Below are 72,089 nucleotides of genomic sequence, written 5' to 3' on the forward strand. Positions count from 1 at the left end.
CCAATGTGTGTCCTCTTAGCTTTAGGGTTGAAGGTAGCCAATAATCCAGAGGTAGGGAGTACAACCTGAAACAAACTAGGACTCTGGTAAAGGTCTCCTTCTCTGGGGTAAAATTGTCTATGCATGGTTGCATGTATAAGTTAGTTGATGCAATGAAGTAGGGATCGCCATCAAGTATTTTGAATCTATCTTCCATATTGGAAAAGACCACCATAAAAAATACTTTGGACATTAGATGTAGCTCTATCTCACCTCTTGGTTTCCATTGATGTTTAATCCAATCACACAAGGCTTTTTCTGTAGGCCAAAGGCCCATAAATTTGCATCTAATAGCATATGATCTCATGCAATTCCTAAAGGCCCGTGTCTCAGGATCAATTATTAGCACCATTCGGATTATCGTTGTTTTGTGCTTACATGACATTGTAGATCCTTTTGACTTTAGTTGTTGCTGCTCATCTACTTGATTCCCTGGCGTACCTCTATCATCATCTCTTTTCTGACCAATCCCACCTACTCCCGCTGTACCATAGGCATTCTCTGACGCTCGTTCTATTGGAACCTTGAATTTTGCCTTGAATCCCTTCCCCTTATCCATTACCACATGCTGATAGGAGGGAGCCCTACTCCCTCCTCCTATGAACATGATCTTCGTCAAACCCTAGGTGTACATGAAAAGAAACCCTCAAAATTTGTGTTAGTTTTTTGCTTCTCACAATCAAATGAATTTTTCACTTTATTAATTAGACTCAAATTCTTTACTAAATAATAAATATAAAATTTTAGTCGTAAAAAGCTTATATAAGTTTCTTACTATAAATATGTGGTAATAATTTTGAAAAGTTTTTTTTTTTTTGAGTGAACTTTCAATGTCTATATTATAGCACACCATTTTGATATTTAGAAATGATATACATATTAAATAATCTACATCATGTAAGAGTAATTTCTATTTCTTCTTATCTATTAAATTGTGTGATAAGATATTAGTGAGTGTTTAAATTCAATGTTACCTTACAATGACGTGTGATGGCTTCTAATGGTATGTGATAATTTATATAATGATTAAAGAGATGTTGGTGTCTGAATTTTTTTAATTAACATTTAAGAGCTAAAATTGTTTCTAGTTTTATATAAATAATTACACCCTTATTTACTAATGAAGTGATCTTATTCTATATTTTTCATATAATGAAACCTTGGAATAAGAAAGGTGCATAGAGTGTACATCAACATTCTTAAAACATGTTTTTTACATTTTTTTGTAATAAAAATAAAAATTTGAATAAAAAATATATGGTAAAGAAATGGTAAAAAAAATGATTGATTCTAAAACATTTGCTTTAACCAAATTCAAGTGAATTTATACATTATGATGAGGAAAAAAATTTAACATTATTTGTAATGCTTAATTCTGTTAATGAATTCTTTTCGCACTTTTATAGCACATTTGCTAGAGTGGAGGTATGATACTTGGTCCTCTTATCGTGATGAATATGGTGTTTGAAAATACTTAATTTATTTTCCTTTGTAAATAGGTTTATTTATATTAAATTGATATCGGATTACATAATATCAAAATCCTTTTTATGTGGTTTGTGAGACTGGAAACTAGACCTATGGATAAAGTTAATGTATTTTTTCACAAATGTCTATATACTAACTAGATACATAGAAAACTGTATATTGAGCAAGAATTTATTATGCAAGACATTATGCCATAGTACTGGTAAATTCAAAGTGAAGTAGAAAAACTATAAGTTAACTAACACTGTCAAGAGGACATGGAAATATCAATGTTGCTTGAAATATTTGTAAATGTTGCAAGATTTGGTTCATTGCATAGTTGTTCCTTCACAGAAGCTAGTTCTTCATATTCTTCCACCCCTAGTGACATATTATCGACAACATACTTCTATAAAACAAATTGTGATCACTATTTGTTTGAAAATAATGTTAAAATTTGATAATACCTGGGGGGAAGATTTAGGATACCTATAAAGGCACCCAAGTAAATAATAATAGATAAGTGTATTGTGAACACGATGTAATGTTCTTAAGACATAAATATAATTACTAGAAGGTTCCATCTACTAGAATTCCTTTTTGCTCTAAATTGTTCTCAGGATATAGAGAACACCTTATAAATTAGTGTAACTATTGGAATGAAGCATGATAAAAATAGCATAATTGTATAAAGCATTTCTTGAGAAAGGCGTTCCCTCATTAAGGAATAATATATGGTGTTACCCTATCTCAAGGGTTTTGTCTAATATTCAATATTTTTTGAATGATTTAGTTTATATGTTAAGAGTTTATCTTATGTTTTCAAATCCATTGAGGTACATAAGCATTGGGGAACATAGCACTTTCTTAGGCTAAGGAAAAGGAATAATTTGTTTCTAAATAGGGTCACATATTTGAAATTAATTTATTTAACTTCCTCAATAGAATTTCAAGAAATCAACCACATATTTGAAATACTCTTTGCAAAAATACGTAGGATATAAAATCACATTGTTGAAAATGGAATCGAAGGAACAGATATATCACTAATTTAAAATGAATTATAATAAGTTTTTTATAAAAATGACAACATCATTTAAAAATCATATAACTTTAGATGGAGAAATCAAACTTTAGTCAAACTATAGTCATTATCTACGGAGTGGGTTATCCATTTCATAGTTTTTGTCATAATAGAAAATTAGAAAAATTTCTTCGCAATTATATAGATTTTGATCTAGTTGCCTCATGTAGCCTATTTAAGAAGTAAATGATTTTGCAAACCCTAGTTCTATTTTGATTGGTCAAACAATAACTATTTTATAGGAAAAGAGAATGGAAAAATAATATTTAGAGAATATGCTACGATATAGTGGAAAGCATTAGAGTATTTTAAGATGATGATGTTTTTTGAATGAAGAATGTGAAAAAATAAGTTTTGATAAATGGTTTTATGGTAATGAGATTGATAAAGAAAGTAGAAGGATATATTTTCATGTGGAAAATATATATTACATGTTTTTGGATGTATTAATAAGAGAAGGTGAGTGTCTCTATAAATGTTAGTATCCAAAAAGACTACAAAATTGTAAATAGTAGTTAAGAATATTCAAAACACAAATGTTGATGGTGTAAATGTTCACATTTTTAAATATTTGAAGATTTTCATGGATAAACATGTGTTTATCGTGTTTTTGTGATATAGATATACACGATGTAGTTTTTATTAGTGCATATCTTCTTTTCATATATACATAGTTCATATTGAAATATTTTATTTATGATTTATATTGTATACATTAAAATGTTAATACATGCCTCGTTAATACATGCCCCAATCATATTTGGAAGTAGAAAACATATATCCATTGGATTCTTTCTATATATAAATATTTTTATTAGAAATATTTTTTGAAGTCTTATATATATATATATATATATATATATATATATATATATATATATATATATATATATATATATATATATATATATATATTTTGTTATTAAAATTCATTCTCTTTATATATATAAATTCATATTAAAATATTTTACCATATCTCTATGTGTGACATTGAAATATTTTATTTATGATTTATATTCTACACATTAAAATGTTAATACATGCACATTTATATTTGGAAATAGAAAATATATATTCATAAAATTGGTTCTCTCTTTATATATATATGTATGTCAATTCCATATTAAAAATGAATGAACTACAAATATTCCTAAGAAAACTTATTAGTGAATAAAAAATCTCTCTCTATATATAATCAATGTTCAATAAATAAAATGATATATATATATATATATATATATATATATAGATATATATATATATTCTCTTTTGTTTTAAATAATATATACATAGTTGATATTGAAATATTTTATAATTCACATTCTACACACTAAAATGCTAATACAATTGTATTTAGAAGTAGAAAAAATAAATCCTATATATGTTAGAAATCTAAAGAGAGCGACAGATATTACACAATACAAATAACACGATGATGTTATTGATCACATAAAATAATTACGTATATAAGACTTAGATCACTGACTTCGACAAATTATGACTCGGACATGACACAACTCCAACTCATAACTAAGGAATCAACAAATTCTTGACTGACTGCTCATAACTCATAATGACAACTATACATGACATGGAAGAATTACTTCCAATACCCTCACTTAATGCTTACATGTAACAATATTGAAATCACATATTACAACAATCAATTATCTTTGTCATATTTGTCTGATATGGCCATCATTAGAACTCATATTCACTCTGAAATATCACAGTTTATACTATTTTCTTCACCACACTTTCAAGCATCCCACTTGATCCATTTTTGACATAACCTCTTCAGACCATTGTTGATGTTCCTTGTAGAATTGACGCTTCTCAACCTCTCGGAGCCCAACGGGTTAGTCTCGATACTGAACCATCCTATGGAAGTGACAACATCTATTGAATCCACGACTCTCTGTAGCCTTCACCAGTTACCTAGAATAACATTATGGGTATATAATGTCTTCAACACAAAAATCTACAACTTGAGCTTATATAAAATAACATGTATTTACCCTCTCAGAGCATGACGGGTCACACTAGCTTGACGTTATTAAGAACTACCTATGACTAATGCTCCTGAAGCACAACAGGTCACATTAGTCTATTCAGTAATTGCCTGTTCTTTGTGGTTTTGCATCATTTGACTTTTGCAAAATATAATAACATACTACTAGTTCTAAAAAATAACTCTGCAACCAATAGAATTACAACACCACTAAAACCAAACTAATATATTCTCTCCACACCAAATTACGTCAATACCCATTGACATCCACAAGAAAACAAACACAAGCTTAATAATTCCAACAAACATCCAAGAAAGTGTTTCATATGAAACAATTCCATGAAGATTCATCATCTTGGATGTTTAAAGACAAATATGAAGTGGCTTCCACATCAATACTTTGACCCACAATAAGCCCATAAGAGACATACCTTCAGATGCCTTTACACTGTTCAAATCTATTTTGACCCAAACATAAATCCACACTCATTGAGACAACTCTAGAGCATTTTCCATTGAGAAGCTCCAATCAATCCATCATGTTCTAGAAATTCCATGAGAGGAATGACCCTACAAGAGGCTCTTACCTCTATTAGACACAATGTCTAGTTCTTCCATCTAAATGAATTGTCCATTATTGATATGCCATATCTTATCCATGCGTCATTCATTGCTCATTAAACAATGATTTCAAGATTTGATATCACCACTGTCCATATTTTGATTTGATATCATCCACTATCCAGATTTTCACATTAAAGAAATTGTAGCATGGAAGAAGTGATACGTTAGCAGAATTCATCATGAACTCCTCAAATTCACCCTTATCATCACATGAGCCCACAGTCCTATCATAGATCTGGGTTCCACCTTTAGTAGAATCGAACACCGGATCATACAATGCCATGTCACTCACTGACCTACGAGGCTTAACTCAATTATTCATGGATCCCAAATTTGTGGAATACAAACTCTCTTAAGTATGAAAATATGTTGCATACTCGTAAAAAAAACCAAACCCTCACACACAAAGATCTAAACATAAAGAAAAAATATTTGTAATAGGAAAAAATTCTCACACACCTTTACTAATTTGTATACAAAACAATAACACTCGCTTCCCTCTCACATTTTCCTGGCCTTCCAATAAGGGAATCAAACCAATACCCGCTCCAATACCATGTTAGAAATTTGAAGAGGGTGAGAGATATTACACAATACAAAACACATGATGATTTTATTGATCACATAAAGTCATTACATATATAAGACTTAGATCACTCACTTCAACTCCAACTCATAACTTAGGAATCAACAAATTCTATATTGACTCCATGCAACTCATACTGACAACTACACATGATATGGAAGCATTACTGCCAATAATATATATTTTTTTTTGTTATAAATATATTTTTAAAGTTACATGTCAAGTGCATATTTAAAAATGAATGAATTACAAATCTCCCTGAATAAGCTATTAATGGAATAAAAATTCTCTCTCTCTCTCTCTCTCTCTCTCTCTCTCTCTCTCTCTCTCTTACACACACACACACATTCCAAGGTAAACCTTTTTTTGTTATTAATATTTATTTAAAGTTATATATTAACTCTATATTAAGAATGCAATAAATTACATATATTCCTTATATGTGAAAATATAATATTTTTTTAATTGTTTTTAATTCGTTTTTCTTTATATAAAATTGTATAAAGTTATCTTATTTAATATGGACATTGAACTATATTATTTTCATTATTGCATGCGAGTTATTTTAATTTAAAGTTTTATTATTTTGATTTTACATGTAATATTGCATTCAAAATTGAAAAAATGTTCTCTTGAATTTGTATACATAATTTGTTTCTAAAATTTTTAACTCTTTCCATATATACATAATTGACATTGAAATGTTTTACTTATCATTAATATTCTACACATTAAAATGTTAATACATACTTTAATCATATTTGTAAATAGAAAACATATATCTATAGGAATCACTCTATCTATCTATAATTATTTTTGTTATTAATATTTAAAAATTTTCATATTATTTCTTATATTAAAATGAATTACAAATATCCCTAAAACCCCTTATGAATGCAATAAAAATTATTTCTCTTTATGTATGTATAAATTTCATATATCTTTCATTTTTTTTTTTTTTTTGTGTGTGTGTATATATATATATATATATATATAATATTGAAATATTTTATTTATAATTTATATTTTACATATTAAAATATCAATACATACCCCTCTTATGTTTCAAAGAAGGAAACGCATATCAATAAGATTCTGTGTGTGTTATATATGTCAACTTGATATTAAAAAATCTATTGGTGAAGTAATTATCTCTAATATATAAAATACCTATTAAAAACTAATAAATGCTTTTATATATATATATATATGTCAACTCCATATTAAAAAATTAATAACTTATAAATCTCTCAAAAATAGCTATTGGTGGAATAATAAATTTCCCTAATATATAAAATATATATTCAAATTATATATATATATATATATATATATATATAGAGAGAGAGAGAGAGAGAGAGAGAGAGAGAGAGAGAGAGAGAGAGAGAGATCATAACTTTCTATTAATAAAAATAAAAAGCTACGTCAATACATACACAAGTGCATTAGTTCATTGTGCCTAAATACCTATGGTATTTGTTTGAAGCACTCATTGTAGCCTAGCTACCAAAAAATAACATTTACTCAGATAAACTCCCCCTCTTTACCTTTCTTCCTTTGAACTTTGTGCTAAACCGTAGAATTTGAAGGGCCATTAAATTGCCAATTTTTTGAATTATTACAAACATGTGTTCTCTTTAATCTACATGGAATTATCAAAAACATGTGTTCTCTTTAATGAACATGCTCCTTAGTTGTTGCCAATTTCCTCATGCTAATTCACTTCTAACTAAGTGGCTTTCTCAACATTTTTAGTTATCCTTCTCTTCTCCCTCCACTTGGGAACCTTTTCGATTGTGTTCTTCTTGTTGTTGAATACTTTCATCCATTTTTTCATCTTCGTTATCTAAAGAAGTAATATTTAGAAATTTCCACCCATTTGGCTCTTTTATTTTATGTAGTTGAAATTAAGACATTGTATTTATGATTCATATTTTACATATTGAAATGTTAATACATACCCCAATTATATTTGGAAATAGAAAACATATATCTATAGGATTTTTTTGCTATATAAATATTTTTGTTATAAATATTTTTTTACAGTGGGTAAAAAAAAAGCGAATTACAAATCTCCATGAATAAAATTTCTCTCCTTATATATAAAATTCATATTAAACTGTTTTGACTAATAAAATTTCCGTAAATGAGGTGAAATGTGATAGCTATGGGGAGGGGCATGTTGTGACCACCCCACCTGGAAATAATGCACGACGTGATGACACCACGTCCCCGTGGTATGCTTTCTTGTGTGACACAAGAATTCATCACTCGCAAACAAATGATAGTTTAGGGAGATTTCATGGACAAGGGGCTTGAGACTCACTATCATCCCATCCCGATAATCAAATTAATTATACATTGAATAAGGCCAATGTCGAGGACATTTTCCTAGTCCGGTGCCAAGAGAAACAAGGGTAATACAGTCACCTCAATGTTTGGTACGTAATTCTCACCGTGAACCATTTTGCGTGGCAGTCAAGAAAGCCTCAAAGTCTTGATAGACTTTTAATTTGGCGTAATAGAAACAACAATCAGTCTAATAATAAGTGCATAGTTGGGTATCAGAATCACAGAGAAAGCCATCCAGTTTTTGCTTAATTCTCCCTTAGTCAACACAGTGTTCTTTTGGGGACTGTCCAAGGAAGATTTTTGTTGCCTATAAGCATTAGCTTGTACTTTCTATTAGAAATATTAATCTTAATCACTAGGTTAAACACCCTAACAGCATTTGTACTTGTCAGAAGTATTTTTGCAGGTTGCGTCTTTTTTTGAAGATGGAAGGATTGAAGCCATAACAGAAGTACCACACTAACCATTCCGCAACACATCACAGAAGTTAATTAAGTTAATGAAGTTTAGTAAATACTAGCAAGCATTTACTGCGCGACTATTGCCCATACTCCACAAACACCTATGCGATCACTGTTCACACTCAACAACAATAACGTATTAATTATTTGCTCTTTCATGTATTAATGTAAAATTGTATGTTGAGATAAATATGGATGTAGAACTCATTTTGAAAGGGTGTAGAGAAAGAGAGCGAGATTTTGTGAGGTAGTGAAGAGAAAATCGTGATGGGCGCATGAAAACAACCGTTATTAATTTTTACTGCGTGTTACTCCGCAACCCCTCGTGAAGTGTAAATCACTCTAAACCTTGTTTTTACTTGGCGAATGAGCCGCAATCTCATATGAATGTATTTTCATGAACTAGAATTTAACCTTAAGTTTTATTGTGTTGCTCCAAACTTCACTCTCTTTTACTCTGTGTTTTTGCTGTAACTAAATTATGTGCTTTATTAAGCCTCTGTAAAGTTCCACGAAATCAAGATTCGTGAAACAACTTTCCTTTTCCTCTCCATGTAAAATCCCTTTTTTATAACATGGTATCAACTGGGTTAAACTTTGTAAAAACAATCGTTTTTATTAGCAGTGAAAATTGTTTTGAGGGAAGAATTTTTTGGAACATATTTACGAGCAGGTAGAAAGTTTTTTTTTTTCACTCAGAAAGGGAAACATCAAGCACAAGCTTGAATAATCCTCATATACCTTAGTTTAATGGAAAAAATTATGATTATTGGTCTATTACAATGATTTCTTTTTTCACTAAGAAAGGCCAACATCAAGCACAAGCTTGACTAATCCTCAGATACCTTAGTTTAATGGCAAAAATTATGATTATTGGGCTATTATAATGAAGACCTTGTTTTCATCTCAAGACAGTTGGGATTTGGTGGAGAATGGTTTCCAAGAACCACCAGATGCAACATCATATAATGCCTTGTGTCAAGCAGCAAAAGATTTGTTAAGGGAAAACCGAAAATAGGATGCAAAAGCCCTCTCCTATATTTTCCAAGAAGTTCATGAAAGTATTTTTCCAAGGGTTGCAGTAGCAACAAAGTCCAAGAAAGCATGGGACACCCTCTAGACAGCCTACCAAGGCATGGCAAACGTCAAGACATCAAAGTTGCAAACGTTGAGAAGAGACTTTGAAACACCTTGTATGAAAGAGTCCAAGAATGTAGACTCATTTTTTACACATGTAATTGGGTTGGTTACTCAAATCAGGTCTCATAGTGAGACACTTGAGGAGAGAAGAATAGTTGAGAAAGTTTTGAGAAGTTTTCCAGCTAGGTTTGATGCCATTGTTGTGGTCATAGAAGAGACAAAGGATCTCTCACAGTTATAAGTGGCTAATCTTCATGCATCATTGATTTCTCATGAACATAGACTGAATAGAGCAACAAGCTCCTCATTGGAGCATGCCTTCAAGACACAAGTATCATTTGGTCAAGGTCGAGGCAGAGGAAGATCATATGCTAGAGGAAAAGGAAGAAGCCCACAAAGAGGTGGAAGAGGCAGCAATCAAAATCCAAGTCAAGGCCCAAGCCAAAATCAAGCACAAGGTCAGAGGTATGATAAATCTCAAGTTCAATGTCATTACTGTAAGAAGTATGGTCATTATGAAAATGAATGTAGAAAGAAGCAATATGACATTAGTAACAAACCAAGTGTGAACTTCACAAAATAATGTGAGAACCATGATAGGATGTTTTTGGCTTGTAATGTAGCAGAAGAAAAACAAAGTGATATATGATATCTAGATTCAGGGTGTAGCAACCACATGTCAGGAAACATACAAATGTTTTCCAATCTAGATGAAAGTGTGAAATCTGAAGTGACATTAGGGATTGATAGCAGAGTCTCTGTCATCGACAAAGGAAGAGTTAACATCCTAACAAAGAAGTACATCTCAGATGTTTACTTTATCTCCCATTTTATTTTTCAGATTCTCACGGATCCATTTCCGAATCACTTCTGTTTGTGATATCAAATAGCGATGGATTTTGTTTGTGATATCAAATAGTGATGTGGAGTTCATTATGGATCCTGACAATTCTGCTTCACGTGCTGCACCTGTCCAGAGGTGACCAGCAGCAGACAAAATAATTAAACTCGAAGGGCAACCCCCAATCTCATTTGATCAATACGCCGGCTATGTTACAGCTAATCAAAAGGAAGGACAGGCTCTCTTCTATTGATTAACCTTGGCCAATAGTAAAAAATCTTTGTTGCCTCTGGCACTGTGGCTTAATGGAGGTCTGTACAATTCTCAGATCCATATAATAGTCAATAACCTTTTTGTAAAAATTGTATTAGGGTCAATATATATTGTGTTTTTTAAGATTGCTGATTTTTAAGGTTTTGAAGTTATATTTGTATTTTTCAATTTTTTTATTATCATATATTGAATTAATATATTATTTAGTACAATTTTTATTAAATGATTGATAAATATCTTATCATTAAAATATTTATATGCTAGATGTAAAGTTAAAAATTCTTAATACCAATACAGAAATTCAATGCAATTAGAAAACTGAAAAAAATTAAAAACAAAAATTAAAAATAAAAAATAATAATAATAGTAATAATTAATTAATTAAATCCTACATACAACCAAAAGCATTTTCAAATTAATAAAAAATTGTGTATCTCATATTATACGCAATTATGTTTTGAGTGGGAGAAAATTAAACTCGCGACATTTCAATTATAAAGCTGATTATTGTTTAATGCGTGGGATTGCAGGTCCAAGAGCTTCTTCAATAGCATATGGAGCCTCGCAGGAAATCGGGCCTTTCCGCACACATAAGAAGGGTTCTTCATTGTATTTGAATAAGTAATTTCTTTCACAAATTTCCCATGAGAAAAACAGTATGTCATGTTTCAATGATATCATGGTTAACTCATATCATGGCATCAATTTGAATATCCAATTTTTATGTTGATTAATGAATAATAATTAGTACCGTTGCCTCTCATGATCATGATGTCAGTTGAAAACTTAATTTTTCTGGAATCGCCAAACAGAGAACACAAGGGATTGAACAGAGCACAAGCACAATCACACAAAACACTTGCTCATTCGATTACGAAAGAAGGTTTTTATATACAGTGGAGAAGTTTTTGAAGTCGGTGATGGTGGCTTGTCCAGGAAGCTATCTAGCTCTCGAAACTTCCGTCGAATTCTCCAGAAGAAGCTAGACTCTCCATTTAGTGTAGGTGGTTGGAATTATTAATTTTTTCCAACACTCCCCCTTAATTCCAACCATATGAAAAACATACTATAGCACAATACATAAGACACTGTAAACATACTCTTAATTGTCATGCCTGTTGGTTTAAGTCTCAGCTAGGCTGACAATATAATCTTGATTTTCTAGAACACATAACGTACTTCTACAAAACTCAAATTTTTCCTTCCCAAGAGGCTTAGTGAATATGCTAGCTACATTCTCATTTGTATTACAATATATTAGGGAAATTTCTTTTGATTGGACCTTTTCTCTTACAAAATGATATTGTGTGACAATATGTTTTGACCTTGCATGACATACAGGATTGTTCCCCAGTTTGATGGTGCTTTGATTATCACATCTGATCATTGTAGGTCCTTGTTGACTTTCACCAACATCTTCAAGTATTCTTTTGAGCCATAGAGCTGCATAGGTGGCAGTACATAATGCTTTATACTCTTCTTTAGTTGATGACAAGGAAATTGTTTCCTGTTTCTTACTGCTCCATGATATAGCTCCCAATCCTATATTGAAGACATATCCAGTGGTGGATTTCCTGTCATCTGGATTTCCAGCCCAGTCAGAATCAGAATGACCTATCAATTCAACATTACAAGTATTAGTATATTCAATACCAAAACTAATAGTTCCCTTTAAATATCGAAGGACCCTTTTTGCAGTTATCCAATGGCTTTCATGAGGCTTAGCCATGAATTGACTAAGTATTCTTACTGCATAAGCAATGTCTGGTCTAGTGGTAATGACATAATTCAGACTTCCCACTAATTTTCCATATAATGTTCCATTCACCTCTTTTGTTCCATCATCACTTCTTAATTTGATATTTTGTTCCAATTGAGTACTCACTGCTTTATATCCATTCATATGAAATATTTTTCGTACTTCATTTGTATATTTGCTTTGTGTGATTAAGGTTCCTCCATCATCTCTCCATATTTCAAGACCTAGACAATAGTGCATCTCACCAAGATCCTTCATCTCAAATTCCTGTGATAACTTCATTTTTATATCTGTAATCAATTTATCAGCACTCCCTGTTATTATTAGATCATCAACATATATAGACGACAATACTATATCCCCATTTCTATATGCCTTGACATACAAATTACGATCATTTTTACTTTTTTATAAATCTTTACTGAAAGAAGAATTTGTTGATTTTCTCATACCAATATCTGGGAGCCTATTTTAGTCCATATAAGGCCTTTTTTAACTTGCATTGACCTTGACCCTTCTTTATGAATCCTTCTAGTTGAACAAGATAAATCTCTTCTTTTAAGTCACTATTTAGAAAAGCTGACTTTAAATCTAATTGATGTAGCTTCCAATCATATTTAGTTGCAATGCTATCATTATTTTGATTGTATTCATTTTTGCAACCGAAGCAAAGGTATCTTCATAATCTATACCTTCCTTTTGTGAATAATCTTTTGAAACCAATTTTGCCTTATACTTGTCTATGCTACCATCTGCATTAAATTTTCTATTGTACAACCATTTTGATCCTACAGGGACTTTATTTTCAGGTAATTCTATTAATTCCAAAGTTTCATTTTTCATTATAGAGTGATATTCTTCTTTCATAGCTTCCATCCATTCTTTATTATTTTTAGCTTGTTCATAATTCAAGGACTCAAAAACAGTGATTACTTGAGACATTAAAGCATAATCTTTATACCTGATGGGGGTTTGAATCTATCGTGTTAACCTTCTTAGAGGTTCATTACTTTGTGGAGTATCTTCTCCTTTTCTTCTCTGTGGAGTGCCTTCATCACTTCTTTGTGGACTTTGATTCCTTGATGTGTCCATTGGAATGTCCGTGTGTTTTTGAACTTGAGTTGATTCCACAACTTCTTCTTCTTCCTTAAAGCTTTCATAAGGATACTACCATATATTATGTTCATCTTCTTTTATTTTTTTGTCTATATGCTCATGAAATATAACATCTCTACTTGCAAAGACCTTGTGAGTACTTGGATTATACATTTTATATGCTTTTTCATCACTGCAATATCCAATAAAAATACATTTGATGGCTTTGGCATCTAACTTTCTCCTATCCTCTTTAGGAATATGAGCAAAGGCCTTGCATCCAAATATCCTTAAATAACTAACTTTAGGTTTTAAACCATAAAATGCTTCAAATGGTGTTTTGTGCTCAAGATACTTAGTAGGACTTATATTTTTAAGATATACACCTGTATTAATGGCTTCAACCCAAAAACTATTAGAAAGTCCTTTACTTTTTAACATACTATGAGCACATTCAACGAATGTTATATTCTTTCTCTCAGCTACTCCATTTTGTTGAGGTGTATGTGGTACTGTAAATTGTTGCATAATTCCATTTTGTTTGCAATATTTGATAAAAGCTCTTGAAGTGTACCCACCACCTTTATCTGATCGAAGACTTTTAATGCTCTTTCCTGTTTGCTTTTCAACCATACTCTTGAGTTCTTTAAAGTATTCAAACACGTCACTTTTGTTTCTTATAAAGTACACCGAGGTATATCTCATGCTATCATCAATAAATATAAGAAAGTAATATGCTCCACGAAGTGACTTAGTTTGCATTGGACCACATACATCAGTATGCACTAGTTGAAGTATTTCTTGTTTTTTTCTATTTTCATGTACAAGAAATTCTTCCCTATGTTGTTTTCCTAGTGCACAACCTTCACATTCAAAGTGTTCACCCTTAATAATTGGAAGACCTTCTACCATCAATTTCTTTTGTAGTAACATTAGGTCATTATGATTTAAGTGTCCATACCTTTGATACCAAAGCTCTATAGTTGACATGCCCATTGATGCCAAAGCTTGATGCCCATTCTTCATTACATCCAACTTATATAAGTGTGTAACTCCCATTCCTTTTGCAACAACCTTGTAGTTGTCCACACATCCTTTACCAAACAATGTGATTTCACAAATTCAACTTTTAAATATTGATCTGTGATAGTAGAGACTAAAATTAAGTTCTTCTTTAATCCCGGAACATACACCACATTTTGAATTTGTTTTCCTTGTCCATTAGGCATCATAACACTTATATCACCATATCCTTTAATTTCATGTGATCTACTATCTTCTAAATAGATGTGTCCACCATTATTAATCTCATAATAAGTATCAAACCAATATATTTTGCATGACATATGGATTGATGCACCAGAATCTATAAACCAAACATTATCATTATCAGTTTCTGCTGATAAAGCAGCATTGGACACAAAAAATTTAAGATTGCTAACATCATGGCTAATTGCTTCATCTCTATCAACATAATCTCCTTAATGCCTCCTTTGTTTAAATTGATCAGACCTTCTTTTCATGCAATTCTTAGCAAAATGACCAGGTTTTCTATAGTAATAACACACATCATCTCTACTTGATTTGGCATTTGTTCTTGGTAAAGGTGTACTTTGAAATGATTTTACCTGTGGCTTTTTGCCTTTATTTTTCTCCCATTGTTTTCCTTTGAAGGACGGCTTCCCTTTGGCCATCAATGCCAAATCTGAATTGGGAGATTTCTGTTTAAGGCTTCTTCTGTGCTCTTCTTCCTGCATAAGTATACCTGCCAACTCATCAAAAGTAGGAGCCTTCTCTCTAGCTGAAAGACCAATGATAAATATTTTATATTCATCAAGCATTCCATTTAATGTCACAGTAACCAAGTCTGTACTAGATATTGATTCACTAATGTCACGTAATTTATCCTTTAGATCTTTAATTCTAGAAATAAAATTACTATCACTTTTATTTTATTCCATCTTAATTGGAAGAAGCTTACTCTTTAAATACAATATTCCATTTGTAGTCTTCATCTCATACAAATTTTTTAGAGTGTCCCATGTCTCCTTGGATGTTTTGTACTCTCTAATGTGTGGAATAATGTTGTCCTTAACCGTCATCCCCAAAAGCACCTTTGCTTTCTTTTCTTGTCGCTCCCAATCTTGAATTGCAACATCTGTGGCTTGAGGGGGCACTGGCTTAACTTCAGTTCCAGACACAACCGTCCATGTATTGTTGCCTTCTATCAAACTCTGCAACTTAAACTTCCAATTTGCATAATTTTCACCGTCTAACTTGTTAGAGTGAGATAAATAAGATTTTGCCAATACATTAGCCATGTTACTTATTTTCACTATACCAATCACCAAAAAAAATTACTAATTTTCACAAATATAAACTATCAAACATAAATCATCAAATTTTATCCAATATTATTGGATAATATGGCCGCCCCTTGTTTTTTCTGAACACTCCAAATTCACCACTCCAAAACTTCTATGATTACATTACTCATTTGAAAACTGCATACGGAAAATTCAAAACATAAATCCACTCAGGCACAATCACAACAAACTTAGTTATTACAAACTTGAAGCTCGTGTAGATATATATATATATTTACTTGACCATAACTATTCTTCAAATTTCAACTTGAACACTCAAAAAAATACTGTGATTTTTACCATTAAACTTCTATCTTAGAAAGAAGATGCGAGAGCTGCTTTTTTTCATAAACTTCAGAGTTCATGAAAATGCCATACGAACAAAATTTTTAACTTCATATAAAATATTTGAAAGCACTACTAAAAAATGATCAGGACTAATCCATTCAACAGTGACACTCTCCCATGAGGCACGAGCTACACTCTCGGCAGGGGGCACGAGCTACAATCATAGTCTCAACAAGAGGCTCCTTTGACTAGCTCTTCCGTAAGCAGCTCCTTTTTAGGAATCTTCCACTAGATTCCCTCACAGCGATGCGCTTTAAGCAACTCCTTCCGCAATAATGTGATTTCCCAAAAATCACACACAATTGGCTCTCTGTTTGAAGTCTCCGCCCAGCACCTACTCTCCGTGCAGCAAAACTCTCACAGCCTCACCACTCACACAGCGCTCTCAAACAACTTCAGCAATATTACACTCACACTCTAACCTTGCTCTGATACCAAAACAGAGAACACAACGGATTGAACAAAGCACAATCACAATCACACAGAACACTTTCTCATTTGATTGCCAAAGAAGGTTTTTATATATAGTGGAGAAATTTCTGAAGTTGGTGATGGTGGCTTCTTCAAAACAGAGAACACAACGGATTGAACAGAGCACAAGCACAATCACACAGAACACTTCATCATTTGATTTCCAAAGAAGGTTTTTATATACAGTGAGGAAGTTTCTGGAGTTGGTGATGGTGGCTTCTTCAGGAAGCTATTTAGCTCTCAAAACTTCGGCCCAATTCTCCAGAAAAAGCTAGACTCTGCATTTAATGTAGGTGATTAAAATTATTAATTTTTTTCAACATCACCTGCTGCAGTGGGATTCTCATATACAAATACCTTCTCCAACTTGTTCAATAGTGGGGACAAACGCACTCTGTCCTCCATGGTAGCTGACGATGCACTAGTTTTTCTTATCGACGGGTTCGAGAGATTCCCTCAGTACAAGAACAGAGAATTTTATATATGTGGGGAGAGTTACCCAGGTCACTATATTGAGATTTTGAAATCGTTTAACTTAATTACGTTATATAGTTTTAAATATTCCATAATTTTGGTGGACAGAGCCCAATCAAATGTTTATGTAATTTTTCCGCATTATAAAAAAGCTTATTATAATTCAATTTTGAATAAAAGATAAAATGTGAACAGAATTGAAAAGAAAGAGTTGTAGCTCTCAGGTGTGGCCTGCACCTGGAGACTACACTCACAAAACTTGAGAGATCACTCTCGTCCACTCTATATCTCAATCAATCAAAGATTACATCAATAAATACAATATTAGGAAATAGGAAGTTGCACCCAAACCCCATAATTATAGGAACTAATCCTAAACTAGGGAGAAAGTTACAACAACGTAACTATTTTCTCCATTAATAACAAAATAATATTAATTATTCTCAACTCCCCCCCTTAATGGAGAAAGGGTTCTCCTGAACTCCTAGCATCTTTCTAAACAATTCAAATTTCACTCGTGCAAGAGGCTTTGTAAAAATATCAGCCACATTGTCACAAGTTTTACAATATTCGACGGCAATTTCTTTTGACTGTATTTTTTCTCTAACAAAGTGAAACTGTGTGTCTATGTGTTTGGTGTTTTTATGAAACACTGGATTGTATGCTAATTTGATAGTGCTCTGGTTGTCGCTTTTGATAGAAGTGGGTTGCTTCTATTCTTTTCCTGCATCGTTAAGAAGTCTCCTCAACCAGATTCCTTCACATGTTGCTGCACACAATGCTTGATATTCAGCTTCACATGACGACAAAGCTACAATACTTTGTTTCTTGCTGCTCCATGCAATTACCCCAGAACCTATGTTAAATGCATAACCTGTGATGGACCTCCGATCATCCAGGTTACCTACCCAGTCTGAGTCTGAAAAACCTACTAGAGTAACATCAGATACATTAGTGTATAAAATACCAAAATGAACAGTACCACAAAGATACCTCAACACGCTTTTTGCTGTTGTCCAGTGACTTTCACGCGGTTTTGACATGAATTGGTTTAATACACTAACTGAGTATGCCAAGTCGGGTCTGGTTGTTGTAAGATATATAAGGCTGCCAACCAACTATCTGTACATTGTGGCATCTACCTCTTTAGTGCCATCGTCACTGCTCAATTTCAAATTTTGCTGCAAAGGTGTCGCTGCTGATCTACACCGATCCATCCCAAACTTTTCCAACAGATTTCTCACATACTTCCCTTGAGTAAGGAAAGTTTGCCCAGTATCTCTGAATACTTCTAATCCCAGACAATAGTTAAGGTTTCCGAGATTTTTCATCTCAAAAACTTATGCCATGAGCCTTTTGATTCCTCTAATTAAATCCTCTGCATTTCTTGTTAAAATCATATCATCCACATCTAGAGAAATCAAAATAATCTGCCCCTGATTATTGTACTTGGTATACAAATTTGGGTCATTTAAGCTTCTATGGAAACCATACTCTATAAAGAAAGAATCAACCTTTTCGTACCAAGACCTGAGTGCTTGCTTTAAACCATATAAAGCCTTTTTCAATCTACAAACAAGATGTTCCTGCCCCTGCTTTACATATCCTTCTGGCTGTACTAAGTAAATTTCTTCTTTTAAATCACCATTTAAAAATGCAGATTTAACATCAAGCTGGTGTAATTCCCAATTACATTTAGTAGCTAAAGCAATAAGCATTCTAATTTTATTTAGATTTGCTACAGGTGCAAAAGTATCATCAAAATCTATACCTTCCTGCTGTGAATATCCTTTTGCAACCAACCTAGCTTTTAACTTCTCTATACTTCCGTCTGCATTCATTTTTGGTTTAAACAACCACTTGCATCCTATGGGTGTTTTATTATTAGGCAGCTCAACTAAATCCCAATTATCATTTGTAAGAATTGATTCCATCTCTTCATTCATTGCAGTTCTCCATTCCTCAAATTGACTAGCTTCTTTGTAATTAGAGGGTTCTACAATGTTCAAAACTTTTGACATCAAAGCATAGTTTCTCAACTTCAATGGTAATTGAGTCTTCCTACCTGACCTCCTTGGTAGGGGACTTACCTCAAATTTGTTTTCCTCTGCAATAATTGGGCCTGATTTTTCACCTTCTTGTTGTTCTTCTTCATTCTCTTCTTTCTGCTCCTGTTCCTGCTCTCTTTCATCCTCGCTGCTTTCCTCCAACAGCAATGGAATGTGACAATCATCTCCAAAATCAGCTTTCCTTTCTTGTACCTGTTCATGAAAGACTACATCTCTACTTGCAAATGTCTTACGAGACTTAGGATTGAACAGTTTGTATGCTTTAAACTTTGTGCCATAACCAACAAAGATGCATTTGACTGCCTTAGGGTCTAGTTTCTTTCTATCAGCTTTGGGTACATGTGCAAATGCCTTTGACCCAAAGACTCTTAAGTGATTTACTGCTGGTTTAAATCCATACAAGGCTTCAAAAGGAGCTTTGAAGCCAAGAAACCTAGTAGGACTTCTATTTTTCAAAAATACAGCAGTATTTATTGCTTTTGCCCAAAAAGTATTAGATAGACCCTTACCTTGCAGCATGCTCCTTGCGCACTCTACCAGGGTTCTATTTTTACACTCTGCAACTCTGTTTTGTTGTGGTGTGTGCGGCACTATATACTGCTGAACAATCCCGTGAGATTTGCAGTATTTCATGAATTCTTTTAATTTGTATTCTCCTCCTTGATCAGATCGGAGAATTTTAATACTTTTTCCAAACTGTTTTTCCACCAGGGTTTTGAAATCTATAAAACATTGGAAAGTCTAACTTTTCTTGTTTAAAAAATAAACCCATGAATACCTAGTGCAGTCATCAGTAAACAACAAAAAATAGTATGCTCCCCCTAGCGACCTTGTCTGCATGGGACCACATACATCAGTGTGCACTAGTTCTAAGATTTCTATTTTCCTCCTCCTATCATGCACAGGGAATTGTTCTCTGTGCATCTTTCCTAAGGCACAACCATCACAGTTTAACTGAATATTACGAAAGATGGGGAGACCTTCGACCATACCTTTCTTCTGTAACAACATGAGATCCTGCAGATTCAGATGACCAAACCTCTGATGCCAGAGTTGTTCATCTGTCGACCCTCCTGCAACCATGGCTTGCTTTGATATACTTTCTGCATCCAATCTGTATAGGCTTCCAACTCGCATGCCTATTGCAACAATTTCATTCCTGCAATCCTTTATCACACAGTGAGTCTTGAAGAATTCGACATGCATATCTTGATCAACCATCATGGATACAGATATCAGTTTTTTCTTTATTCCAGGTACATATAAAACATTTGGAAGGTGACTAATCTTTCCATTTGGTAACTTAACTGAAATCACCCCATGACCTTTAATCTGATATCCATTATCATCCCCTAGATATATTTTTGATCCATTTGTAATTTCTTCAAGACTGTCGAAAAATTCTTTATTACCTGTCATGTGAGAGGATGCTCCTGAATCGACATACCAGATGTCATCTTCATTTGATGCAGAAAGGGCACAGTCGACTGTGAACAGTCGAAATTCATGACTGAAGTCTTCTTCTTCAACAAAATATCCTCTATGTTTTGGATTTGCCTGTCTCCTCCTTGTCTCATCACCCTGCCTCTTATGATAACAATCTCTCTGTATATGACCCTTCTTTCCACAATAAAAGCATTTCTTTTCAGAGTGATTTGCAAGCATACCTTTATGACAATGATGTTTGTGTGTTTTTCCTCCTTTCTGGACTGATTGCTGCTGTGTCTGCTTCCCTTTAGATAGTCATCGTTTTTCCACCAGCGTGAGATCGTCACTTTGGGGGTTCAGATTCAGGTTCTGCCGTCGCTCTTCCTCTTGCTGCAAGATCGCAGTGAGATCATCAAACGTGGGTGTTTTCTCCCTTGCCGAGACTCCAGTGATGAAGGTTTGGAAATCATCACGCATCCCATTCATTGTGATTGCAACAAGATCTTCATCAGCCACCGCCACTCCAATGGCCACCAATCTGTCTTTAACATCCTTAATTCGCGCGACAAATGCAGTAGCAGACTCCCTTTTGTCCATCCTCATTGAAAATAGCTTTCTTTTCATAGCCAAAACTCTGTTTGTATTCTGGGTTTCATACAGATTCTTGATTTTTGTCCAAATCTCAGCGAACGTTTTACATTCTCTGATGTGTGCAATGACATTGTCTTTCACAGACATCTTCAATAGGACTTTGGCCTTGTTTTCTCATTTTTCCCAATCTTCCTTCTGTGTGGTTGCAGTCGGCCTCTGTTCATCGCCTGTCACTATAGTGCAAGCGTTCGCACCTTCGAGTAGGGTCTACATCTTAAACTTCCAATTCGTGAAGTTAGACCCGTTGAGTTTACCAGAATCGTTAAGGTAAGATTCCATCGTATTACTCATTGTGAATCTACTTAACAACAACAAAAAACAATACCTGTCAGATCGATCTATCACCTCTGCCACCGATCTGCAGTGTCTGGCACTCCTGCTCTAATGAGCAAATTCGGCATCTCCAACACAGCCGAAACAATGATCTGATCACAATTGATCCGATCCACCTCTCCCGGATTGATCTTCCACTTCGCCGATCCTGCTCTCCCTGCAGATCGCCAAACGAAGTCGAGGTTTCCCGTAGATCTCCTCTGGCGCTTTCCCGATCGGTCTCTCCCGGACGGATCTACAACTCCACCGATCTACACCGTTTGAAGACCGCCAAACGAAGTTCACGCTATTCACAGATCCCCTTGGCGCTACCTTGAGCGAAAAATCCACGCTAATTCAAAACCGCTTAGGGTATTTTAATTGGCGCGACTTTCCCGATAAAATTCCGCGCTAATCGGGCTTTTTGGCGCTCTGGCATAGTTTATTCCTCAAAATCCGCGCTAATTCCTCTTGTGGCGCGACTGTCAGCGCAAAATCTGCGCCAATCCGTGCAAAATCCGCGCCAAAATTTTCGAGTCCGAGCCAGGTGTTCTGCAGTCCACCTGCTCAATCGAACACGGAGCTCTCGTGTACACACAGCCACAAAGGTACTTCAAGCCACACAGGCAAGCTAGCTACTACAGGCACTTCAGCCTCACAGGTGACAAAATATGAGGTTCACTCAATCTAAGCTCTGATACCAAGATAAAATGTGAACAGAATTGAAAAGAAAGAGTTGTAGCTCTCAGGTGTGGCCTGCATCTCGAGACTACACTCACAAAACTTGAGAGATCACTCTCGTCCACTCTATATTACATCAATAAATACAATACTAAGAAATAGGAATTTGCACCCAAACCCCATAATTATAGGAACTAATCCTAAACTAGGGAAAAAGTTACAACAAGGTAACTATTTTCTCCATTAATAACAAAATAATATTAATTATTCTCAACTATAAAACCTATCATAATTCAGTCGTCACCGGAATTTATTTTAATTCTCTAAATTGAGGACTTTCGAATATGATTGAATTTGTTTGTGAACACAGGGCACTATTTCCTCAGCTCACGAAGAAAGTGTACGAATACAACAAAGGGAATTCTAATCCGTTCATAAATCTCAAGGGTTTTATGGTATATATCAGTATTTTAAATTTGTATTGATTATTTTTCTGTAGACTCTACACCCTAGATGGGGTGAAATTTTCTTGATGTAATGCTCAAGCTATATAATACTCTTGTGTCAATCGCGAAAATTATTGTTCAGAGATCGATGTTGTTCAGTCCATCTAATTCTCAGCTTGGTGAGTAACAGATATTTTATGTGTACTTGGCTTAATTCAAAGTTTATTTAAATTGACTTTCTTGTACTGGCCACCAGGTCGGAAATGGGGTGATAGACGATTACTATGACAATATCGGCACTATTCGATACTGGTGGTCTCATGCTTTGACATCGGATGCCACTTATAATGCAATAATTACTTTAAGGATGCCGTTACTGAAATGAGTAACATAGATCTCCATGATATTTATACTCCAGTATGCACGCAACCCGTAGGGAGTGGGAGGTTCGCCAGATCGACAAAATCGGTACAAATCATCTAATTACGCCGTAAGGCGTTTCCCTCTGAGATCAACTCCCCTCTCTGCGTACCTGTCATCTTGTAAGCCACAGGATTATATGTTAGACGATTGCAACCATTTTAGCCGTTGATCGGGGTTGCCCAAACGGTTTGGGCGTTTGATCGAATAGTTTCATCCGGGCAGCAGGGTTTGTACCTCAGATCAAACGCTTGCCCTGGCAGAGCAACGCTTGCCCTCGCTCTGGATTTGGTTTCAGGCTCGCTGTTCTTGGCGGTCTTCTTATTTTTCCTCTGTGTATTTACTCCACTGGAAGATTCGTTAGCTGCATCGGGGGAGACAAGCATTGCTGCTGAGCTGAGGAGTTGAAACATTCACAACCAGACGGTGTTCCTCCAGTAACATGTATTGTCTCCGATGGGCAAGTTTCATTTCCACAGAAAACAGCGAGAAAGCTCGGAGTTCCGAGAGTATCATTCTGGACACACAGTGCTCGTGGCTTCTCTACTTATTTCTTCGCGCCACTTCCAATTGAGAAAGGTTACATTCCTCTCAAAGGTAAAAAATCATTGGAATTTCTTCTATGGTCTTAGCACTGCGCAGTTTTCTGGTACCAATTCCCTATACATTAACTAGCTTACTTGGTCTATATGGTATGGCATTGTACTGTGATGCAGCTGAGATGAGTTTAACAAATGGATACATGGAACAAATAATCCCCCGTATCCCTGGAATGCCCCATTTGCGCATCAAAGATCTGCCCTTTTCTTTGCTACGCGCGAACATGGCGGATTTTGCGAGGAGTCAGGGGCAGGCTGCTCTGGAAGCTGATTTGATATTACTTAATACCTTTGAGGACCTCGACCGTCTTGTAATTGATGAACTCAGGGCTAGACTTCCCCCCTTGTATACGATAGGCCCATTAGGTTTATTTACAGAATCTGGAAATGATACAATATCTGATATCTCTGCAAGCATGTGGACTGCAGAAACAAGCTGTCTAAAATGGTTGGACTCTCAGGAACCCTCTTCAGTTATTTATGTTAGTTTTGGGAGTATAAGTGTCATGGCTCGTGAGGAGCTCTTAGAGATCGCATGGGGTCTGGAGGCGAGCAAGCAACCCTTCCTGTGGGTTATTCGTCCGGATTTCATTGATGGCCAGGCTGATGTGCTGCTTGCTGACTTTCTGGAGAAGGTGAAAGACAGAAGTTTCTTGGTGAAATGGGCTCCTCAGATGAAAGTACTTTCACATCCTTCAGTGGGGGGCTTTCTGACTCATAGTGGATGGAACTCTACGCTGGAGAGCATCTGTGCTGGTGTGTATGATATCGCGGCCCTTAATTGCTGAGCAACCGACTAACAGGAGATTTGTTAGTGAAGTCTGGAAGATTGGAATGGCAATGAATGACGATGTCAAGAGAGAACATGTGGAAGACATGGTAAGGAGATTGATGAATGGGGAGGAAGGGAGGCAGATGAGGAAGAGAATTGGTGAGTTGGGAGATGAGTCAATGAGAGCAGTGTGTCAAGGAGGATCTTCTTACAATAACATGGAGAAATTTGTTGAGGAAATAAACAGGGGATTGACAGAGCCATGATTAATTTATTGTATATGTATGGATTGTGGATAATTTTCTGTTTATCATAATTAGCATGTCACTTCAAATTGGACTCTCAGGAGTCTTGATGGATGGAACTGTACATGGATGAAGGTTGAATAATTGTTTTGTTTTCAGTATCTCATACTCATTTGAAATACAAACTTAAGGTCAGATCATATGTATATCTCTTCCTGGGAGTTTCATATGAAGATTTGCTATCTCTTCCTGGGAGTTTCATATGAAGATTTGCTTGACTGAAATTCTGCAGTTGCAATACGAACTTTGTTTTAAGGTCAGATCATATCTATATGTATTCAGGGAATTTAATATGAAGATGCTTATTGAAGATGAAATTTTGGGGAATACCATGCAGAAGCAGCGAAGATGGAATTTTGAGGAATACCATGCAGCTTCGTCACAGTTTTAAGCATAATTTCTTCTTCATTATACATCTCAGGTGAAATTCCCTGAATACTACATATGATCTTGACCTTTTAAATCTAAAAGGAGAGAAGGAATGTCCGGGCATCTGCCTTTTATGCCGAACCAGTGAATAAACGAATGAGCATCTCTTCATCAAGTATCAGCATTCAAATCAGGTCGATTAGAAAAAAAAAATTGGTAAATTGGTTTTTGGTGGTTTACAGTGGCTTTTTTTTATTTTGATGGTAGATTGTAGGAATATTTTATAATATGATGGAGAGGAACAAGGTTAAATAATTAACTCTGTTTCTGTCATACCAAAATATTTTTAAAATCTACAATCCATTAAATTCAACACAAAAAAGTAATACAGTAAAGAAACAATTTACAGCGATGGCATACAGAGAAGGGGTTAGAGAAGGGGTTAAAAAAGTGGCAGAGATCTCCCCTTCCTAGCAATCTGGGCCATCTGGATCACAAGTAACAGCATTAGCTTCCAGGAAAAATACTGCCCTCCCTTCCAATCTTCGGTGCAAATTCCTCTAGTACTGCAGATTATTACCATCATTATAATCAAATTTGGGATGTATTAGAGGTTGATAAATTGGTTCCCGATGTGACTGTGTCCAAGGATAAATCCTCTATGAGCATTCAACAGGCGGTGAACAGTGCACCGGATAAATCTGAGCGGAGATTCGTGATACATATAAAGGCTGGGGTGTATAAGGAGATTGTTAGGGTTCCTCCCAGTAAAACTAATCTTATGTTTGTGGGTGATGGCATGGGGAAGACTGTGATCACGGGGTCTATGCGTGTGCCATCCCTGCCTGGTGTTCCAAGTACATATGGCTCTGCAACTGTTGGTAATGCTCATCATTGTTCCTCTTCCTCTTCATATTAAGTTGGAATTTATTTCTTTGCCTGAGTTTGGTTTTGTTATTGTGTTTGATCATGGTGTGGTTCCTGGCAGATTTGAGATGCCTTGAATTGAAATTGGAAAATCTGCTCTTCCAACATGTTTTGATCATTACACATGGTTCTTGCGGACCACATCCCTCTGTGATTTTTCGGGTCAACCTTAGTCCATATTCTCTCCTCTCTCACCTTTTGTTACTAATTCACCCCAAGAGACATTAAAAGAGCTGTTAGGATCTTGAGCACCAGCAAAGAAGTAGATGAGTAAGGTCTGCAAGTTGAATTTGCATTGGCTTTCCCTCTTCATGGTCTCAAAATATCATCCACCCCATCTTCCAATTGAAGGATATTTCTGATAGAAATAATTACAGGAATATTATGATTGGGCGTGCCTTTGTCGAACTCTATGTTATGGGCGTGAACGTGTGGCTTTCTCAACATATAGAGAGGAACAAATTCAAAGCTATGGGGCAACCAAGTCTTAGAAGAGATTATGAAACTAGTGACCACATTTTTAGCCTGTGTGCTATTATCAAGGAAGCTGACGTCCCTCATCTAAAGTCCTGTTGCTTTGTGGATTTTCAGAAGGCTTTTGGACTCTGTTCCAAGGGAATTATCGTTCTGGAGACTATGTGAAATTGGCATCTTTGAGTGTCTCATAGTTGCTTTCATGAAATTCCATGGGATATACATTAATGGGTTAGAGCATAACCGAGCGAGTACTTCCACAAGGGAGATGTTTACGTTTTACACCATGTTTTGTTTACCTTATTCTTATTTGCAGAGGATCTGATCCTTTTAGCCTCCTCCCCTAGGGACATTCAGAGATAGCTTGATGCCCCTGCCAATGTGATGGTCATAGAATGATGGTGGTGAACCTTAGTGAAACTGAGGTTGTGATTTAAATATCCAAGAGCACCCTAACAAACTTCCACTTCTTCTTCAAAGGAAGCGAGGTGGAGATTACCATTGCTTATACATCTATGGGATCTGATCCATAGCCCTTAGGTTTAGCTTAAGGCATGTCTTTCAACCCAAACTTAGAAAGGGTTATAGGTCTCTCTCCATGCTTGACCGACAATACTTCCATATGCATTTTCAGGACATCTCTTCTGAGATGCATTTTTTGACACAATTAACAGACCTATAGTACTATGTGGTGTTGAAATCTTGGGGCCTACCTCGTTACCACCTGACTGCGCGCAGGCTGAGACAGTCCAATTCCTCATGCTACAGTGTATGATTTAGCATAAACAAACAGTTCCATAACCCATTGTACAAACAGTTTGGCATTCATCCCTTTTTCCTTGAGAGCATTTTTGGACTTGTCTTCTTTCTTCACGGGAAACTCCTATCTGGCCCTTTGCCTTTTGTAGATTGCCTCCACAGGCCCCTTTGTCTAGCGAATGTGCTGTTTTTTTAAAGGCGTCTTCAGTTCTTCAAAGAGTGCCTCCCTCCTTTTAGCTATTCTCTAGATGCCCTAGTGACATCCTAGCCCCTGAATGGAGATAAACATGGATATCAAAGAGGACGTCTATCTACAGTAAATTCAGGTCACTTGGATTGAATCCCACAACGGTTTCACAATCAAATGACCTTCTACTATGATCACTTATTGTACAAGTATGATCTAGGAAGCAATTCTCTTTGATACATTTGCAGATTTTTATGGGTCTTCTTGCAGAACCCAAAGGGCTTTAAACGCTTGTTCAATTCTGTGGCCAAGGAATCCACTACCATTGCTTCCAATTCCTTCTGCATGGACATAAAGTGTGGCCTTTCTGCCATGTTGCTAAGAACTACTGGATAAAAATGCCAAACCACAACACTGAGGGCCTGCATGCTGGTTAAACTTAAAAGCCTGAGGAAAGGTAGAGATTTGGCTGACAAGACTTCTTTGGAGACAATCAATTGTGAAAATGACCATCCAATTAATGAGAGAGAAATTTTCTACTTGAGTTCAACCCAGATTAATTCCCTTGCAAAGGAATGCTGATCTAGAAAGCATCAACAAAATACAAATGAGAGGAGAAGGAAACAATCAAAATCCAGCAGTGCTTGGAATGCAATCCATCATTTGCAAGGGTAGCAATAATGCTTTTCTTCAGATTGTAGGTTGCTGAAAAGAAGAGAGCAATAACATTTATTTTTGCAGATTCTGCACTTCTTTCATCTTATTAAAGCAGCAAAAAAATTAATTATCGTTTTACATTTTAAGAATAAGATATTTGGAACCCTTTCATATGATAGGTGTAATGTCTTTCAATATGCATTGGGGTTTGTAAGTTAGAGAAATTTCAATGGGCATATGCTAAAATCGGATCTCTGTTTATTCTGATAACTAGATAAATATGTGTATGCTATTTCTAAACAAAGACGGAGTTTAATACTTACAATTACCATGGTTCTTTGGTTTTGAACTCTTATCAAAGGAAAATTCAATCAATCCATATTCCTCGATCCCACTAAATCTTGTTTTAGATGTTGAGGATTGCTAATTTATTTGTTTTCACAATTGCAGCTGTAAATGCTGATGGCTTCTTAGCACGGGATATAACATTCGAAAATGCAGCAGGGCCAGGTAGTCAACAAGCGGTAGCCCTAAGAGTAGATAGCGATCACTCTGGCTTCTACAACTGTGCCTTTCTTGGACAGAATATGGTCCTATGGAGGCCTCCAAAAACAGAGAGATCATCCAATTCCTCTAGTACTGCAGATTGTTACCATCATTATAATCAAATTTGGGATGTATTAGAGGTTGATAAATTGGTTCCCGATGTGACTGTGTCCAAGGATGAATCCTCTATGAGTATTCAACAGGCGGTGAACAGTGCACCTGATAAATCTGAGCGGAGTAGTTGCTTTCATGAAATTCCATGGGATATACATTAATGGATTAGAGCATAACCGAGCGAGTACTTCCACAAGGGAGATGTTTACGTTTTACACCATGTTTTGTTTACCTTATTCTTATTTGCAGAGGATCTGATCCTTTTAGCCTCCTCCCCTAGGGACATTCAGAGATAGCTTGATGCCCCTGCCAATGTGATGGTCATAGAATGATGGTTGTGAACCTTAGTGAAACTGAGGTTGTGATTTAAATATCCAAGAGCACCCTAACAAACTTCCACTTCTTCTTCAAAGGAAGCGAGGTGGAGATTACCATTGCTTATACATCTATGGGATCTGATCCATAGCCCTTAGGTTTAGCTTAAGGCATGTCTTTCAACCCAAACTTAGAAAGGGTTATAGGTCTCTCTCCATGCTTGACCGACAATACTTCCATATGCATTTTCAGGACATCTCTTCTGAGATGCATTTTTTGACACAATTAACAGACCTATAGTACTATATGGTGTTGAAATCTTGGGGCCTACATCGTTACCACCTGACTGCGCGCAAGCTGAGCCAGTCCAATTCCTCATGCTACAGTGTATGATTTAGCATAAACAAACAGTTCCATAACCCATTGTACAAACAGTTTGGCATTCATCCCTTTTTCCTTGAGAGCATTTTTGGACTTGTCTTCTTTCTTCACGGGAAACTCCTATCTGGCCCTTTGCCTTTTGTAGATTGCCTCCACAGGCCCCTTTGTCTAGCGAATGTGCTGTTTTTTTAAAGGCATCTTCAGTTCTTCAAGGAGTGCCTCCCTCCTTTTAGCTATTCTCTAGATGCCCTAGTGACATCCTAGCCCCTGAATGGAGATAAACATGGATATCAAAGAGGACGTCTATCTACAGTAGATTCAGGTCACTTGGATTGAATCCCACAACGGTTTCACAATCAAAAGACCTTCTACTATGATCACTTATTGTACAAGTATGATCTAGGAAGCAATTCTCTTTGATACATTTGCAGATTTTTATGGGTCTTCTTGCAGAACCCAAAGGGCTTTAAACGCTTGTTCAATTCTGTGGCCAAGGAATCCACTACCATTGCTTCCAATTCCTTCTGCATGGACATAAAGTGTGGCCTTTCTGCTATGTTGCTAAGAACTACTGGATAAAAATGCCAAACCACAACACTGAGGGCTTGCATGCTGGTTAAACTTAAAAGCCTGAGGAAAGGTAGAGATTTGGTTGACAAGACTTCTTTGGAGACAATCAATTGTGAAAATGACCATCCAATTAATGAGAGAGAAATTTTCTACTTGAGTTCAACCCAGATTAATTCCTTTGCAAAGGAATGCTGATCTAGAAAGCATCAACAAAATACAAATGAGAGGAGAAGGAAACAATCAAAATCCAGCAGTGCTTGGAATGTAATCCGTCATTTGCAAGGGAAGCAATAATGCTTTTCTTCAGATTGTAGGTTGCTGAAAAGAAGAGAGCAATAACATTTATTTTTGCAGATTCTGCACTTCTTTCATCCTATTAAAGCAGCAAAAAAATTAATTATCGTTTTACATTTTAAGAATAAGATATTTGGAACCCTTTCATATGATAGGTGTAATGTCTTTCAACATGCATTGGGGTTTGTAAGTTTGAGAAATTTCAATGGGCATATGCTAAAATCGGATCTCTGTTTATTCTGATAACTAGATAAATATGTGTATGCTATTTCTAAACAAAGACGGAATTTAATACTTACAATTACCATCGTTCTTTGGTTTTGAACTCTTATCAAAGGAAAATTCAATCAATCCATATTCCTCGATCCCACTAAATCTTGTTTTAGATGTTGAGGATTGCTAATTTATTTGTTTTCACAATTGCAGCTGTAAATGCTGATGGCTTCTTAGCACGGGATATAACATTCGAAAATGCAGCAGGGCCAGGTAGTCAACAAGCGGTAGCCCTAAGAGTAGATAGCGATCACTCTGCCTTCTACAACTGTGCCTTTCTTGGACAGAATATGGTCCTATGGAAGCCTCCAAAAACAGAGAGATCATCCAATTCCTCTAGTACTGCAGATTATTACCATCATTATAATCAAATTTGGGATGTATTAGAGGTTGATAAATTGGTTCCCGATGTGACTGTGTCCAAGGATGAATCCTCTATGAGTATTCAACAGGCGGTGAACAGTGCACCGGATAAATCTGAGCGGAGATTCGTGATACATATAAAGGCTGGGGTGTATAAGGAGATTGTTAGGGTTCCTCCCAGTAAAACTAATCTTATGTTTGTGGGTGATGGCATGGGGAAGACTGTGATCACGGGGTCTATGCGTGTGCCATCCCTCCCTGGTGTTCCAAGTACATATGGCTCTGCAACTGTTGGTAATGCTCATCATTGTTCCTCTTCCTCTTCATATTAAGTTGGAATTTATTTCTTTGCCTGAGTTTGGTTTTGTTATTGTGTTTGATCATGGTGTGGTTCCTGGCAGATTTGAGATGCCTTGAATTGAAATTGGAAAATCTGCTCTTCCAACATGTTTTGATCATTACACATGGTTCTTGCGGACCACATCCCTCTGTGATTTTTCGGGTCAACCTTAGTCCATATTCTCTCCTCTCTCACCTTTTGTCACTAATTCACCCCAAGAGACATTAAAAGAGCTGTTAGGATCTTGAGCACCAGCAAAGAAGTAGATGAGTAAGGTCTGCAAGTTGAATTTGCATTGGCTTTCCCTCTTCATGGTCTCAAAATATCATCCACCATTGCTAATTTATTTGTTTTCACAATTGCAGCTGTAAATGCTGATGGCTTCCTAGCACGGGATATAACATTCGAAAATGCAGCAGGGCCAGGTAGTCAACAAGCGGTAGCCCTAAGAGTAGATAGCGATCACTCTGCCTTCTACAACTGTGCCTTTCTTGGACAGAATATGGTCCTATGGAGGCCTCCAAAAACAGAGAGATCATCCAATTCCTCTAGTACTGCAGATTATTACCATCATTATAATCAAATTTGGGATGTATTAGAGGTTGATAAATTGGTTCCCGATGTGACTGTGTCCAAGGATGAATCCTCTATGAGTATTCAACAGGCGGTGAACAGTGCACCGGATAAATCTGAGCGGAGTAGTTGCTTTCATGAAATTCCATGGGATATACATTAATGGGTTAGAGCATAACCGAGCGAGTACTTCCACAAGGGAGATGTTTACGTTTTACACCATGTTTTGTTTACCTTATTCTTATTTGCAAAGGATCTGATCCTTTTAGCCTCCTCCCCTAGGGACATTCAGAGATAGCTTGATGCCCCTGCCAATGTGATGGTCATAGAATGATGGTGGTGAACCTTAGTGAAACTGAGGTTGTGATTTAAATATCCAAGAGCACCCTAACAAACTTCCACTTCTTCTTCAAAGGAAGCGAGGTGGAGATTACCATTGCTTATACATCTATGGGATCTGATCCATAGCCCTTAGGTTTAGCTTAAGGCATGTCTTTCAACCCAAACTTAGAAAGGGTTATAGGTCTCTCTCCATGCTTGACCGACAATACTTCCATATGCATTTTCAGGACATCTCTTCTGAGATGCATTTTTTGACACAATTAACAGACCTATAGTACTATATGGTGTTGAAATCTTGGGGCCTACCTCGTTACCACCTGACTGCGCGCAGGCTGAGACAGTCCAATTCCTCATGCTACAGTGTATGATTTAGCATAAACAAACAGTTCCATAACCCATTGTACAAACAGTTTGGCATTCATCCCTTTTTCCTTGAGAGCATTTTTGGACTTGTCTTCTTTCTTCACGGGAAACTCCTATCTGGCCCTTTGCCTTTTGTAGATTGCCTCCACAGGCCCCTTTGTCTAGCGAATGTGCTGTTTTTTTAAAGGCGTCTTCAGTTCTTCAAAGAGTGCCTCCCTCCTTTTAGCTATTCTCTAGATGCCCTAGTGACATCCAAGCCCCTGAATGGAGATAAACATGGATATCAAAGAGGACGTCTATCTACAGTAAATTCAGGTCACTTGGATTGAATCTCACAACGGTTTCACAATCAAATGACCTTCTACTATGATCACTTACTGTACAAGTATGATCTAGGAAGCAATTCTCTTTGATACATTTGCAGATTTTTATGGGTCTTCTTGCAGAACCCAAAGGGCTTTAAACGCTTGTTCAATTCTGTGGCCAAGGAATCCACTACCATTGCTTCCAATTCCTTCTGCATGGACATAAAGTGTGGCCTTTCTGCCATGTTGCTAAGAACTACTGGATAAAAATGCCAAACCACAACACTGAGGGCCTGCATGCTGGTTAAACTTAAAAGCCTGAGGAAAGGTAGAGATTTGGCTGACAAGACTTCTTTGGAGACAATCAATTGTGAAAATGACCATCCAATTAATGAGAGAGAAATTTTCTACTTGAGTTCAACCCAGATTAATTCCCTTGCAAAGGAATGCTGATCTAGAAAGCATCAACAAAATACAAATGAGAGGAGAAGGAAACAATCAAAATCCAGCAGTGCTTGGAATGCAATCCGTCATTTGCAAGGGAAGCAATAATGCTTTTCTTCAGATTGTAGGTTGCTGAAAAGAAGAGAGCAATAACATTTATTTTTGCAGATTCTGCACTTCTTTCATCCTATTAAAGCAGCAAAAAAATTAATTATCGTTTTACATTTTAAGAATAAGATATTTGGAACCCTTTCATATGATAGGTGTAATGTCTTTCAACATGCATTGGGGTTTGTATGTTTGAGAAATTTCAATGGGCATATGCTAAAATCGGATCTCTGTTTATTCTGATAACTAGATAAATATGTGTATGCTATTTCTAAACAAAGATGGAATTTAATACTTACAATTACCATGGTTCTTTGGTTTTGAACTCTTATCAAAGGAAAATTCAATCAATCCATATTCCTCGATCCCACTAAATCTTGTTTTAGATGTTGAGGATTGCTAATTTATTTGTTTTCACAATTGCAGCTGTAAATGCTGATGGCTTCTTAGCACGGGATATAACATTCGAAAATGCAGCAGGGCCAGGTAGTCAACAAGCGGTAGCCCTAAGAGTAGATAGCGATCACTCTGCCTTCTACAACTGTGCCTTTCTTGGCCACCAGGATACATTGTACACTCATATTCTTCGTCAGTTCTATAGAAACTGCAGAATAGAAGGCACTGTTGACTTCATATTTGGAGACTCGGCAGCCATCTTTGAAAACTGTCTCATTCTGCTGCGTCCTCGTCAAATAAACTCAGACAAAGGATCATCAGATCCTGTCACTGCACAAGGTCGAACAGATCCAGCCGAGCCCACAGGATTTGTTTTCCATAACTGCACTATCAATGGAACTGAAGAATATATGAGGGCTTACTATGCCAACCCAAAAATTTACAAAGGCTATTTGGGTCGGCCATGGAAGATGTACTCCAGAGCAATCTGCATAAATTCATATTTGGGAGAGGCCATTAGCCCTGAGGGATGGATGTCGTGGATAGAGGACTTTGCTCTTAACACGCTTTACTATGGGGAATACCAGAATTATGAGCCGGGGGCTAAGGCTTCTGGAAGAACGCCATGGTCTAATCAGATACCTGAGAGAAATGTAGGAATGTATACTGTTGGAAACTTTATACAGGGAGACGAATGGCTGCCAGATACAATAAATTAATCCAAAAACAAAGGTTGGTTACTATGCAATCTTCTAATGCGTGATTTTCTTCTACATTGTTGTTGTTCCCTGATGATGGTGAAGAATTCAACGGGAAGCAATGGGACTAAAAATTCTCAGACAATTGCAACCCAAAAATCCATGTGCCACATTGTTTCCTTCTATCACTGTTTCATCTGTCTTTGGAGTATTGCAATTTCAATCTGCTATGAAGGAGCCACTTGCTTTTCATTGGAGGAAAATGTTATTTGTACTTGTCTGCAATTTTTACTGCACTATTTTGATCGACATTGATGACCAAAATGGCAGAATAATTTTGTACCTGGTGCAGAGGAAAGCTGTTTTGTTACTGGGAAAGTTTCAACGCAGCACTGTTTTGTGATTGGGCGAATCCTCCCGCGGTCATGTTTGAAGCATGGGATAAAACTTTTGGAAAAATGTTATGAACTCTAAAGGTTTGGGTGCCTGTATTTGTTGTTGTTTTTTTTTTTAAATCACGAAAATTGGTTGAATGAAAATTACAGGGATTTATGAACCACCAAACATAATATTGACTCTCAAGTTTTAAGTAGATATCATTCAAGTTCTCAATATGTTCTTAATATAAAGAAAAACATGCAACTTCTTATACAGGCTGAGTGTAAGTGCAGAGCAATTTGGTAAACAGAAGCAAAAACCAGTCTATCGGTCAGCTTTCTGGTAATAGAGGACTCTACGACAACATTACAACATACTTTTTAAACTAACCAAAGGACTTTTAAAAGGCTTGAAATAAAAACCGGACCTAGAAAGTTATAAAAGTCTGACCTTCCTGGTATAAGATACAAACTATTATTAACACCAGAAATAAAAATACAACCACAATGAAGAATAATTTAAACATCGTTGGAACTAATAGATTCTAGAACAATATAAGTTTGGATAATACTTTGATCATTTGAAGAATAAGGTACTTAATTTTTAACAGCATGTTATTCTCGACAACGTCATGGCTTATTCTGTGTGACAATTTGCATACACTCTCTTTGATTTTTCCAAGGAGTGATGTTATTCAAAATATATCTCCCTGTGGGTGTCCTTATGCTGCACACAAGCAGTGATGCATTCACTTTTTTCAACTTTATGTATGTTTATCATTTCCATCCATATGATTGTCTTCCCATGATTTCTAAGATGTAATTGAGTTTATATCCATCCAATTGTATTATAGGCTCCTAAACCAATGGTAAGATCAGTTATTTTAGATTTGCTGACAGGACTAGATAGACACGTGGGATAAATCTTATATTTATAGTATACTCCTCTTTAACGTTATGAGTTTGTACACATGTTTTAACACTTTCTCAACTCTCAATAAAAATCAGAACATTGTGGAATTGGAATTCTTTTAGGATCAGAAGCAACGCTAGGGTTGGAAAAAGCATGTAGCACTTATAATGTATCAAACTTAAAATAAGCCAGAAGTCTCCATTTTATCTGGGATTCCTCTTTGTTCATCCCTTGTCTGACACTAAGGTATATAATGTTCTAAAAAGTCTCATTGTGATATCCACTCATACATGCTAGACAGTAAGGCACACCTCTGTGTTGAGATTCAATTCTAGATCCATAATTGTTTTTGACTTTTATTGATTTTTCTTTGTCAAAAATATAGATTAGCATTGCCTCGAATTGGCCATTTGTTGATGATAAAAAATAAACACCGGTAAAGAAACAAAATTGCATAAAATTTTGACTTCTTTCTTCTATGCTGTTGTTTCTTATGTCATTTGCATAAAATTTTGACTTCTCTCTTCTATGCTATTGTTTTTCATATCATTGCCTTACGGCGTTTCTTTTGCAACATGTGGTGCAAATGCTAGTTCTACATCTAATGAGTTTAAGTGACGCGTTCTCAAATCATATGATTTGTACTATTTGTTTATGCATTTAACAGTTCGCGAGGAGGGTAGCTGGCTACGACCCCTGCATTGAAACCTAGGCAGAGATATTATAATCGCCCTGATGTGCAAACAGCACTTCACGCTAACACTACGCATATCCCTTACAATTGGACTGGGCTAAGGCGTGTCTCAATATATTCAGACAAGTCTTTAATTATATCACGAAAATTTGAGGTAGTTATTTATATGGTTGTAATAAAAATCATTACAAAATAAAATTTTAAATATTAATAAAAAATATCAAAATTCAATCTAAACTATAGAAAAGCTACATTTTTTTCAGAAATAAAATAATGCCCAATCAAAATAATACTATATCTGTAGCAGATATAATAATTCAGATTATAAAAAAAAAATATAATAATGTCAAATTATAAAAAAATATAAATAAATTTTAAACTATTTAAATAGATTTAATTTAATTGCTCTTTATGGTACTCGGTATATATAAGATTCTAATTTTATTAGATTTTGTTGGGTTTGCAGATTGGACTTAGTTATAGAATTGTTGGTGTACGTTATCTTTTGAGAGATAATACGTTAATGTGTTGGGTATAGGCTTAGTCATGATGAAAGTTGATATTCTTGGCGTGTTAAGTTATTATCAACCAAATGATTTTAAATAAGTGAGTTAATTTAAAAGTAGTTTATAAAGTTATCATGAATGTATAGTAGAGTTGTTTGATCAAGTATTTATTAATAAAGTAGTGGTTGATATTGGAGTTGTTAATAAAGCATTTTTTTGTTAATGGTTTGTTTACAAGAATTCACAAAGAGTAAAAGATTATTGGTGATACTTTTAGAGATGATAAGGAAATTGACACGTGTAGTAGTGATTTAATGGACAATTTTGTAGAATATGTGTGGGAATCTACGGTGCTACTCTCATGTCTCAATTTGTAAGTAATTATGGTTGGCTACAAAGGATGTTGGTCCATAGACTTGAGAGAGGGGTCGCATAGAAAATAATGCTTTTTATGACTTGTCAAGTTAAGCACTAAGAATCCACAATTAGACTCATTTTTATTTTTTTTAAGTCAATAGAGAATACTTATATTACAAAATAAACATAGAGTACATACAAAGGCAGTTGGTCTGCCAAATTGGCAACAAGACCAAATGCATAATTTTTTAATCTTAATCACATATTTAACGAGACATTCCATAAGGTTTTTCTTTCTCTAGTATCCCTTATATAATTCAACAAAATTACCTACCTTACTACTGCTAATTGTCAGTTTGTCTATCTTACTAACTACAAATTTTGGATCCACATGCTCGAATTTAACAAAATAAATACTATATTGCCTATGAAACCATACAACGAAACTAAACAAAAGAATGGACAATGTAATAATCAGTTAACATGACTTTCTTTCGTCGTTGTTCCCGGACCTTTCTCAGCCGCAAGGATTTCTCCTTCGCTTGGAGTTGTTGTTGATGCTCCCCTCACACGTGGAGTTGTCTGTTGATGACCACCTACAACTCTGACCTCTTGAACCCCATATTTTCTCACACAGGGTGAATCCCCTTGCTTTTCCCCCTATGTGATGTCCATATTATTGATGTACTTCAGTTAGATTGAGAACATCTTATCCATATCCTCAATCATATTATTATGCAGGAATTCTATTCTCCCCATTCCCTTGAGAGCCTCCTTAATAGTTAATAGTCTCAGGTCTATCGCCTTCAACTAGAATTGTGTCTCCATATGTCTGCTAATTCGCTCTTTTGATTGCTCCACTTTCAGCTTACCAACTAGAGTTTTTATATGTCAAGCAGTTTCCAGGGACTTATTGTACACCATCATCTGAGTTATGGTATTCCGTGTGTCGATTATCCATTCTACTTCCTCCTCAATTCGGTCATTCGAGATAGCTCTGCGTTGTCTGCTAACCTCATTCTCCTAGGTTTCCACTATCTCCTTCCCTTTCTATGAGATATTCGTTTGATAATTGATCGCAACCAACCTCATCTCATCCTCCATTTGAGTACTTTTACTGGCCTCAGAACCCTGAGCATCTACGTGAGGTATGTCCTGTGGCCTACCTCCAGCATTGTGACCCTTTACCATTACACTCATCGAAACCTTAATTACATGATCTAAAATTCCTAACTTTCCCTCATTGTTACACAAATTTCCATCTCTCATCCTTATCGTTACAATTCCTACTTCCTGTCCTGACTCACAATTTAAAGGAAACACCCAAGACATGACCAACATCACCAATTTTTTATTGTATTCCTTCTCTAATTTCAATAAATTAGTCATGCCAATGGTGTTGCAGTAAAAACATGAGAACTAGTGGGCATCCTCCCTCTCATTTGACCTTTTGATCGGTTTTTACAGTCATAATCACCATTGCCTTACTCAAGTATGCCACCCCTCATGATATTGTACTTATCCACTCCTCTCATAGCCTTATCCAATTAATGAGGTGATCGGAAGGATGATCCATTGGGGAGGAAATCCCCTCTCTCCCATCATCAATTTTCACTCCTTCCTTATGTGGTGAACATGTACCCCTTCTCATTTCCAAACTAGCCGCTACCTGTATTTCCATAATGAGGGTTATTCATTTACATCGTCAGGTGGGTTGTTGTCCTGATTTGGTTCCACCCCTTCTCTTTCAACCCACCTTCTTGAGATGGGGTAATCTCTCTCCAACAACCTTCATCATTATTCCTTTAATTGACACTCAAACATTTCCTCCCATGTCACACTGATTAGCGATTCGATGCTCTTGACCCGTACATTTTCCACCCTATCCACCAACGCATTTGTTGGGCGACGTACTAAGGTGAACTCCACAATTTTCAATACCTCAAAATGTTTCTAAATGTGTTGGATTAATTGGGTGAGACGACAATTCTTTGTTACTTTTCTCAATTGTGTACCACATTGCATTCATCTAGCTACTTAGATGAATAACCCAGAGTCCCCTTCGACTATCATGTTCATCATTCCTTTGTGGATCCTCATTTCTATCCCATGCTCCATGACATGGAATTATGTTGCATTGTTTGAGGGTTGGCCCATGTTTATCAAGTATAATCTGCATATTTTACCTTTCCAATCTTTAATGACTCCTCTAGTCCTTGCCTTTCCCGGATTCCTTTTCGACGCCCCATCAAAATTCCGTTTCAGGAAACCGTTAGGGGGATCCAGCCACATCATGGATCCAAGTTGGATATGGGGTTCACTAGGTCAGTGGCTCGGACTAATCAGGCAATCCATATAAAATTTTTTCATAATTCTCACTTCCTAGGTGGATGAATGTTCCTTTTAGAATTGAGTGCCTCTACTAATAATTGTGTCCCTAAGATGACGTCTTATTTCCTCCACTAGGTTTTTGATAGGAAGCTTCTTATCACAAAATATGTGGCAATGTCGCTCCTTCAAGACCACCCAGAGGATGAACCCCATAATTAAATTCCAGGTCATATTAACCACCTCATTTTTGGTAAATTAGAACAATCATTTCTCTGTTGTTTCTTGTATGCTCTCCCTATTTCTATTTGTTTTTCGAAAGATGAGGGTCAACTAGTCTGAGAGAGTCTTTGAATAGACAAAAGTTTTAAGTAGATGATTAAGGTTTTCCTCTGCTTTTTCATAGACACGACACCAAGAGGCACCTAGATGTCCTCTGTTTATAATATTTTCCTAGGCTAGAACCTTCTTATGTAAAATTAACCATATAAAAATTTTAATTTTCGACCAGTCCAGAGCCCCCCATATTTTTCTCCATGAAGGATCATCGAAATCAGTATCTCCCATAATGATATATGCTTTAGCTTCCATCAGGTTGAAATCCCCTCCTTCGTTTTCCCCCACCTAAGCTGATCCTGATCGTTATTAAAAAAAATGTCTCTCGTTCATCTCCTCCATTAAATTGTCAGTGGCTAAGTCATTCAAGCCCAACTGTTGAAAGATGTTCAGAGTCCATCATATCAATTTTGTATTCTCCAGCTCATGTTCCTAGAATTGGTGGAATTATTTATACCTCGCTGGTTGTTTGTGCTTCATTGGAAGGGATGCCATTCCTCTCTACTTAACATTGGTTGTTGCTACCAAGCATCGTTCTAGAAGAAGAGTTCTTTTCAATTTCTTATTTCCTATTGACAATGTTGTTGTATGATGCCTCTATTATTCCATGCCAGATTCCAAATAACTGACCCCTGGATTGAACCCAAGAGCTTCACTAGGTCTTTTGTTTGGTATTTAGGAGCATATTTTTATTTGCACATATTTTCCCATGGTGTCAACCCCCATTTTAACCATCACTATCAAAATTATGATCCCTTTTCTCTATTAGATATTTCTGGATCTTGAAGACCAAGGCCTCTTGCATCCTTCAGTTTACATATGTTATTTCAAGCCACTAACACCCATTTATGTCTTTCCTCTTCCCCTGGCAACAGGAAGTTCCTTTGAAATATCTTGATCTTTTGAAGGATTCCCATAGGATCATGAAGGACAGATAATATGTAGCTTGGGATAGCCTGAAGCATCACCTTTGTTAGGACCAACCGACCAACCAAGTTCAAGGCTCTTACCATCCATCATTTAACCGTGTCCTCAAGGTTTGAAATAACTTTCTACCAATTAGACTTCTTCTAGGCTTTCACCATTAGAGGGACCCCTAGGTACTTTGATGGGAGGGATTTTCTTTGGAACCCTAAGATAGTTTGTTAAATTCCTCTAGATAGAAATATGGGTGTTAAGGAAAAAATCATGGACTTTCACTAATTGATCTCCATGCCTAAAGCAAAGGTAAAGGTGTCTAATATGAATTTGAATGAACAAGCCTACTTCATCATGGGAATACCATGTAGCATGGTATCATTGACCAATTTGTTGATGTGTTGTTTCCTGACCTTCGTTGTGCAGATTGAGGCCCTTTACATATACATATTTGTTTTCCATAGCGATCATCCTCCCCAAGCATTCCATCATTATGATAAACAGAAAGGCATACATGCGCTCCCCTTGTCGTTATCCTCTAGACATGAAAAAAGGTTTTTCTGGGCTCCATTAACCGATATTGAAAAAGTAGAGGATGAGACCAGGGCCATAATCCCACCGATCCATCGCTTATCAAAACCAAATGCCCCTAATATTGCTTTCATATAATCCCAAATAGTTTTATCGTATCCCTTTGATAACTCTAGTTGAATAATCATACCTGCCTTTTTCTCGATCTTCAATGAGTGAGCTATCTCATGCACAAGAATCAAACTATCCAAAATCTATCTCCCCTGAACAAAACCAAACTGTTATGCTGAGATCAAACTTGGAAGAATCATTTTCAGCCTATTTTCCACTACTTTGGATATGATCTTGTATAGAACATTACATAGGGCTATTGGCCTCAATTTCACTGGAGTTCTAGTCCTTTCTTCTTTCAAAATGAGGGACATAAAGGTCGCTTTTAAGGCTTCCAAAATAGTTGATGAATCTTGTGAATCTACTACTACCTCATGGATATCTTTTTTAACTACATACAAGCATGCTTTAAATAAATCAATAGTAAAGCCATATGGCCTGGGGGCTTTTCCATTGGGTATTTCATTCATGGTCTGGGCTAGTTCTTCTATGGAGACTGACTTATTCAAATCCTTAGTGTGTTCCTACGTGATTAACTTAGGGATATGCCTAACAATTCTTTAGATATTATCTCGTCTATCCACTTGATGCTCCTATGCTATATTTCGGAAGTGCTGAACCAGTACTTTCTCAATGTCCTGATGAGCTTCGTAGGTGTGCCCCCTCTCATCCTTAATTCTAAGAATCTATTTGGAATTTTTATAATCAATCTTTGAGCGGTGAAAGAACTGTATGTTATTCTCACTATCAGTAAGCCATAACAATTGAGACTTTTGTCTCCATAAAATTTCCTGCTATATGCACCTATCCTCCCACTATTTCAGTAGTTCCATCTCCTCACTTCTGCTTTCATCTGAGTATCCTTCTGTGATTAGCTTTTGTTGTAGTGTTTCCATCTTATGTTCCAATTCCTTTCTTACTTGGAAGATGTTACTAAATTCTAACTTATCCCAGTGCTTTAATTTCAATTTGATATATTTTAACCTTACATGTAACATGTACATCTTAGAGACCCTAACTAGGATCTATTCACCCCACCATCTTTTAATATTCTCCATAAAGGCAAGTTGATCCAACTACAAGGCCTCAAATCTAAAAGGTCTATTTTTAGGGGTACATAATATCATGATCATTAATACCACTATCCAGTGACTGGATGTTCCACAATGAAGGATATTTACTTCCATATCTATCCCTTGCAACAGCTGATCCTTAGAAATTAAAAACTTATCAAGCCTAGATACAACTTGATGCTACCCTCTACACTAATTACTCTATGTAAAGTAGTGATTGGTAATTTCCATGTCAATAAGATTGACATCCTCAATGAATTCATTAAATTCTTCATCATCTCTGTTTATGTGTCTTCAGCCCCTATTTTTCTCTAATAGAGATGTTATCATATGGAAGTCCCCCCTAACACCCCAGGAAGGTGGCCTTTCCTAGTTCTTATCTCTCTTAAATCTTGAAGGTGTTTTATCTTCTGCTTTGTTCTTTGAGGACCATACGCATTCGTAAAAACATAAAAACTAGTGATCATAGAGTCCCTACAACTTTCATTTCCAATGATAAATAGGACCTCGTCACTTCCACATCAACTAAGATCAAGGATTGGGGTTCCACCCAATCGCTAGTCCCTTGCAGAACCATGTGATGCAACCTCCATTACCTAAAACCTCCTCCCCAGTTTCCTACATAAGTTCTTGATTTTGTCTGTTGAGCACTTTGTTTCTTCCAGAAAAATAAGATCCGGTTGTTCCATTTTAATCTGATTTTGAAGTGATCTTTGTTTCCTAAGGCTACTTATGACTCTTATATTCCATGTACTAATTGTTTATGCATTTAACAGTTCGCGAGGAGGATATCTGGCTATGACCCCTGCATTGAAAACTATGCAGAGATATATTATAATCGCCGTGATGTGCAAACAACACTTCACGCTAACACTACGCATATTCCCTACAGATGGACTGGTTTCAGGTGTATCTCAATATATTCAAACAAGTCCGGTATCTAACTTTTCATTTTGATATGAATGATCCTTCAACACATTTATAGTTAAGTTTCCATCTTGAAATGATAGTCGGATGCAGTGATCAAATTTGAAGGGCAGGTCTTAATTTCATTTAGAAGGGCACATATTCAGGTCACACTTCTATAAAGAAATGCATAAAAAAAAAGAGCAATTCAATTGACAACAGTAAATTATTTTCAAATTTCTTTTTATTTTTTCACAAGAGAATGGTGGAACAACAACCCCATGGATGTTTTGTATAAGGAAGGTCTCATATGAGCCGGAACTAATATATCGGATGCATTTACCATTAATGGATAAACAGGAGACCTATATTCCTGCTCCAGTTCAGATAAGGATTAATTTTGTAGGAAATTTTTGTGACCAGAACATTCAAGCCAATATAAAAGTAGCTCAATCAAATTTAAGTTTATTGCGTGAATGAAAAAATTCAGTAAAATTCTAAACAGGTTTAGGATTCAATAAAAGAGTGTACAAAGGTGCATATGTTTTTGGTATCTCCTTTTTTAATATGAAAACATACCAGGAATTGGGAATCCGTAAACAAATCAAATCCAGTATGTTAGGAACCCTGTTGAATGCGCTCCTCTCCATGCATAAATCGTGTTTAAACCTTGCTTGACAGGCATTTGTTGAATGATGAATCTATGCTCCTCTCCAGCTTAAATCGTCGTCAAACCTTGCTTTGGGCACCGTTCAGGCACAACCCACTGAAATTACAGACCTAATACATGGCCCATATTGACATCTAGTCACTCTCAATTGAAACTACCAAATGTAATGGTATCAAAGAGTAATTGTGACATAATAATTAATAAGAACTTCCATCATATGCACAATTAGAAAAAACAACTCAAAAAGAAATTTTTGTTTTTGAAATGGAATCAACTCAGAAACTGCCAAATGTAATGGTATCAAAAGGTAATTGTGACATAATAATTAATAAGAACTTGCATCATATGCACAATTAGAAAAAACAACTCAAAAGGAAACTGTTGTTTTTGAAATGGGAGTTTCTGAAATGGGATTTAAGTTTTAACATGAAAAGAAATTTACAAATTCAACATTCCTAAAATTCTAATTTCAGAAAAAAATGAAATTTAAAAAAAAGTTGACAATTTGATAGCACTTCTTAAAAAATTTTAAGATATTATTCCAATTTTTTTTTTAAATGACAAAATTCAATTTTAAAATTGTTTTTGACTCCTAAAATTTTCTCCCTACTTCTGTGACGTGCCAGAGACCCTTTAAAGGGCTGGGCTCTGACGTGTTCAATTTTGATCCCTGGTCGGATGGTTAATAATAATAATTGGAAGGATTCAGAATTCTCCATTCTTCCTATATACGAAGAGCTTATTGCAGCAGGGCTTAGAATTTGGGTTTACACGTGTTTCCTCCACCGATCAAATATTTCAGTCGACAATACTAGTTTCATTTTCACTGAAAGTCTTCGAAACTATCTGGTACCCTTCAATTAATTTTAGCATAGTTTTGGAGAGAGTTCACTTTTGCATCCATAGTTTAGCTTCATAAGTTGATTCTTTTTTATTAATAATCATAGTAATAAGTAGTTTTGTCATTTATTAATAATAAGTAATAAGTAGTTTTGTCATTTATTAATGGAAATGTTGTTATCTTCATGTCCAGCGGCGACGTTGACTCTGTAGTACCTGTCACTGCAACAAGGTTATGATTAATCAACTTAATGTTTCCGTTTGCAATTTCATGGTATCCATGGTATCTCAGTAATCAGGTGGGTATGTTCTTAACAAAATTCTGATGTTTCATCACATAAGTCAGTGTTCATTCGACTTTCACTGTGATATAAAGTTTTACTAATTATTTTTTGACAATGGATTGATTAATAGACTGTTGGAGGATGGACTGAAGTATACAAAGGTCTTGCATTCGCAACCGTAAGGGGGGCTGGCCATGAAGTTCCAATCATTCATAATGGGTGAAAGTTTACCAAGCACCGTCCCAACCCACCGCTGACTCTATCAGATTTGATTGCTGTTTGTAGATAGGGAGATCCAACTTATTTTGAATAAAATTTCGTGATTGAAACCCTCCGGCACATTGGGGGCGGGGGCGTTGTCTACAGTCAACAATTTTTCTCCCCGTATATATCTTTCTGGTTTGAATTCGGTAATTTTTTGAATTGTAGCATTTTAAACTTAGTGTTTCAATCAAAATTTAATACTAGAAATAGATTCAGCATGGTTAAAAAATGTTAGGTATCTTAAATTTTACAACTGAATTTAATCTTTAATTTTTTTATTAAATTTAACCAAAAAATTGTCAAAATGTTGCCTAACAAAGGCTACATAGTAAGAGAGAAAGAAATCCTAGAGCTGAGCGATGAGAGCGAGCTTCGAGACCTAGGGTTTGGGGCTGCAACTTGCAGGTTCAACAACAGTTCTGGAAGCACAAAGAGACAGATTAGCAGATTTACTTCTCAGAGGTCGAGGACTGACCCGACAAATGGTAAACGAGGGGTCCACTGGGACCCCATCCTTTAAGCAGGCGGTCATGCAGAAGCAGAAAACGCAGGAAGGATTTAAAATCAATGGTTATGGAGAACGTAAGGATGACAACGGCAGCAGTAGAGAAAGGACACAGCAGCTGCAGAAAGAGACAAGAAAAAACCCAAAGATGACAGGTAAAGCTAATAATGGACAGGAGAAAAATGACAAAAGATTAGATGCAGGACAAAGAGACACAACACCAATAATAACCCAAACAGAAGGCGAAAAAGAACATGGAACAGAGCAGCACCCACAAGAGGAAGAGGAACAAGCAAAGAATGCAAACCCCAGCTCCAACCAGGCAATCCAAGGAGCATGCAAACCGAAAAAAAAGGAAACCCTTCGAGTGGTCTTGTCAGATCCGGACATTCAGGCCTATAGAGACCACATGATGGAACATGCAATAATACGCAAATTTATGGGACTGTGGCCAACAAAACGCGCACTCGGCCAATGGATCAAGCAACACTGGAAGCCAAAAGGTGATGTTAAACTCCACCTTGGGGCAAAAGGTTTCTTTACTGTGGTCTTTACAAACTTTGAAGATAAGGACAGAGTCTTCGATGGTGGACCTTACTTCTTTGCCTCAGCTGGACTCTACATGAGACCTTGGAAGGCAAACTTTGTGCCTGAAAAAGAGACATTCACACAGGTCCCACTGTGGATCCACCTATTCTCCCTTCCTATAGACTACTGGGAACTAGCGACGCTTAAGCAGATAGGAGACCGGCTCGGAACCTTCATTAAAGCTTCAAAAGCAACGATGCAACAAAGATATACTTCCTGCGCAAGAATTTGTGTGGAGATGGACGTTTCAGGAGCCCTGCATGAAGGTCTGTGGTTGGAATTCAAAGATGAGGATTACTATCAAGCCATCGATTACGAACAAATCCCCTTCCGTTGCAGAAGGTGTCATGAGCACGGACACCTTATCTGAGAATTCCCTCTAAACAGAACAGGGGAAGAACACAAACAAGAGCAAGCAGCAAAGAGTAAAGAGGCCTTCACAAAGCCAAAAATAAGACAGAGAGCTAACAGAAAAAGAATATACAGAGCAGAGGCAGGACCTGGCATCATCAGCAACACCTTCAACATTCTGGAAACTGATACAGATTCAGAAGGCACAAATAGGGAAACAAAACTTATTGAAGAACCAAAAGACAAGCCAGAACACACAACAAAGGACGGGGAGGAAAATATAATCAGAACAGAAGTTCAAATGCAAGAGTTCGAAGATGAACGCGATGAAGACACTGATATGTTAACCAGCGACGGAGGCAGTGAGGAAATGGAGCTCAATGCAGTTCTAGAAAAGGAAGGAGTGAACCTCTCAAATATGGAGAAAAACTGGAGAACCCAAGGGCTGGACAACATCCCGGAAGAAGAAATAAGGAAGATCAGTGACCTCTTCATTGCAAGACAAAAAGCAGAACTAGATAGGCAAAACAGGAGATTAAGAATTGCTAAAGGCACAAGTAATCAGTCAAAGAGCATCTCTCTTAACCCAACAGGCCGGAAGCAAAATAAAAGAAGAGGCAGAAGAACCAGTGGGGAGGTGCTGCATGATCTGGGGATTTTAATGATAAACGCTGGTAAAATGAAGGCTCTACACGCCTTCCCGTCCTACCAATAAGTATCTAGTTATCAATGAAAATCGTTTCATGGAATGCAAGAGGTCTCAATAGCCAAGCCAAGCAAAGACTGCTCAAGAGAAAGTTCTAACAAGAAAAGCCAAATATTATGTTCATTCAGGAAACCAAATGTGTCACTAACCAAATGGAGAACATCAGCAAAAAGCTAGGCAAACCTATCAAATATATAGATGTAGCCAGTCAAGGATGGGAAGGAGGCATAGCTACACTTTGGGACACCCGAGTAATAGACATTATCTCAATGGAAGCTGCACGATCGTTTATTGCCACAGAAGTTCAAATGACAGGTAACTCTGAAACCTACCTATGCATAAATGTTTATGGACCACAAAGATTAGAAGACAAATTTTATTTTCTTAATTCTCTCATGAATTTAAAGCTAAGATACCCAACCTCTAAGATCATCATGGGGGGAGACTTTAACATGATAACCTCTCTACTGGAGAAGAAAGGAGGACTCAGGAGGCTTAACAAAGATACATAACTCTTTGTGGATTTCATAGAAGCTGCCAAGCTAGTAGACATCCTTCCCAAAAATGGTTCCTACACTTGGAACAACAGGAGAGGAGGAGACAATAGGATTGCCTCCCGTCTGGATAGATTTCTGATCTCGGAAAGTATCTTACTCGAAGGAATAACAGTGGACTCTGACATTCTTCCTAGTGGAGGATCAGATCACTGGCCAATAGCTTTGGAAGCAGCCTTCCTATGCACCCCTAGAAATAAGCCCTTCAGATTTGAAAAGTTCTGGTTAACTCATCCCAACTTTGCAAACTTGCTGAAGGAATGGTGGTGTGAACCATTAGATCTAAGAGGAACCAAAATGTTCAAGCTCCAAAGAAAACTAAAACACATCAAAAACAGAATTAAAGATTGGAATGCAGCCGAGTTTGGAAACATCTTCCAGGAAAAGAACATCATCGAAGGTAAGTTAAATCTAATTCATAAAGAATGGGCTTCAGGGAACTATAGAGAAGACTCAAAAGAACAGGAGAAGGTACTGATGCAGCAATGGCAACTCCGTTGCCAACAGGAAGAGACATTGTGGAAACAAAAATCAAGGATCCAATGGCTAAAGGAGGGAGAACAAAATACAAAGTTTTTTCACAGATCGACGCTGGACTACAGGGGGGCAAACAAAATCCTTAGGCTCAACAATGAAGCAGGGGAAACTCTTCAAAATCACAAGGACATATCAACACTGCTTACCAGGCACTTCAAGCATATAGCTCAGGAAACGCAGGAAGAAAGATCCGAGGCCATAGAGGAATTAACCCAAGCTATACCCCACATCATAACCTCTGAGCAAAACTCTGCTCTGCTAAGAAAGGTCTCAATGGAGGAGGTGGAAGACGCGGTCAAGAGTATGCCAAATGATAAGGCACCGGGGCCTGATGGTTTTACAATCAACTTCTACAAAGCTTGCTGGCCAACTATTAAAACAGAGGTATGGGAAGTTGTTGAAGACTCTAGACGTTCAGGCTCCATTCTCAAATCCCTGAACTCCACTTTCCTTGCACTAATCCCTAAGGAAGAAGAAGCCAACTCCCCTGATAAGTTTCGACCTATAGCTCTCTGCAATGTGATATATAAAATCATATCTAAAGTCATAACCAACAGACTTAAGCTTATTCTTCCTGGCTTAATCTCAGAAGAGAAGTCAGACTACGTGGAGGGTAGGCAAATTTTAGACAACATCCTTTTAGCTCAGGAGATGGTTCACACCCTGTAGACAAGGAAACTTCCAGGCATGCTGATGCAGCTAGATCTCTCCAAAGCCTTCGACAAAGTCAACTAGAATTATTTGGAAGCCACTCTAAATGCTTTTGGCTTTGACAAGCAATGGACCAAATGGATCGTTGCTCTGATCAAATCTACTAATTTTTCCATTCTGGTTAATGGCTCCACCTCCGCACCTTTCTCCCCCTCCCGAGCCATTAGACAATGAGACCCTCTCTCCCCCTTCCTATTTGTGATCCTTATGGAAGGGCTCAGCAGGCTCATTCACAAAGCAAGAGAGGAAAGGAAACTCAAAGGCTTACACCCTTTCCCCTCCATTCCTGCAACAACGCACCAGCAGTTTGTCGATGACACAATGCTGCATGGCACTCCAACTGTGAAAGAAGCTATGGCCTTCAAAAACATTCTAAATCTCTTTAGCAAAGCTTCAGGCATGGAGATTAACCATGCTAAATCGACTATCTTCTTCTTTAACACTCATCCTGCCATCCAGAACCATCTTTCCAGCATTCTTGGCTTCCGAAAAGGCACTCTACCATCTAAGTATCTGGGAGCCCCTCTCACTACTAAGCCTTGGCTAAAAATTCACTGGGAAAAAATCTTAGCAAAACTGGAGAAAAAATGCAAGCATTGGACTCACAGGGCTCTTAACTTTGCTGGGAGACTAGTCCTCACCAAAGCAATACTGCAGGCCATCCCGCAGTATTTGCTATCCATCATGCCGGCCCCTAGCGGTATCCTTCAGAAAATTAGAACTATTCAAAGATCTTTTCTGTGGGGTGGCAATGCGGAGAAAAAGAAATGGGCACTAGTGGCCTGGAACAAGCTATGCACTTCGAAAGCAGCAGGTGGTTTAAGTTTAATTGATCCCCACACCATCAATATGACATGCGGAGCCAAGTTGTGGTGGCGCTGGCTGAAGGAAACCAACCTACCTTGGGCCAGACACTGGAAGGAGAAATACACTCCTAACCACAACGATCAGGACCTAATCAGGATACAGGAAACACCAGAGGGTTCTCCAATATGGAATCTAGCTAGAAGAAACCACAACTTAGTTTAGGACCACAACTTCTGGGAGATCCGCAATGGGGAAACGACCCTCTTCTGGGAAGATTCATGGCAGCAGCTCGTAAAGCTGGAAAAAATAGAGCTTGAAGAGTTTAAAAGAGAATGCTAGAACAGAGGAAAATTTACAGTCCACCACTACTGGAATCCTAACAGTGGCGACCAGGAATGGAGAGAATGGGCACTCCAGGAAACTGAGAACCCAATTGAAGAAAACAGCAATACAAAGGACCTTCTGAATTGCATAAACAATCGAAATATCAGAAAGACCACAGAAAGCGACATACTGAGATGGGGTATGAAAGGGAGCGGTAACTTCACTCTCAAAGAGGCCAGAGAACAGCTAGAACACTCGGAGCAGATGGAGGCGATACAATGGTGCAACAAGGTTTGGGATGCCATGTTCTGGCCTAAAATAAAAACCTTTCTATGGCTCCTCATGAGGCGAAAAACTCTCACATGGGAGAACCTGTGCAAAAAAGGTTTCGAAGGCCCCTCCATATGCCCTATGTGTAATCAAGCAGAAGAAACCATGAACCATCTTTTCAATACCTGTGAATGGGCTGATCACCTATGGCAAGGGATGGAAACTATATTGCAACAAACAAACAGAGATAGGGAATCCATTCAAAATACCATCATGAATTGGCCAAGCAAATACTCTAACAACGTAAGAATCAACAACATATGGAAAATTCTACCAGGCTTCATAACTTGGACCATATGGAAAGAAAGAAATCGCAGAATCTTTCAAAGTGAGCACAGAAATATAGAGTACCTGCAAAGCACCTTAATCCAAAACATGCGTCAATTAATCTTGGTAAAATGCAAGGCAGATCCTGACAACCAACCTTCGGCCGAGGACCAGCGAATTCTGAATGCCTTCAACCTGCTCAACGAACAACAACTGGGATCTACTGCGCAGCAGCAAAACCTAAACACTGAGCCGAAGGGCTGGAAGCGTCCGCCAGAAGGGTTTCTAAAGCTAAACTTTGACGGTGCCTCGAGAGGCAATCCCGGCCCAGCAGGCATTGGAGGAATTATCTGAAACCATGAAGGAGAAATACTTCACATCTACAACAAAGCTCTTGGGGAAGGCACAAATAATGAAATGGAATTTGCAGCTATGGAAAAAGGGCTAAGGATTCTCCAAATTAACCAAACAAGCAAAGCAGTAATTGAGGGAGATTCAGAAGTAGCCATTACTGTGGCCAAGAAAATCTACGGGGGAACGCCAGCTAGCAGAGTCACAAAACACTGGCGATTGTCCAAAGTCACAGACAACATTGCCAAGCTGATAGGAACAATGAAAGGCCTCGTCTTTCAGGCGGTAAGGCGAAATGCCAATTCAGTTGCTGATCACTTGGCAAATCATGGGATTGAACACCCCAACGAAATATGGGACAGCTGTTGGCAGCAGGTCGACAACCAGCAATTAAGGGGAAAATGCATCCAACTCTCACGGTTAGATATGGTGACGGCAAAGGAGTCCGACCGGAGGGTCGAGTAGCCCAATGCCATAATTGCTTGAACAAGATGAATAGACGCGCTCCATTAATTTCCAGCAGGTTGTGAAGGACAAACAGGATGAGGGAAACTATGACAAAAGCAGGTGACAAAGATTTATGTAGGTTCATAATATGTGGTGATATGAGCCGCCGAAACATTACAAGGAAAAGGGACACTTGGCACAATTTGGAGCAAGCAGGGAGCGGTGACCGTAAAGGGATTCAATTATTCCACAACCCAACCAAAATTCCATCACGCAGCAATTATGGTGATCTGACGTGCAAGTTGCACAAAGTTAAACGATCACACACCGGAAATCTCCCGGAAATTTGTTATTTAACCACTCTCAAAGGCCAAATGAAAAACATTGTCTTAGCGTGCAGCAAAACTAATGCTCCTGACTCTGCAAACAGTGCTCAGGATAAAGCTAGGTGAGTTAGAAATACAATGGCAGGGGAGGGCAACTGCAACAAGTCCGCCAACCATGATCTGCAACAAGCAAGAGAGATGTTTGAGAGGCAAACCTCGCAATGGAACAAGCGCAAGATCATTGACTTAGAAGCCACTGTCCAGGATGAGGAAAGCAAGCTCTCTAACCAGCAAATCGGGAAAGAAGTTAACTCGCTCCAGGATCCTGGAACTCCCAGCACTCGAGCCACTCAATTTGTAAGAACTCAAGTGGAAAGTTGGCGCATGAAGACCCTCCTCGCGAAAGCAATGGACATCCAAGGTGAACACGCAGAGCAGCTGCGTAAGCTTAAGCAATTTGCAGAAACTATGTCGCATGACCACATGGTGGTGGTGGAGAGCAGCGAATTCAAACTAAGCGCGATTCACCAACAAGTCAACACCATGGATAAAAAGCTCACTGTTCTGATAAAGCTTCTACGACAAACCATTGGGCAAGACAACAAGCCCTCCGACATGCAGAAGGGTGAACCGTCGGGAGACCAGCAGGGCAATTCGCCTAGGCCAGGGCAGATCAGCATGTCAAGATCTACTCCGGTCATGGAGATGTTCAAGTGCCTTTGACTTTGCAGTCTATCAGACCCCTCGTCCCCAGCGGCCTTCTTTTGCCTCGAGGCGTGCCACCCCTGCTCTCCTCCTCTTAGCTGGTTATTATGTTATCTGTCCAGGTTTCCTCTGTCTTTGTCTGTTGTCTACTCTTGTTAGTTGCCGCCCTGCGTGGTGTGCCGGTTCTCGGTCTACTGTTATTATGTCTTTTCTAGTCTTCAGTCAATATGTTCTCTTCTACTATCATGGGGTAAGGCCTGCAGCTTAACGGCCAGTAATCTGCTTTAGCAGAAGTTTTGTACTATATTCTGTTTTTGTTAATATCAAAGCTTACTTACACAAAAAAAAAGGCTACATAGTAAGTAGTACATGCAGCGTAGTTTCAATATAGCTAAATTAAAGTAAAAATATTCAAGTTAGTGTTAAGTTAAATTGAGATATTTTGTTAATTGTAATTTTGCATTGTGGGGTGGAAGGTTTTACATTTTGTTTGTAAAGTATAGATAGATATCTTTTAAAGGGTATTCAATGAGACCCAACAAAGACAGGTCAAAAAGAATTATATAGATGCATTACTAATTTTTGAAGAATTTTTGTACCAACCATTAAAGTGCAAATTATCACCAATTTAAAAAAAAAATGCATCAAAGTGCAAATATACATTTCTCATTTGCATCTATTTCTAGAATTAATAAAATATAACCATTTTTTCAAAAAAAGGAAAAAAAAACAAACCAACTTAATATGACTCGAAAAAAACAAATTTGATATAAACACATAAGATAATGGTTCAAATTTTAACAACAAAACTAAGCTAGAAAATTTACTAGATAAACTTAATATGATTAATATTTGATAGCTTTTGAACCATGTTTAAGAAATAAGAGAATGTTTGGAAATTTGGCAACCAAGAAAACTATGTAAAGCTAATTAAAGCTAATGAATAAGCTCAATCATTTGTCTCTTTCTTGAAATTCCAACACATATATTTAAAAATGTAATTATAAAAGGAAATATCAAATCTAAAGGATAAGGTGATGTGATCAAATAATTATCTTATATCATTGTGAAATAAAAAATAGTTACCTATTTCATGAAATGCTAACACATATATTTAATAAATGTAAATATAAAAGGAAATATCAAATTGAAATTATAAGGGGAGGTGCCTTGAATTCATATATACTAAGTGAGAGAGTTATCTTGTATGATTGTGAAACTAAAAATATCAACTCCAAAATATAATAAACTTGCAAAGTAGGGAATTCAGAAAGAAGTCTTACGATATCTATCTATATTGATAGGATCTTAAGTATAGCAAAATATTACCTCTCTATAAATTTTGATTTTTTTTTTTAATTGCTCGAGATATTTTTATTTCAAAGTTTATGGAAAAATCTTAGTAATTATGTTATATTGTTAAACTTACTAAGTTATGGTTTCTTTTTCAAACCTATGAAATACTTTGAAAGACATCAATAAAGGTAATCCTACCCTTCTCCTTTGGCTTTGGATTATTAATATTTTAAGGAAAATGACTTTCTAACCAATTAAAAACAAGTTGAAATATTTTTTTTAAAACCAAATACTGATTAAATTATAAAACATATAAACTAAAATTATATGATTTTTTCCTTAAGTATGTTATATTAACTTTAAGTAATGTGATATTGCTCAACAACATTCATGCCATCTTGAAAATATGATATTTTTTATAGTGTAGTTTTTTAAATAAATGCCAAAAAATAAAACCAAAATAAATAAATTGAAAGTAAAATAAATAAATGATAACCAATTTTAAATTAAAAACTTAAAATAAATAATAATATATCTTTTGTAAAGTAATAAATTATCATGATTATTTAAGCTAATATCTTAAAAGAAATTAAAAACTTATATTCCTAGCATTTTATTTTTTTGTTACTTGCTAGTTTATATATATATATATAATTTTTTAAGAAGCCATACTAATATTATAATATTTAATTGGTTTATTAAAATTATGAATGTTTTTTTAATATATCAGTGTTACATGCTAAATATTGACATAGTACTTCTGTTAGGATGCCATATTAGCAACATGTCTTGTGGTAACAATTATAAATAAATATTCTAACTTAAAACTAAGGGCTAAATACATAGTCCACAAGAATAAAACATTAATTTAGATACTACTATTTGTTAACCATGTAGAGTTTTCAAATTATCTATAGTATTTTTAATAAATTATTTAGTTTATTAGTGTTATGAATGTTTTTTTAAATATTTTTGATATAGCATGATTGGTCATAAGGTAACCCTGCTTTGCACTGTTAAGGCACTCCTTACCATAGGTCACTCGTTCAAATACTACTATGGGTGCTTACAAAAAAACATGATTAGTCATAGAATATAAATATTGTTATCTGAAAGTCAAAGAATATTGTAACTCTCTATTCACTTCCATTACAAACTTTATAAACATTTGTGTCATGCTAATACCATTACAAACTTTATAAACATTTTATAAACATTCGTGTCATGCTAATAGATACAACTTTTATTCACTACCATTACAAACTTTATAAACATTTGTGTCATCCTAATAGATACAACTTTTATTATTATAAACAATTATTTTGCCAATTTGTTTAATATTATTTTGCTACAACTTAATTCTTTTTCTCTTCAGTTCGTACAACTAAATTAAAAAAAAAGAATGAACATATACCTATTCATATGTAACTTAATTTCCTTGTTCATATTTTTCCATTCCTCAAGATTTTGCAGTTTGTCGTAGTTCATCCATGAATACAATAGAGTTGGTGGAACCACAAGAAAATCAAGTGAAGTTCGTTATAAGAGATTTATAACAATACATTGCTGCAAAACATTGTGATTCTCTTGCTTTGGCATTAGGATCACCCAGGTATTCATGTGCCGTAGCGGGTGCCAATGGAGGGTTCAACTAATTATGCGTGCATCAGAACCAGTGCTAGTGCCAGTGGAGAGTGCCAGGTTGAAGGGCACTGTCATTGACCATGCTAAGTGCGTCTAGGCTCACATCTTCGGATGATGCACCAACACACAGGTGCAACTACAGCGTTTAGATCTCCTCCACACCACACAATAATTAGCGCCAGTGCGGCAAGAAGACAAAAAAAAACTTGGATTGTAACTCTCAAATGGTTACCAGTGCTCTTTTCTCATTGTGAATTTAATCTTTCAGTTAATCGATCATGTATTAACTATGCATTAACTATCTGAAAGTTAGTTATCTGCTTATTTATGTGATCGATTAATTAATAGAAGGTTGTAATCTGTATGGTCTAGACTAGATCATCAACTATAGGATTTACAAGGGGTAGGTATAAAATATACATGTTTTCCAAAGTTATGCAAAATTTGTTTGAAAAAATGATTATTTGAGTTTGTTAAAAAACAAACCATTATATCAGTATTGTTGCAATTATATGAGAAAAGTTATCTAAATAGTTGTAATAACAATCATTACAAAATAGGATCTAAATCAATCAATAATGTGAAACTATGGAGAAACTGCAATTTTTTTTAGTTAAAAACAAAATAATACCTAATCAAAAGAAAATTAAATTAGTAATAGCATGTCTATAAAAAAAATATAATAATGTTAAATTATAAAAAATATAAACAAAATACAAACCATTTAAATATATATGATTGCTCTCTATTATAATTTTATTAGATTTTGCTGGGTTGGTGGAATGGACTCACTTATAGAAATGAATGTTTCATGTGTTGTGTATAAGCGTCCTCATGATGAAAGTTGATATTCATGGTGTGTTAAGTTGTTATCAACAAAGTGATTTAAAATAAGTTAGTTAATTTAAGAGTAGTTTATAAAGTGTTCATGAAGGTACAATAGAGTTGTTTGGCCAAGTATTTATTAATAAAGGAATGGTTGATATTGCAGTTGTCAAAAAAACCATTTTGTTTCGTTAAGTATTTGTTTATAAGAATTTACAGAGATGAAAAAACTATTGGTGACATCTTTAGAGATGATAAGGAAATTGACACATGTACTAGTGATTTAATGTACCATTTTGTAGAGCATGTATGGGGATCCATGGTGATACCCCCAAGCTTCAATTTGTAAGAAACTATGGTTGGCTACTAAGGATGTTGGCCCATAGACTCCAGGGGGGTCGAATGGGTTGTGTGCTCCATTCTTGAATTTCTAGACTTAATTACAAGTTATTGAATTAATCTGAATAGAAAAGGTCGGTATTAGAAAAGAATGCTTCTTATGACTTGTCAAGTTAAGCACTAAGAATCCATAACTAGACTCAATTTTGTTTTTTTTTTTTCATTCAGTAGAGAATACTTATATTACGAAATAAACATAGAGTACAAACAAGGCAGTTGCTTTGTGAGATTGGAAACCACACCAGCTGCAGATTTTTTTTTATCTTAATCACATATTTAACAAGACATGCCATAAGGTTATTCTATCTCTAGTATCTCTTATTAATCCACGAAGATCTTCAAAAGTGCTAGTGGCATGGTACAAAGGCTTAAAAATGCAAAATGGTCGAATATCTACAAACTTAGCATCATATCGAAGTGGTCATCACCCTGATTCCATTGGTGTGAATGACACTCGAATCGGAGCTTGTATGCAGAAGTTAGAGCAAGTCAAAATTCAAGTTTGGCTTGGACAAGTGGCAGAGGAAATGACATGGCAGAACTCTTCAGCGAATGTGGAAGTGCCAAGTAGTAGGGTGCCGTTGGCCCCGCAGTTCACTCGTTGCACAAGGCAGAGATCTGGAGGTTAAGGAATCGGCCCATAGTAGAGGCAGAGTGCGATGTGATCGCATATTGCAAGGAACAATGGATAATAATCAGCCCCCAAGCAAGCACAAAGTGTGATGCGATATCACACATTACACATCGTAGGCGTCAAAGGACAATGTTTTAAGAATCGACCCCAAGAAAATTCGGGTTGTAATTGCGATATTTCCAGATCGTATATCGCAATGCGCTAAGTCCTATAGTATAAGAATCACTGCCAGCTAGCTGATTGCGATATATTGTAAAAATGTCAGCCGCGATACGATTTCAGAGTTGTAGCTTGTAACCTGTAGGGTCTTCTGGTTTGCAGATCACTCATCACTTAATGGAAAGGCACAAGGCCTCTCTACCGGTTTAAATTTTTTAATATGCCAGTTTCAATGTTAAAAGTCGTCGTTTGAAGTGTTAAATGTGCAATTAAGGAATCAAGCTGGAAATGTACTGTGGGAATTGTTTTTCAATGGTTTTTACTATGTTTAAACAAATTGCTACATGTGAACTATTCAAGGACTAAGGTTATTGGTTGTTCAAACCAACAGCCTAAATTTATCATTTCAGCTAAACTTATTATTTTATAAAACTGCTCGAATAAGTTATATATTGGGAATCCGCAAAGCGATAAGGGGGAGAGAAACTATGGGATTTCTCATAATACTATCGCAGAGAAGTGGCCGGAACCTTGCCTCAATTAACTAAAGGTTTTGAGAGGTCCAGGAAGCTCTTTTATTAGAATTAGGCGTTCAAATAGGAGTTTCTGCACGATGTTTTGCTAGGATTTCAGTGATTTTGTCTGCTTCTAAAGATGGGCTCTCCTTTTGTCAGTTATCTTTTGGATTGCAGGTATAAGGGTGTTTATGTAAAATCTACTTGTACTTCTTCTCTTTTCATACCACTTAATAAATGAAGGCCTTCCCACTCTTGAGCCTGGCCCGAAGACATAGTCCAAATTGGATGAACTCTGTAATCAAATCTCTGTGTCTTGATCGCATGCATGATTATGTATCTAATCTTCGTTTATAAGCTTATGTTTCATGGTTTTTGATGGGACCAGCCCACAATTTTCCACACATTGAGAATTAACAATAATGTGATTGCTTAATCCACAAACATATAATTAAACAATGATTAGGCTCTAACTCCGGTGATTAGAGGTTAATCGTGAGATGGTTCTGGATTTATGTTGGTTGGCATTTATGTTAAAATTTATTACTATAGAGTTGGCAGTACACACCTCGGTTATCGTTTCCTGCTCTTTTCTCTATGCCAAAACCTTGGTTACCATGTCATTTTTCATTTTTACACTTGCAATTCTGTTGCGCTAAGGGTTTGGTCTGGAAGTGGTTTTCTATGCTGTATATGGAGGGAAATGAGCCACAGGCTCTGCCTGCACCGGCTATGGGTTCTGCTACTTGTTGGTGTGGTTCCGTCGCTCGTTCACGTGACTTGTTTGCTTGGCTCTTTAGCACTGACTGACGGTTTGCCCATTCGTGTAAGAAAATGACCACTGTATTTGTCTTGTTCGGTCTCTCAATTGGTATTTGTTCTGTTGTTCTCTTGTTTTATTGTGGTTCTGTCTGCTAAATTTGGTTAATGGCTTCGCATGCTTCAGGTTGCAGTCACGGTGGCCTCCTTCTGCTCACAATGTCTCTTCAGGTAAGCTTTCTATCCATGTTTTATGTTTTCCCTTGTCTTTTTCTGGTTCTAACAATGATTTCTCCTCGGTCTCAAGTTGTCGCCATGGATTGTGGCTCATTAGCTTGTATTCTTTCCGCGCGGATAAACCTCCAGGTAAATTCTTTTCTCACTGTGTATAAATTTCATTACCCTTCATTTGTTTTCCTCTCTTACAGTTGGCCTGACAGGATTTCCCTCTTTTGGTCTTGCAGGTCGGGGGTTTGCTCCTAGATGTGGTTGGTGTTAGCGCCTCAGCTCTTACCAGGTAGGCTCTACCACTATCATCAACTCGTGTCTAAGATTAGGGTCTGTCAGTTTTTTTGGACTGAGTTCCCAATACTTGTTTGTTTATGCCCCTCTATCATCACTATGTGACCTGGGTTAACTTGATACAACCCTTGTTTATATTTCCCTCTTTTGTAACTGTAAATTTGTATTGAAGGGTGGCTATCCAAAAACCCTCATCTACGGTTTTTTTGGTTCATTGGTTTTGTTTTCTGTCCACTCTGTCCAGTGGGTTAAGCCTGGACTGTCATATGTAAACAATGTATGCCTTTTTCGTTGGAATGAAAAGAAAATTATAATGGATTGAGTTTATACTTTTTACCTCTGTCTGGTTTGATTACTTAGCGTTTAGGTTCTCATTCTTGCTCAGACTGTTTGTAATGCACTTGACTCTTCCGGCCGTGGGCTTTATTTGTTGATTGTCAACCTTCATGATGGAAACTCACGTGCAATTCTTGCTGTCTACGTTCTGTTCTTTAGGAGAGAAAGCAAACGAAAGTATACACATGCACCATATCTGATATTATGGTTTATTTAATGATTAGGGAAGAAAAATATAGATAAATGTTACAAGACTATTATAAATGGATGGATTCGAAAATGAAAGAAAATTTCTCTGTCTTCTATTACTATACTTGTATGCTGAACCCTCAAAATGATTTACAATTTTGTATTTTTACTTGTTTGTCGACAATTATTTGAACTATGCGTAGTTATTTTTCAATTTTTTATTCTATTAGTTACATCACTGTTAGTTCATTTAGTTCTTCTTTCACTGCAAGATTTTTACATTTTGACATGATTGTCTTTTTCTTTTCTAAAATGAAAGAAATAGTTAGAAGACCATTATTCACTAAAAGACAGACACTTGTGGCAGTGACCCTAACAAACTATAATATTCCCTAACTAACCATGAAATTAAAAGAACAACAAGTCCCTACATTCTGTTTTGAATAATTAAATGTAAAAGAAACCAAAACACTGATAAACTTTCCACCTTGGCGGAGACTAACACTCGGTCATGCTGCCCTCAGCTGGATGCTCTTGCATTAGGCTCCCGGGGTAAAAAGAAATGATGACTCTGATCCATGAGCTTCTCAACCGAATAAACCACCTACTCTATCTGCCTGGCGTCAAGCAACGAATTATCCTCAATAGGAGAGTTCTTCTACTTGACCAGATATTGCAGATATTCTTTCCGCCAAGTTCACTTAGCCACCTGAGTGTCGACGATCCTCTCGATCTTGGGAGGCTGAACATAAGGCATTTTTCTCATCCAAGTCTTACCTCCATCCTGGGTGTCCTGTGTAGGTCGTGTTGTACTATCTTCTTCTAGATCAATAACGTATGGAAATAGGTATGACACATTAAAGATGGGTGAAATGCCTATTCTTGGTGGCAGCTATATTTCGTAGGCATTCACAGAAAATTTCCGGAGGACTTTGCAGGGACCTATCTTCTTATATTTCAGTTTGTTATACATGCCTTTAGGGAAGTGCTCCTTGCGCAAATGTGTGAGGACTTCATCCCCCACATTAAACTGCACTTCTCTCTGTTTCAAATCTTCTTGCCATTTATATTTTTGACTGTTGTTCTGCAACTTGAATTTCACCTGCTCGTGCAAATCTTTCATCGCGTTAGCGAAATCTTCCCCATCAACACTTTGTATTTCTTGTTGTCCTAGATCTCATAACTCATGCACTCCACGAGGATGCATGCCATATAAGATCTAAAAAGCACTGCAACCTATGCTGCGATTGGGCGAGTTGTTGGAGGCTAACTCTGCCTAGGCGAGTACTTGATCCCACATCCGCAAATTTTCACCAATCAAACTCTGTAGAAAATTTGCCAAACTTCTGTTTACCACCTCTATTTGCTCGTCGGTCTGCGGGTGATAAGCAGAGCTAAAATATAACTGCGTGGTCATCTTCTTCCACAGGTGCGCCAAAAGTGCCCTGTAAACTTCACATCCCTATCAGAGAGAATGGACTTCGGTAGACCATGTAGCCTAACGATCTCTGCAAAGAACAAGTGGTCCACGTGAGTGGCATCGCTGGTCTTTCTGCAAGGGATGAAATGTGCCATCTTCGAAAACCAGTCCACTACTACCATCACCGAATGATAATCCCGTTGTGTCCTTGGTAGACCCAAGATGAAGTCCAAGCTGACTAAGTCCCATGGTCTACTTGGAATAGGCAATGGTGTGTAAAGTCATGTATTTTGAATGTGTCCTTTTGCCAACTGACACACTTTACATCTGTTCACAAATCTCTACACATCCCTTCGCATTTTTGGCCAATAATAAAAATGACTGAGCTACTCCAATGTCTTGTCTATGCCGAAATGTTCGACTAGACCTCCATTGTGCTTCTCCCGAATGATATTCTCTCTCATTGAGCAGTCAGGAATGCATAACTGTCCTCCTCTAAATAACAACTTCTCCTATAAATTATAGTCCAACCATGGACTATTGTCTCTCACCAAAGGATTCTAACACGCTTTGTAGGCCTCCTTAAAATCTGTGTCAGTCTGATACAAATCTTTCAAGTTCTCAAAGGCCAGCACTTGTATAGTACTCTCCTGCAAGAGTAGGGCTCTTCTGCTCAATGTGTCTGCCACCTTGTTGGCCTACTCGCTGATGTGTTTCAACACAAATGTGAAACTCTACAAGTATTCAACCCACTTAGCATGTTTGCGATTCAGCTTATGATGTTGCATCACATACTGCAGTGCAGAATTATCTGAGAACAAAATGAATTCATTTCCCAAAAAATAGTGTCTCTAGTGCTTCAGCGCTTGGATGACAGCATAGAATTCCTTGTCATAAGATGAATACTTCTTCCTGCTTTCATTCAACTTCTCGCTAGAAAACACATCAGGTTTATATTCTTGGCTAAGTACAACTCCAATAGCCATACCATTTGCATCACAGCGAACATGAAAAAGCTTTTTAAAATATGGAAATCTCAGGATCGGTCTCTTTGTGATCTTCTTCTTCAGTAGCTGAAAACTCCTCTCTGCTGCCTCGGTCCAACGAAAAGGCTGACTTGCCTTCTTGATAGTTTCCAACATAGGTGCACAGATTTCACTGAAATTTCTTATAAATTTTCGGTAAAAACTCGCGAGCCCGTGAAAACTTCGTACCTCAAACAGACTTTTCGGGGATGGCCAGTTGACTATTGCTACAATCTTTTTTGGGTCGATCTTCAACTCATTTTCTACAATTACAAAGCCTAGATAAACCAATTATTTTTGTAGAAAAGTACATTTTTTCAGATATATTAGTAGCTTATTCTACTGCAATTTTTCCAGAACTTTTCGAACATGTTGAAAGTGTTCCTCCTTCATCTTGCTGAAAATTAATATGTCGTCCAGGTACACTATTACAAACTTCCCAATGTATTCTTTCAAGATTTCATTCATTAATCACATAAAGGTACTGGTGCATTTCTCAGTCTGATGGCATTACCAACCATTCATACAGTCCCTCATTAGTCTTGAAGGTTATCTTCCACTCATCCCCTTCTCGGATTCGAATTTGGTGATACCCACTCTTTAAATCAATCATTGAAAAATATGCTACCTCGCTTAGGCAATCCATCATGTCGTCCATCTGTGGCAGTGGAAATCTGTACCAGATGGTGATCTTGTTGATGGCCATCGAATCTGTGCACATTGGAACATTCTCCTCCTTTCTTGGGAGTGAGAATTGTTGTAACTGCACAAGGGCTCAAACTTTCCCTTATCAGCCCTTTGTCTAGCAATTCCTGCACCTATTTTCTAATCTCCTCATTGTCTTTGGGGCTCATCTGACATGCTGCCTTATTTGGAAAACTTGGTCCAGGTATAAAGTCAATATGATGACTTGTACTTCTTTTAGGGGGCAGTTTATCTGGCAAGTCATCCACCAGTATATCGCTAAACTCCTACAACATCTTTTGAATTTCTATGGGAAAATCTAACACCTTTGTGTGTAGTAGCATTGTCTTTGCTCTTCTTACAACAGCATAGCTCACTTCATTGTCTTCAATTTGTTTCAAAAACTACTTTCCGCCCATTAACAACACTCTCGTCTCACTTATTTCCATTGTCTCTTCCTCCTTGATGGGCACAAGTGTGTGCTTGATCCCATCTTTGACAAACTTATAACAGTTTGTCTTCCTGTCATGTACCACCTTCCTGTCATACTGCCATGGCCTGCCTAGGAATATGTTACATACATCCATCGGCATTATGTCACAAATGACTTTATCCTTATATCTGCCGATTTAAAACTCCACTTCACATTGCTCATTTACCAATAGCTGATGGCTTTTTTGCAGCCATGATACCTTGTAAGGAGTGGGTTGCTTCAACCGCTTCAACCCCAACTTTTCCACCATCTTCGTGGCTACCAGGTTGTCTGTACTCCCACTATCAATAGTCAGCTTACATCACTTACCGTGTGACTTACAAATTGTCCAAAACAAAGCTTTCCACTGAGTTTGTTCAGCTGTTTCTTTGGCTGGTTTCAGCAACACCTTGTTCAAAACTAAGGCTTCCCCTATTTCTGGCACATTTTCTGCTTCTTGTGGAGGTGCCTCTGCTTCTTCTGGCTGTGCTACATATGCACCCCTCTGTCCATGTTGTTCCGCCTCAAGACACTGAAAATATCTGTTCCCCCACTTGTGGCACCTGTAACATTGATAACTAGCTCCTCTGCCTCGGCCATTTCCCCTACCTCGCTAATATGTCCTACCACCTCTCGTGTTGTCACCTTTTTCTACTGTTCTGGAAGCTTTGGAACTGCTACCTTCTTCATTACTGCTAGCAGTTCGCCCTCTGCCATAATACTGTCCTCTTCCTCTACCAGTTCCCCGTCCTCTCCTAGCATTTTGTTTTCTCGTGATCTTCTCCTCTACTTTCATAGCAGTCTGATATGCTTCTTCGATGTTTTTCGAGGAAAGAATGTTGATTTCATCCAATATTTCTAACCTTAAACCATTCACATGGATGTTTTCTTCAGGGTGTCCTGTGTATAACCTGCTCTTAAGTTTACCTAGTAGAATTCTTCAATGCACTCCCTTACTATCATCCCTTTCTGCTTCAGATTCTGCACTTGCCGATGTAGTGCAATCTGGTAATCCTTAGGCAAAAATCTACCTTTCAACTTGGCCACCATCCTTGACCATTTCTTGATTGGAAACTTGTTCAATTTCCTTCTCTCTGTTTGGACACCGTCCCACCACAGGGCTGTGTATCCCTTCAACTTTGTCACAGAAAACTTGACCCTCTGGTCTTCACTAACCTCTTAACACTCAAAATACTTGTCCAGTTCGCTGTTCTAGTCCAATAGAACTTCTGTGGACAAGTTGTCGTCATAATTTGGGATTTCTGGTTTAGGCTTACTGCTTTCCAATAGGACCAACCTCAACAGTCTCATTTATGGTCCTTCTTCATCTGATCCATCTGTTGTCACTATGGCTTCCTCTTCGTTGTCATCTCTTACCTCTGGATCCCTTCTCCTTCCTACTTCAACTACCTCCAGACAGGTAGTAAGGATCCTGATCTCCCCTCTCAATCCTTCATCTAATTCTCTTCAAGCACCTCTTCCACGTCCTCGTCTTCCTACCTCCATTTCTCAAGCTAATTCTAAATCCTGCTCTGATACCAATATGATGGGACGAGCCCACAATTTCCCACACACTGAGAATTAACAATAATATGATTGCTTAATCCACAAACATATAGTTAAACAATGATTAGGCTCTAACTCTGGTGATTAGAGGTTAAACGTGATATGGTTCTGGATTTATGTTGGTTGGCATTTATGTTAAAATTTATTATTATATATCTAGCAGTATGCACCTCGGTTATCGTTTCCCACTCTTTTCTCTATGCCAAAACCTTGGTTACCATGTCATTTTTCATTTTTACACTTCCAATTCTGTTGCGCTGAGGGTTTGGTGTGGAAGTGGTTTTCTGTGTTGTATATGGATGGAAATGAGCCACAGGCTCTGCCTGCGCCGGCTATGGGTTGTGCTACTTGTTGGTGTGGCTCTGTCGCTCTTTCTGGTGACTTGTGTGCTTGGCTTTTTGGCACAGAGTGATGGTTTGCTCGTTCGTGTAAGAAAATGACCACTGTATTTGTCTTGTTCAGTCTCTCAATTGGTATTTGTTTTGTTGTTCTCTCGTTTTATTGTGGTTCTATCTACTAAATTTGGTTAATGGCTTCAAGTTGTAGTCACAGTGGCCTCCTTCTGCTCACAATGTCTCTTCAGGTAAGCTTTCTATCCATGTTTTACTTTTTCCCTCATCTTTTTCTGGTTCTAACAATGATTGCTCCTCGGTCTCAGGTTGTCACCGTGTACTGTGGCTTATTGGCTTGCATTCTTTCTACGTGGATAAACCTCCAGGTAAATTCTTTTCTCACTGTGTATAAAGTTCATTACCCTTCGTTTGTTTTCCTCTGCTTACAGTTGGCCTGATAGGATTGCCCTATTTTGGTCTTGCAGGTCGGGGGTTTTCTCCTGGACGTGGTTGGTGTGAGCACCTCGGCTCTTACCCGGTAGGCTCTGCCACTGTCATCAACTCGTGTCTAAGATTAGGGTCTGTCGGTTTTTGTTGGACTGAGTTCCCAATACTTGTTCATTTATGCCCCTCTGTTGTTGCTATGTGACCTGGGTTAACTTGATACAACCCTTGTTTATATTTTGCTCTTTTGTAACTGTAAATTTGTATTGAAGGGTGGCCATCCCAAAACCCTCGTCTAGGGTTTTGTTGGTTCATTGGTTTTGTTTTCTTTTCACTCTATCCGGTGGGTTAACCCTGGACTGTCATATGTAAACAATGTATGCCTTTTTCGTTGGAATGAAAAGAAAATTACGATGGATTGAGTTTATACTTGTTACCTCTGTCTGGGTTTGATTACTTAGCATTCAGGTTCTCATTCTTGCTCAGACTGTTTGTAATGCACTTGACTCTTCCGCCCATGGGCTTTATTTGCTGATTGCCAACCTTCATGATGGAAACTCGTGTGCAATTCTTGCTCTCTATGTTCTATTCTTTAGGGGAGAAAGCAAATGAAAGTATACGCATGCACCATATCTGCTATTTTGGTTTATTAATGATTAGGGAAGAAAAATATAGATAAATGTTACAATACTGTTACAGATGGATGGATTCGAAAATGAAAGAAAATTCCTTTGTCTTCTATTACTATACTCGTATGTTGAACCGTCAAAATGATTTAGAATTTTGTATTTGTACTTGTTTGTCCATAGTTATCTGAACTGTGTGTAGTTACTTTTCAGTTGTTTATTATATTAGTTACATAACTACAAGATTTTTACATTTTGACATGATTGTCTTTTTCTTTTCTAAAATGAAAGAAATAGTTAGAAGACCATTATTCACTAAAAGAGAGACAATTGTGATAGTGGCCCTAACTAACTGTATTGTTCCCTAACTAATCATGAAATTAAAAAAACAACAAGTCCCTACATTCTGTTTTGAATAATTAAACATAAAGAAACCAAAACACTGATAAACTTTCCACCTTGGTGGAGACCAACACCCGGTCATGATGCCCTTAGCTGGATGCTCTTGCATCAATTTTTAATAAGCTCAGTAACATGTAATTCTGATGCATCTATAAGAAAAACATCCTGGATCAAGTGGTATCAGAGTAGGTCTTAGTTCATGCGAGTTTCAGGAGTACACTAACTAGAAACAAGCTTCAAAGGATGTGCGCTACGAAGAGGAGAAAAGGTATATGTTGATGTGCATTTGGAAGAGAAGCGGTCTTTTGCTGATAGGAAATTGTGTGCATGAATGATCAAATGTGCAACCATGGAGGATGATAAAGAAACACACAAAGCCTTCCTATGGACGTCCTAAATGGTGGACATCATGTATGGTACGCATGATAAAAGAAGAGAGGAGGAGAAAGGAAGATCCTAAAATGATGCTTCATCCACATCTTTCGATGCTTATGCATCGTATTCACCGCCTTCCTCATCTTCTCGTCATTCAAATGAGGAGATTAATGAGAAACTTAAAGAGGAGAAAAGAGGAGAGGATGAGAAAGGAAGATCAGAGAGCAATGCTTCATCCACATCTTTCGACGCTTATGCATATTATTCACCACCTACCTCATCTTCTCATCATTCAAATGAGGTTATTAATCAGAAACTTCAAGAAGAGAAAAGAAGAGAGGATGAGAAAGGAAGATTAGAGAGTGATGCTTCATCCACATCTTTTGATTCTTATGCGTCTTATTCACCACCTTCCTCCTCTTCTCATCCCTCAAATGAGGATATTAACTAGAGGATTCAAGAAGATAATATTGAATTAAAGAGTCTACTACTAGAAGAGAAAGAGGAGAAACAAAGGTTGCTACAATAGCTGCAAGTTAAGGATGAGGCTTTGGAAAAGTTGTAGCATAACTCCTGTGAGGTGAAGAGCAATTCTTTGACTCTTTTTATTTTTCCTAATAATGATTTCACCACTTTTGAATAACATACCACAAGTATCGGCTCCAAACTATTAAGGAGAATTGGGTATGAGGGGAGAGGGCCTCAACATTAATGGCCAGGGCATCATAAACACCTTCAAATTAGAAGAATTACCCTAATGGGAAGGACTTCGGTATGTCAAGAAGGAGGTTGGGGAATGCACCGAAATATCCAGTAAACTATCAATGACAGATGATGAGAATCCCTCACCAATTATTTCCAAATCGACTGTGGAGGTAAAAGATGTTTATTTATCTTCAGTTTCATCTTCACATAATATAATTTCTATTGGAAATGTGGAGATACCAATTACAGGGACAAACATGAAACTCCTTACCAAGATGAGGTAGAAAGGAGAAGTACTTGGTGTTAATAGCCAAGGCATAACTCAGCCATTAGAGCTTGAGAAAAACCTTGATTTTCAAGTTTGGGGTACACTGAAGGACAATGCTCAAAGGTGTCAGAAGCTTCCATGACATTGCTAAACCCATCAAGGAAAGAGGATGATGGGAATACATCACCATTAACCTATGGCAGTATGCATTGTAGAAAAAGAGTTGAGGCAAACTCTCATTCCCATGATCGTACGAAAGACCAACACGAAAGGTATAACAAGTCTCCGTATTCTAAACATGATTTTGATTACAACCATATTGTTAATAATGAACGAAAGTCATGGCACAGAAAAACTTGCAGTTTTTGGGGATTGAATAACCATGTGTTTGCTGAGTGCTGGAGGAGAATAGCAACACGAAAAAGGATGGTGTGTGAAAGACCGTCTCAACGGCATGCAAAGAAGAAGGTAAAGTAGATCTAGAGGAAGAAGACTTATTGTAGTCATTGTGACAAAGGTGGTCATCAAAGAGCCATGTGTCGGAGGCTCCATCCAGAGAAGCATTGCTAGGACAAAGTGTTTGTGCACAAACTAGGTGAAACAATTGTTCGACCAACAAATGCGCCACAAGGAGACGACCCATTCACTTTGAAGGTGAAAGATTGTTTTTCTAGGTGTGGTAGAATATAATGGCCTTGTTTTTAAATCATGTGTTGTGTGTTAAACTATAGAAGTGATGATGTATTTTCCATCACTTGTTGTAGCAACAATGATGTTTGGCCTTATTTTTGTAAATCATATGTTGCAGTGATGATGTGTTTTCCATCACTTGTTGAAGCAACAATGGTGTTTGGCCTTATTTTTTAAATCATGTGTTGTAGTGATGATGTATTTTCCATCACTTTTTGAAGCAACCATGATGTTTAGCCTTGTATAAATAGCTGGGGTATTGTTTCCATTTTATGTAAACTTGACAACAGCGTATGTGTTATAAACTTATGGCAAGTATGGAATGCTTGGATCGTTATTGGTCATAGAGTTAAGCATGTAATTTTCAAAAGTATTGTACTACAAGTTTGTAGGGGATGAAGGTGTCGACTCATCACTTATGGCTCCGAAGGACAAAGGTGAATGAGAAGGAAGGATGGACTTGTTATGACACTTGTGGTGTAGATAATGTACACAATAACTGCAGATTATTTTGATGCTTTTGGAGGACCAAAAGCATCTCAATGGGGAGGTTTGATCCAAGAGGATCTTCAAAAGTACTAGTGGCATGGTACAAAGGCTCAAAAATTTACAATGGAAGAATCTCTACAAACTTAGCATCAGATTGAAGTGCTTGTCACCTCGATTCCAACGATGTGAACAAAAATCGTATCTGAGCTTGTATGTAGAAGTTAGAGAAAGTCAAAGTTAGAGTTTGAATTGAATAGGTGGCAGAGGAAATGACATGGCAAAAATCTTCAACAAATGGGGAAGTTCCAAGTGGTAGGGTACCATTGGCCCCATAGTTCACTCATCACACAACGTAGAGGTCTGCGGATTAAGGAATTGGCCTCGAGCAAAGGCGTAGTGCAATGTGATCACACATCGCAAAGAATAGTGGATAAGAATGGCCCAAAAGCAATCAGAGAGTGTGATGTGATATCACACATAGTACACTGCAGATAGCAAGGGAAAACATTTTAATAATCAGCCCCAGGAAAAGAATGGTTATGATTGCAATATTGTTAGATCGCATATCACAATGCACTAAGTCCTGTAGTATAAGAATGACCCCTAGCTAGCCGATTGTGATATACTGCAAAATTGTTGGACTGGAAACCATTTTAGAGTTGTAGCCTATAATCCGTTGGGTCCACCGTTTCGTAGATCGCTCATCTCTTAATTTAAAGGCACAAGGTTTGTACGTAGGTTTAAATTTGTTAATATGTCGGTTTCCATGTAAAAATTCATCCTTTGAGGTGTTAAATGCACAGTTAAGGAATCAAGCGGGAAATAGACCGTGGCAACTGTTTTTCGATGGTTTTTACTATGTTTAAATAGGTTGTTACATGTGCAATATTTAGGGACTAAGGTTCCGGTTGTTGAAACCAACAACGTAAATTTATCATTTCAGCTAAACTTGTTATTCTATAAAACTAAATGAATAAGTTATATATTGGGCATTCACACAACAAGAAGGAGGAGAGCAGCTGCACGCTCATAATACCATTGCAGAGTAGTGGTACCTGCTCCTGATAGGTGGCCAGAACCTTACTTCATGTATCTAAAGGTTTCAAGAGGTGTAGGAAGCCCTTTTATCAAAATTGGGTGTTCGAACAGGCGTTTCTGCATGATTTTTCACCAGGATTTCAGTGATGCTATTTGTTTCTAGAGCTAGGCTCTCTATTTGTCATCTATCTTCTAGATTGGAGGTATAAGGGTGTTTATGTAAAATCTACTTGTACTTCTTCTCTTTCAATTCCACTTAATAAATGAAGGCCTCCACACTATTGAGCCAGGCCCAAAGACGTAGTCCAAATTGGATGAACTTCGTAATCAAATCTCCATGTCTTGATCTCATGCATGATTATGTCTCTACTCTTCATTTATAAGTTTATGTTTCATGGTTTTTAATAATCTCAGTTACATGTAATTCCGATGCATCTATAAGAAACAAAATCTTGCATCACTTATATAATTCAACAAAATTGCCTACCTTACTACTGCTAATTGTCAATTTGTTTTTCTTACTAACTGCACATTTTGGATCTACAGACTCTAATTTAACAAAATAAATACCATATTGCCTATGAAATCATACAATATTACTAAACAAAACAATGGGCAGTGCAATAATTAACTAACAGGAGTTTCTTCTGTCATTGTTTTCGGACCTTGCTTAGCCACAAGGGTTGCTCCTTCACTTTGTGGGTTTTAACCCTGAATAGAAATTACCTTCATATGAATTCTAAAACATAGAAAATAAATAATGCGAGAGCATATCACATAAAACAC

At 36.9% G+C, this 72,089-nt stretch overlaps 2 protein-coding genes and 2 pseudogenes across 3 annotated transcripts; all 4 read left to right on the top strand.

The window, feature by feature from the left end:
• The first annotated feature begins 10,656 nt into the window (after nucleotides 1-10,656).
• On the top strand, nucleotides 10,657-45,939 carry LOC149164038 (serine carboxypeptidase-like 25; annotated as a pseudogene).
• LOC149164039 (7-deoxyloganetin glucosyltransferase pseudogene) lies at nucleotides 23,486-25,039 on the top strand (annotated as a pseudogene). The gene is made up of 2 exons (XR_016260658.1): nucleotides 23,486-23,995; nucleotides 24,115-25,039. The product of XR_016260658.1 is annotated as a 7-deoxyloganetin glucosyltransferase pseudogene (transcript).
• On the top strand, nucleotides 26,090-27,503 carry LOC149164040 (putative pectinesterase/pectinesterase inhibitor 51). The gene is made up of 2 exons (XM_089431939.1): nucleotides 26,090-26,324; nucleotides 26,432-27,503. The coding sequence occupies exons 1-2, from the start codon at nucleotides 26,105-26,107 to the stop codon at nucleotides 26,596-26,598; spliced, it is 387 nt and encodes a 128-aa protein (XP_089288065.1). The 5' UTR covers nucleotides 26,090-26,104; the 3' UTR covers nucleotides 26,599-27,503.
• Nucleotides 30,082-35,287, top strand: LOC149164041 (putative pectinesterase/pectinesterase inhibitor 51). The gene is made up of 2 exons (XM_089431938.1): nucleotides 30,082-31,597; nucleotides 34,205-35,287. Exons 1-2 carry the CDS (start codon nucleotides 31,054-31,056, stop codon nucleotides 34,891-34,893), a joined length of 1,233 nt encoding a protein of 410 aa, XP_089288064.1. The 5' UTR covers nucleotides 30,082-31,053; the 3' UTR covers nucleotides 34,894-35,287.
• Nucleotides 45,940-72,089: the final 26,150 nt, after the last annotated feature.

This window comes from Pinus tabuliformis, chromosome 5_1, assembly GCF_031772625.1.
Source record: "Pinus tabuliformis cultivar Carrire ecotype Pingquan chromosome 5_1, CPIR1, whole genome shotgun sequence".
In the NCBI taxonomy this organism is placed as follows: Eukaryota; Viridiplantae; Streptophyta; class Pinopsida; order Pinales; family Pinaceae; genus Pinus; species Pinus tabuliformis.

Excerpts from the sequence above, each read along its gene's own strand:
- LOC149164040 (XM_089431939.1), top strand. The coding sequence starts at position 26,105 with ATGAGCATTCAACAGGCGGTGAACAGTGCACCGGATAAATCTGAGCGG. Across the intron at positions 26,325-26,431 it reads ATATGGCTCTGCAACTGTTG|ATTTGAGATGCCTTGAATTG; the intron begins GTAATGCTCATC and ends GGTTCCTGGCAG.
- LOC149164041 (XM_089431938.1), top strand. The coding sequence starts at position 31,054 with ATGTTGAGGATTGCTAATTTATTTGTTTTCACAATTGCAGCTGTAAAT. Across the intron at positions 31,598-34,204 it reads ATATGGCTCTGCAACTGTTG|CTGTAAATGCTGATGGCTTC; the intron begins GTAATGCTCATC and ends TCACAATTGCAG.